The following is a 72,089-nucleotide window of genomic DNA, read 5'->3' as shown; positions in this document are numbered from 1 at the left end:
ATATAATATTTTTATGTCAGTTTTAATAATATAATATATTGTATATACATATAATATTGATAATAATCTTATGTTATACAATATAATACTAATAGTAATACCATATAATAATATTAATTATATGTTATATATTACATATTATATAATAGTATAGTGGTATAGTTCAATATAGTAATATATAATGCTAATATTGTGTTATGCTAATAATATAATATATTGTATGTACATACAACTGCTCTGAGTCCCCTTCGGGATGAGAAGGGTGGGATATAAATGTAGTAAATAAATGCAGTAAATAAATAATTAATTTTAGACTTAGGCTCGGCCAAAGTCTGGCATGACTTGAAGGCACACAACAACAACAACAATCCTAATTAACTTGACTACCTCATTGGCCAGTAGCAGGCCCACACTTTCCATTGAAATCCTAATAGGTTTATGTTGGTTACAATTGTTTTCATTTTTAAATATTGTATTGTTCTTTTGTTGTTGTTGTTGTTAAATAAGACATGTGCAGTATGCATAGGAATTCGTTTTTTGTTTTGTTTTTTTCAAATGATAATTTGGCCCCTCAACAGTCTGAAGGATTGTGGACCGGCCCTCTGCTTAAAAAGTTTGGGGACCCCTGATCTACAGTGTCAAATTACGGTATATACTCGGGTATAAGCCTAGTTTTTCAGCCCTTTTTTAGGACTGAAAAAAAAAAAACCTCCTTGGCTTATACTCGGGTGAGGATCCTGGTGGGCTTATATTCAGGTTGGCTTATACTCAAGTATATATGATATATTTATTACCGTATTTTTCTCTGTTATTATTGGTATTGTTACATTTATTATTTTACTCTATTCATTTTTATTATTACATTTATTATTTTATTCTATTATTGTTACTTTTACATTTATTTTACTCTATTTTTATAATAATAATAATAATAATAATAATAATAATAATAATAATAATAATTTTATTTTTATACCCTGCCCCATCTCCCCGAAAGGACTCGGGGCAGCTTACATGGGGCCAAGCCCGGTCAACAACAATAAAACAAAGCAATAAACAGATCAAAACAATAATAACAATTATTATTATTATTATTATTTTATTATGACACAGCAAACAAGATAAACATGCTGGATTTCGTATCACAAAATCACACGTTGAACACTTCCCAAGTGTCTAAGACTGTGTGATGTATTTATTTATTTATTATTATTATTATTATTATTATTATTATTATTATATTCTGCTTTATATCTCCCGAAAGAGACTCAAAGTGGCTATGTATTTATAATAATAATAATTATTATTATTATTATTATTATTATTATTTATTGTATGACATAGCAAACAAGATAGATATTATGGGTTTTGTATCACAAAATCCCAAGTCGAACACTTCCCAAGTGTCTAGGACTGTGTGATGTATTTTTGGATGATGCGTGCAGATCCCTGTAGGGTGGCCTTTTGCAGTTGGCAGATCGTAATTTTGTCAATGCCTATTGTTTCCAAATGCCGGCTGAGATCTTTTGGAACGGCACCCAATGTGCCCATCACCACTGGGACCACCTGCACTGGTTTCTGCCAGAGTCTTTGAAGTTAGGGTTAGGGTTATTATTATTATTATTATTATTATTATTATTATTATTATTATTATTCAATCTGATCTTATTATTATTATTACATTTATTATTTTCCTCTATTATTACATTTATTATTTCACTCTATTATTATTAAAAGGATACATAAGCACATTGACACTGAAGAAAATGAAAATAAGGATTTAATCAGAGTTGAACAGTCATATCTTAAATTACAGTTTGATGTAAAAATCCAAAAACATTTAAACTACTGAGGCCTCAATGAATGTAATTTTATTGGTATCTCGGCTTATACTGGAGTCAATGTTTTCCCAGTTTTTTGTGCTAAAATTAGGTGCCTCGGCTTATATTTGGGTCGTCTTATACTCGAGTATATACGGTAATGTAATTTTATTGGCATCTCGGCTTATACTGGAGTCAATGTTTTCCCAGTTTTTTGTGCTAAAATTAGGTGCCTCGGCTTATATTTGGGTCGTCTTATACTCGAGTATATACGGTAATGTAATTTTATTGGCATCTCGGCTTATACTGGAGTCAATGTTTTCCCAGTTTTTTTGTGCTAAAATTAGGTGCCTTGGCTTATATTCGGGTTGTCTTATACTCAAGTATATACGGTAATCCACACTGACACCCCTTGAACTCCCATGGCGTTCTGCCTTGGACTCTGGGGAGTTGTCCTTTTACAAAATCTTTTGCCTTCTCTGTCAAGATTTTGTGTAGGGTGGATAGTTGGGTACCTTTGTGGCACCTGCTACAGCTTGAATGCCTTTCATCCACAGCAAGCCTTGGTGATTCGGGAAGGCGAGAAGATCCAAATCAACGCTGAAGGTGTGGTGGTTGGAGATCTAGTGGAGGTGAAAGGAGGAGACCGCGTTCCTGCCGATTTAAGGATTATCTCCTCTCACGGCTGTAAGGTGGGGTTGACATTATTATTATTATTGTATGACACAGCAAACAAGATAGACATGCTGGATTTCATATCACAAAATCACAAGTCGAACACTTCCCAAGTGTCTATTATTATTATTATTATTATTATTATTATTATTATTATTATTATTATTATTATTATTATTATTATTGTATGACACAGCAAACAAGATAGACATGCTGGATTTCATATCACAAAACCACAAGTCGAACACTTCCCAAGTGTCTAGGACGGTGTGATGTATTTTCGGATGATGCTGCAGATCCCAGTCGGGTGGCCTTTTGCAGTTGGCAGATCGTGATTTTGTCAATGTCTATTGTTTCCAAATGCCGGCTGAGATCTTTTGGCATGGCACCCAGTGTGCCCATCACCACCGGGACCACCTGCACTGGTTTCTGCCAGAGTCTTTGAAGTTCAATCTTGAGGTCCTGAGAGCAGCTGAGTTTTTCCTGATGTTTTTCGTCAATGCGACTGTCACCTGGGATGGCAACATCAATGATCCAAACCTTTTTCTTTTCCACAACCGGGATGTCTGGTGTGTTGTGTTCCAGAACTTTGTCAGTCTGGATTCGGAAGTCCCACAGTATCTTTGCGTGCTCATTTTCCAAGACTTTTGCAGGTTTGTGATCCCACCAGTTCTTTGCTGCTGGGAGGTGGGACTTGAGGCATAAGTTCCAATGGATCATTTGGGCCACATCGTTGTGCCTCTGTTTGTAGTCTGTCTGTGTGATTTTCTTACAGCAGCTGAGGATATGATCCATGGTTTCATCAGCTTCCTTGCACAGTCTGCAAAGAATAATAATAATTATTATTATTTTATTGTATGACACAGCAAACAAGATATCATAAAATCCCAAGTTGAACACTTCCCAAGTGTCTAGTACTTTATTATTATTATTATTATTATTATTATTATTATTATTATTATTATTATTATTTATGACACAGCAAACAAGATAGATATGCTGGATTTCGTATCACAAAATCCCAAGTCGAACACTTCCCAAGTGTCTAGTACTGTATTATTATTATTATTATTATTATTATTATTATTATTATTTTATTATGACACAGCAAACAAGATAGATATGCTGGATTTCGTATCACAAAATCACAAGTCGAACACTTCCCAAGTATTTAGGACTGTGATATATTATTATTATTATTATTATTATTATTATTATTATTATTATTATTATATTGTATGACACAGCAAACAAGATAGATATGCTGGATTTCGTATCACAAAATCACAAGTCGAACACTTCCCAAGTATTTAGGACTGTGTGATTTATTATTATTATTATTATTATTATTATTATTATTATTATTTTATTATGACACAGCAAACAAGATAGATATGCTGGATTTCGTTTCGCAAAACCACAAGTCGAACACTTCCCAAGTGTCTAGGACTGTGTGATGTATTTTCGGATGATGCATGCAGATCCCAGTCGGGTGGCCTTTTGCAGTTGGCAGATCGTGATTTTGTCAATGTCTATTGTTTCCAAATGCTGGCTGAGATCTTTTGACACGGCACCCAATGTGCCCATCACCACCGGGACCACCTGCACTGGTTTCTGCCAGAGTTTTTGAACTTATTATTATTATTTAATACACAACAAGATGAGTATACAGCAAACAAGATCACTATGTCACACATCGGACACTTCCCAAGTGTCTAGGACTTTGTGATGTATCGGCGAATAATGCGTGCAGATCCGAGTAGGGTTATTGTTGTTGTTTTTGTTGTTGCTGTTTGTGGGAGGGTTATGGCTGCTGGCTGGTCTGTCTCCCAGTCTGGGTTCACATTTCAGAGATCGTAAGGCCGCTTCTTCCTTTGCTTTGGGCAGGTGGACAACTCCTCCTTGACCGGCGAGTCGGAACCACAGACCCGTTCGCCCGAGTTCACCCACGAAAACCCGCTGGAGACGCGCAACATTTGCTTCTTCTCCACCAATTGCGTGGAAGGTGAGAGAACGTAAGGGGAGCAGCAGGAGGGCAAGAAGGGCATGGACCTCTTGGTAAGACCACCCTTGGCCTCCACACAGGTACAGCCCGAGGCATCGTCATCTCCACCGGTGACCGCACGGTGATGGGGCGCATCGCCTCCTTGGCATCCGGCCTGGAGGTGGGTCGGACCCCCATCGCCATGGAGATCGAGCACTTCATCCGCATCATCACCGGGGTGGCCGTCTTCCTGGGCCTCTCCTTCTTCATCCTCTCCCTCATCCTGGGCTACACCTGGTTGGAGGCCGTCATCTTTCTCATCGGCATCATTGTGGCCAACGTCCCCGAAGGGCTCCTGGCCACCGTCACGGTGCGTGCCTCCAGCCCCAGCTTGTTCTCAACTCTGGGTTTGGGTTAGAGCAAGGGTCCTCAAACCCTTTAAGGGGCTTCACGGTCCCTCAGACTGTTGGGGGGCCGGACTAGGATGAAATTGTCCAAAATTAGGATTGTTGTTGTGTGTCTTCAAGTCGTTTCAGACTTAGGTCAACTCTAAGTCTAAAGTTTAGGATAGAGGCCAGGTCAAGGTCCTTGGAGGGCCTTAGTTTGCAGACCCCTGATCTAGACAGTCTCATAAGATCATAGGCAAGCAAAGAGACCTCCAAAGGCCATCTAGATGGTCTTATAAGACCATCGGTAAGGAAAGGGACCCTCAAAGGCCATCTAGATGATCTCATCAGGTCATCAGAAGACTATAGATAAGGAAAGGGACCCTGAAAGATCATCTAGATGGTTTCATAAGACCATAGGTAAGGAAAGGAGCCCCAAAGGCCATCTAGATGATCTCATCGGGCCATCAGAAGACCATAGGTAAGCAAAGAGACCCTCAAAGTCCATCTAGATGGTCTTATAAGACCATCGGTAAGGAAAGGAACCCTCAAAGGCCATCTAGATGATCTCATCAGGTCATCAGAAGACTATAGATAAGGAAAGGGACCCTGAAAGATCATCTAGATGGTTTCATAAGGCCGTAGCTAAGCAAAGAGACCTCTAAAGACCATCTAGATGGTTTCATAAGACCATCGGTAAGGAAAGGGATCCTCAAGGGTCATCTAGATGATCTCTTCAGGCCATCAGAAGACCATAGATAAGGAAAGGGACCCTCAAAGACCATCTAGATGGTTTCATAAGACCATAGGTAAGGAAAGGGCCCCCCAAAGGCCATCTAGACAATCTCCTAAAACCATAGGTAAGGAAAGGGACCCTCAAAGGCCATCTAGATGATCTCTTCAGGCCATCAGAAGACCATAGATAAGGAAAGGAACTCTCAAAGACCACCTTGATGATTTCATAAGACCATCGGTAAGGAAAGGGGCCCCCAAAGGCAGACAGTACAGGGTTGCAAAGACAAGGACAAACAGACTAAGAGATAGCTTTTATCCTAGGACTGCAACTCCATGGTTTTGCATTTATGTGGCATTGGGGGCTGTGTGGTGGTGGTTGGATTGTGGAGGGACGTGAGTGTTGTTGAGATGTGTGCTGGAGAAAGCATTTAATTTCATTGTACAATGTACGGTGACAATAAAGTTATTTGATTCGATTCTATTGAGAACCATTGAGCTAAAGGCACAATGCCACATGCCTTAAGCTTTATGGTTTATGTTAAGGTCCTCAACTTCGTGGCGAATTTAAGCCATGAGGATTTGTTCTTTGTTTAAAACTGATGTAGGATTTGGGCCAGTGTGTGACCCCGAGAGAGTCATAGATCGAAATGTGTGGTGACACCAGAAGGAGAGAGTTCCTCTTCTACTCAAAGACACCACCAAAGAGTCTGTGCTCCAAGGGAACGTTGCAAAAAAGTCTCCCAGGTTCACCCTGGCTTCTGTGTTCTTCCAACCAGGTCTGCCTGACCCTGACTGCCAAGCGCATGGCGCGCAAGAACTGCCTGGTGAAGAACCTGGAGGCCGTGGAGACCTTGGGCTCCACCTCCACCATCTGCTCAGACAAGACGGGGACCCTGACCCAGAACCGGATGACCGTGGCCCACATGTGGTTCGACAACCAGATCCACGAGGCCGACACCACCGAGGACCAATCTGGTGAGGGCTGACCTTATCCATGATCTCCTTCCTGGCGGCAACATGTGTGCTCCAGAGCTGCCCATGCGATGCAGAAATGGAACATTTACTGTATATACTCGAGTATAAGCCTAGTTTTCCAGCCCTTTTTTAGGACTGAAAAAAAGCCTCCTCGTCTTATACTTGTGTGAGGTCCTGGTGGGCTTATATTCAGGTCGGCTTATACTCAAGTATATATGGTATATTTATTCTTTTTCTCTATTATTATGGGTATTATTACATTTATTATTTTCCTCTATTATTATTACATTTATTATTTTCCTCTATTATTGTTGTTACTTTTACATTTATTTTTATTATTATAAATACAGTGTTCCCTCAATACTTCGCGGTTCACTTTTCGCGGATTCGCTGTTTCGCGGTTTTTCAATAAACTCTAAAAGACTATTATAAATCATAAAAAATTACAATTTACAGCTTAAGGAAGGGAGGAAGGAGAAGCCAAAGGGAGAGAAATGGAGCCCAAGTGGAAACGGGAGAAGAAGGAGGCCACAAATGGACAGCCAGGATTGGGATGAGCGAAGTTACGAGCTCTGAGGCAGGGCTGAGCATTTATCCCTGTCCTATGGTGCCTGCCAGGACACAGGGGGCGGGGCTAGAGGAGGGGGCGGGGCCTCTTCCCAAGTGCCTCAGGGGAGGTATAGAGGCTCAGCCCTGTCTCGTGCTCTTTGGAAGAGGCCCCGCCCCCACCCTTTAGTCTTAAAAGGCCTCTCAGGAGAAATATAGAGGCTCAGCCCTGTCTCAGACTCTTAGAAAGAGGCCCCGCCCCCACCCCTAGCCCCACCCTTTAGTCCTAAAAGGCCTCTCAGGAGAGGTATAGAGGCTCAGCCCTGTCCCGTGCTCTTAGAAAGAGGCCACGCCCCCGCCCCTAGCCCCACCCTTTAGTCCTAAAAGGCCTCTCAGGAGAAATATAGAGGCTCAGCCCTGTCTTGCGCTCTTGGGAAGAGGTCACGCCCCCTTGCCTGGCTCCGCCCTTTAGTCCTGAAAGACCTCTCAGGAGAAATATAGAGGCTCAGCCCTGTCTCATGCTCTTGGGAAGAGGCCCCGTCCCCGCCCCTAGCCCCACCCTTTAGTCCTAAAAGGCCTCTCAGGAGAGATATAGAGGCTCAGCCCTGTCCCGTGCTCTTAGAAAGAGGCCCCGCCCCCGCCCCTAGCCCCACCCTTTAGTCCTAAAAGGCCTCTCAGGAGAAATATAGAGGCTCAGCCCTGTCTCGCGCTCTTGGGAAGAGGCCCCGCCCCCACCCCTAGCCCCACCCTTTAGTCCTAAAAGGCCTCTCAGGAGAAATATAGAGGCTCAGCCCTGTCTCATGCTCTTGGGAAGAGGCCCCGCCCCCACCCCTAGCCCCACCCTTTAGTCCTAAAAGGCCTCTCAGGAGAAATATAGAGGCTCAGCCCTGTCTCAGACTCTTAGAAAGAGGCTCCGCCCCCGCCCCTAGCCCCACCCTTTAGTCCTAAAAGGCCTCTCAGGAGAAATATAGAGGCTCAGCCCTGTCTCGCGCTCTTGGGAAGAGGCCCCGCCCCCACCCCTAGCCCCACCCTTTAGTCCTAAAAGGCCTCTCAGGAGAAATATAGAGGCTCAGCCCTGTCTCATGCTCTTGGGAAGAGGCCCCGCCCCCACCCCTAGCCCCACCCTTTAGTCCTAAAAGGCCTCTCAGGAGAAATATAGAGGCTCAGCCCTGTCTCAGACTCTTAGAAAGAGGCTCCGCCCCCGCCCCTAGCCCCACCCTTTAGTCCTAAAAGGCCTCTCAGCAGAGGTGTAGAGGCTCAGCCCTGTCTCATGCTCTTGGGAAGAGGCCCCGCCCCCGCCCCTAGCCTCACCCTTTAGTCCTAAAAGGCCTCTCTGGAGAGGCATAGATGCTCAGCCCAGTCTCCGGCACTTGGGAGAGGCCCTGCGCCCATGTCCTAATAGGTGCCACCACCGCCCCCCTGGATTGCTGGGCCCTCTCCACGACCTTCTCAATGACAGACACCCCCCTCCCACTTCACTCTTTTCTCCACCCAGGAGCCACCTTTGACAAGCGCTCTCCCACTTGGACTGCCTTGGCCCGCATCGCAGGGCTGTGCAACAGAGCCGTCTTCAAAGGAGGGCAGGAGAACATCCCCATTTCCAAGGTACAAAGCTCCTCGGGTGACCCAAGGAGAAGGTTGTTCTTTGAAGCAGAGTCTGCGGACAACTTCCTCTCACTTGCTCCTTCCTTCGTTCCCTTCTTCCAGAAAGACACTGCTGGGGACGCCTCCGAGTCGGCCCTCCTGAAATGCATTGAGCTGTCGTGCGGCTGTGTCAAGAAGATGAGGGACAAGAGCCCCAAAGTCACCGAGATCCCCTTCAACTCCACCAACAAATACCAGGTGGGAGCTGGAAAGGAGAAGTCCTACAGTTGGAAGAGACCCCATGAGACTATCCAGTCCAATCTCTCTCTGCTATGCAAGAACATATACCATATATATTCAAGTATAGGCCAACCCAAATATAACCTGAGGCACCTAATATTATAACAATAATAACAATAATAATAATAATAATAATAATAATAATTTATTTGTTTGACCAGTCATATGACCATTTCAAAGTGCAACATAAATAAAAACAAGGCAAAAAGGATGGGAGGACAGGCAGCTGACCATCTGTTTGCCGACAAAATAATAATAATAATAATAATAATAATAATAATAATAATAATAATAATAATGTTAATAATAATACGGAATCAAAATACAAATGATCGGCACATTGGGTGCCATGCCAAAAGATCTCAGCCAGCATTTGGAAACAATAGACATTGACAAAATCACAATCTGCCAACTGCAAAAGGCCACCCTGCTGGGATCTGCACACATCATCCAAAAATATATTACACAGTCCTAGACACTTGGGAAGTGTTCAACTTGTAATTTTGTGATACAAAATCAAGCATATCTATCTTGTTTGCTGTGTCATAATAAAATAATAATTATATATTGACAAAATTACATTAATAATAGACATTGACAAAATCACAATCTGCCAATTGCAAAAGGCCACCCTACTGGGATCTGGGCGCATCATCCGAAAATACATCACACAGTCCTAGACACTTGGGAAGTGTTCGACTTGCGATTTTGTGATACGAAATCCAGCATATCTATCTTGTTTGCTGTGTCATACAATAAAATAATACCACAAAAATAATAATTTTACCACAAAAAAACTGGGATAACTTATTGACCCGAGTATAAGCCAAGGGTGAGAAATAAAGCGGCTCCTGGTAAATTTCAAAATAAAAATAGATACAAATAAAATTACATTAATTGAGGCATCAGTAGGTTAAATAATGTATATATATGGTTATAGATTTACAGGTACATGGATCTATATTTATATAGTATTTGCTATTACCTGCAAACATATGAGGGGAAAATTCATATAGAAAATTACTGTATATCGATAGATACAAATATATAAGTACAGTAGAGTCTTGCTTATCCAACATAAACGGGCCGGCAGAACGTTGGATAAGCGAATATGTTGGATAATAAGGAGAGATTAAGGAGAAGCCTATTAAACATCACATGAAGCACCAAAACATCACGTTAGACAACAAATTTGTCAGAAAAACTAGTTCAATGCGCAGTAATGCTATGTAGTAATTACTGTATTTACGAATTTAGCACCAAAATATCACGGTGTATTGAAAACATTGACTACAAAAATGCGTTAGATAATCCAGAACATTGGATAAGCAAGTGTAGGATAAGTGAGACTCTACTGTATATGGCTATAGATATACAGGTACATGGATCTATATTTATATAGGATTTGCAAATACCTGCAAACATATGAGGGGAAAATTCATATATAAAATTAATGTATATAGATAGATACAGATATATAAGTGCATAGGGACTGCAAATGCATGCAGGGGGTTGATGACGATATATCTGTAGGAGAGTTTGACAAATATTTCAGGGGAAAATGCTTTTATTTATTTATTTATTTACATCACTTTTACTCCGCCTTTCTCCCCGAGAGGACTCAAAGCGGCTTACAATAAATAGGCAAAAATTCAATGCCTAAAAACAATGTAAAAACAACAATTTATATAAAAAAAAATCTACAAAACAACAATTCATATAAAACAGATACCATTGCAAAATAAAATCACATTATATAAAATTTTACGCATGTCCAAGATTAGAATCCATTCATCCAGAATCCTCAATAAATCTTTATAAGATTAATGGATATATATTTTTCTTCTTCCTGACTTGCAAGGGCGTCTTTCCCTTTTCAAAACATTCCCTTGGTTAAGAGCGAGGGAGGCTTTGCAAAAGAAAACACACTGATAAGGGAGGGCAAGAGAGGAATATATCCTATAATGCAAGCCATGAACCCATTATAAGCCAAGGGGGGCTTTTTCAGTCTTAAAAAAAAAGGCTGAAAAACTAGGCTTATACTCGAGTATATACAGTAAATTTTAGTCCAAACCATGTGAAATCAATGGTCTCATTCATCAAATGCTTGCGTGCACAACCATGTCTTTAAGGCTTAGGAGCCAACCTACAGAACTGATCTTTCTAGTAATCTGTATTTGTCCAGAAAAATGGTTTAGAACCAAGGACAGCTCTGAGTGAACAGGGAAGGCTGTAGGCAAACTCAAGCTTCTACAATTGAGGCTTTTCCACGGCTGAGGTGCTGCCACTTTTCTTCCTGCAGCTCTCCATCCACGAGCCAGAAGACAGACCCAACGGCCACGTCCTGGTCATGAAAGGAGCACCAGAACGGATCCTGGACCGCTGCTCCACCATCCTGCTCCAAGGACAAGAGGCCCCCCTCGACGAGGAGATGCGGGATGCCTTCCAGAATGCATACCTTGAACTGGGAGGACTGGGAGAAAGAGTGCTGGGTGAGGCCTTGGGAATGGAAGGGAGGGAGGGAGAGAACGGGAGGAATGAAGGGTCAGGAAAGGAAGGAATGAGTGGAGAAGAAGGAGGAATCTAGGAGACTTAGTAGACGAGTGGTTCCCAAACTTATTTGGCCTGCCACCCCCTTTCCAGAAAAATATTACTCAGCGCCCCCTGGAAAGGGGGGCGTGGCTTAGAGGGGTGGGCGTGGCCTCTCCTCAGTCAAGATGCAGGGCTGGGAGGAGGAGGGGGAGGTGGGCGGGGCCACAAATGGGTGGCCAGGACTGAGATGGGCGGAGTTACGAGCTCTGAGGTAGGGCTGAGCTTCTATCCCTGTCCTGCAGCGCCTGCCAGGACACAGGGGGCGGGGCTAGAGGAGGGGGTGGGGCCTCTTCCCAAGTGCCTGATGGGGCTGAACCTCGATACCCCGCCCCCGTGTTCTAACAAGTGCCTCAGGGGAGGTATGCAGAGGCTCTTGGGAAGAGGCCCCACCCCTAGCCCCACCCTTTAGTCCTAAAAGGCCTCTCAGGAGAGGTATAGATGCTCAGCCCTGTCTCGGGCTCTTGGGAAGAGGCCACGCCCCCACCCCTAGCCCCACCCTTTAGTCCTAAAAGGCCTCTCAGGAGAAGTATAGAGGCTCAGCCCTGTCTTGCGCTCTTGGGAAGAGGCCCCGCCCCCACCCCTAGCCCCGCCCTTTAGTCCTAAAAGGCCTCTCAGGAGAGCTATAGAGGCTCAGCCCTGTCTCGGGCTCTTGGGAAGAGGCCCCGCCCCCACCCCTAGCCCCACCCTTTAGTCCTAAAAGGCCTCTCAGGAGAAGTATAGAGGCTCAGCCCTGTCTTGCGCTCTTGGGAAGAGGCCCCGCCCCCACCCCTAGCCCCATCCTTTAGTCCTAAAAGGCCTCTCAGAAGAGATATAGAAGCTCAGCCCTGTCTCAGGCTCTTGGGAAGAAGCCACGCCCACTCCTCTAGCTCCGCCCCCTGTGTGTCCTAACAGGTGCCTCAGGGGCTCAGCCCTGTCTCTGGCACTTGGGAAGAGGCCCTGCCCCTCCTCTGACCCCGCCCCGTGTCCTAATAGGTGCCATCACCGCCCCCCCCCGGATCGCTGCAGCGCCCACCAGGGGGCGGTAGTGCCCACTGAGTCAACAATGGGATGTGTTAACTAAAAAAAGCCAGCGTGATTCTAGGCTGTGTCAATAGGAGTCTAGGAAATAGATGGAGGAAGGGGAGGGAAGGAGAAAGGAGAAAAGTAATGAGAGAGGGAAAGAGTTTCCTTTTTTCTGTGCATTCTCTCTTCCCATCTCTCCAATCCGTAGGCTTCTGCCACTATTACCTCCCCGAAGACCAGTTTCCACGGGGCTTTAAGTTTGACGTGGACGAGGTCAACTTCCCCATCAACAACCTCTGCTTTGTGGGGCTCATGTCCATGATTGACCCGCCGCGGGCCGCAGTGCCAGACGCCGTGGGGAAATGCCGCAGCGCCGGGATCAAGGTAAGGTTGCCAATTCATGATTGTTCAAGACCTTGAGGCTTCTGGGCCAAAGCCTGACGCAGAGAGACATCAAGCCCTGGGGATGTGAGTAACTGTTTGGCATTAAATACCAAACACTGTGGCTCATTCAAAAACACAGCAAGAGAATATGTGTTGTATCACTTAAAATAAAATAAAAACATATGCACGAAAGAATAGCTTCACCTTGCTATATACACCAAACTGCACACAGGCTGAAGTCTTTTTACTTTATTAGAAAATAGAAGATAAAAAGTTCTTTAAAAACAAAAGTAAAGTTCCAAAAGATTGTTACAAAATACAGCCTTGGAGCATAATTCAAGGAATCACCAGCAATAAACAGAGTTCCATTAGAGCAAGACAAAGTCCCAAGAACATGAATACAAGAGCTGCAAGATAATCCAGGAAAATGAGAGCTTGCTTCTTGGTTGAACGAAAAGTAGCTTTGACAAAGGTTTGTCTCCAAACACATTGCTTTGATACCCTTTGCAAAGCATGAAAGCATTTCTCTGGCCTCTGACCTCCCTCTTGTTTGCAATTCTCACACTCCTCCGAACCCTGAATTCCAAACGGTCAGCTCGATCTAAGAACCTGTGTCATCAAGATCAGCCTGCTCATTAGTTTGCTGAGCCTCATTATCAGACTGAGAACTGTCCTCCTTTTCCAAGTCAGTTTGCACCTGGCTAGTTTCAGTATCATCAACATCATTCCTTGCTGCGGGAAAATGTACTGGCACTCTCTGTTCCTCATCTTCTACAACAGGGACATTTTGAACCTGATTGTGAACCTGAATCCCATCATCCTCATCAGAGTCAATCTGAGGTTCCAGCTGAGTCACAACATAAAGTGACACGAGAAGAGTGTTCCTCCTTGCTCACTAAGTCAATACATGGACCTCCTAGGGCTCCATCCCATCTCCAGACAGCCCCAAAAGGCCTTCTAGGCCAGACAAAAGGAGCCAACTGTCAAGTTACCAAGTCTCCCCTTGCCTCACTTTTCTTTAAGCCTTTCCCTCCCTTTCCTTTTTCGACAGGTCATCATGGTGACCGGTGACCACCCGATCACAGCCAAGGCCATTGCAAAGGGGGTTGGCATCATTTCCGAAGGAAACGAGACTGTGGAGGACATTGCGGACCGGCTCAACATCCCTGTCAACCAAGTCAACCCCAGGTAGGTGGGTCCATTGGTCAACCAGGTCAACTCAGGTAGGTGGTTGATATCCCTCAACCAGATCCATCTTGGATAGGCTGCTCCTTTGACTTCCAACAATGAAGTTGGTTCCAGGTAGATAGGTTCTTTGACTTCCTTCAATGAGGTTGGTTCCAGGTAGATAGGTTCGTTGACTTCCGTCAATGAGGTTGGTTCCAGGTAGATAGGTTCGTTGACTTCCGTCAATGAGGTTGGTTCCAGGTAGATAGGTTTTTTGACTTCCTTCAGTGAGGTTGGTTCCAGGTAGATAGGTTCGTTGACTTCCTTCAGTGAGGTTGGTTCCAGGTAGATAGGTTCTTTGACTTCCTTCAGTGAGGTTGGTTCCAGGTAGATAGGTTCGTTGACTTCCGTCAATGAGGTTGGTTCCAGGTAGATAGGTTCTTTGACTTCCTTCAGTGAGGTTGGTTCCAGGTAGATAGGTTCGTTGACTTCCTTCAGTGAGGTTGGTTCCAGGTAGATAGGTTCTTTGACTTCCTTCAGTGAGGTTGGTTCCAGGTAGATAGGTTCGTTGACTTCCTTCAGTGAGGTTGGTTCCAGGTAGATAGGTTCTTTGACTTCCTTCAGTGAGGTTGGTTCCAGGTAGATAGGTTCGTTGACTTCCGTCAATGAGGTTGGTTCCAGGTAGATAGGTTCTTTGACTTCCTTCAGTGAGGTTGGTTCCAGGTAGATAGGTTCGTTGACTTCCTTCAGTGAGGTTGGTTCCAGGTAGATAGGTTCGTTGACTTCCGTCAATGAGGTTGGTTCCAGGTAGATAGGTTCTTTGACTTCCTTCAGTGAGGTTGGTTCCAGGTAGATAGGTTCGTTGACTTCCTTCAGTGAGGTTGGTTCCAGGTAGATAGGTTCTTTGACTTCCTTCAGTGAGGTTGGTTCCAGGTAGATAGGTTCTTTGACTTCCTTCAGTGAGGTTGGTTCCAGGTAGATAGGTTCGTTGACTTCCTTCAATGAGGTTGGTTCCAGGTAGATAGATTCTTTGACTTCCTTCAATGAGGTTGGTTCCAGGTAGATAGATTCTTTGACTTCCTTCAGTGAGGTTGGTTCCAGGTAGATAGGTTCGTTGACTTCCTTCAATGAGGTTGGTTCCAGGTAGATAGGTTCGTTGACTTCCATCAATGAGGTTGGTTCCAGGTAGATAGATTCTTTGACTTCCTTCAGTGAGGTTGGTTCCAGGTAGATAGGTTCGTTGACTTCCTTCAATGAGGTTGGTTCCAGGTAGATAGGTTCGTTGACTTCCATCAATGAGGTTGGTTCCAGGTAGATAGATTCTTTGACTTCCTTCAATGAGGTTGGTTCCAGGTAGATAGATTCTTTGACTTCCTTCAATGAGGTTGGTTCCAGGTAGATAGATTCTTTGACTTCCTTCAATGAGGTTGGTTCCAGGTAGATAGATTCTTTGACTTCCTTCAATGAGGTTGGTTCCAGGTAGATAGGTTCGTTGACTTCCTTCAGTGAGGTTGGTTCCAGGTAGATAGATTCTTTGACTTCCTTCAGTGAGGTTGGTTCCAGGTAGATAGGTTCGTTGACTTCCTTCAATGAGGTTGGTTCCAGGTAGATAGGTTCGTTGACTTCCATCAATGAGGTTGGTTCCAGGTAGATAGATTCTTTGACTTCCTTCAATGAGGTTGGTTCCAGGTAGATAGATTCTTTGACTTCCTTCAATGAGGTTGGTTCCAGGTAGATAGATTCTTTGACTTCCTTCAATGAGGTTGGTTCCAGGTAGGAAAATCCTTTGATATCTCTCAACGAGGTCAATCCAGGAAGGGGAGTCCTTTGACCTCTGTTAAGCAGGTAGGTGGGTCCTTTGCCAGATCAACCCAGATAGGCCAGTCCCTTGACCTCTGTCAATGTCAGCTCCAAGTAGATAGATCCTTTGACCTCCGTCAACTAGTCCAATCCCAGATAAGTAAGTCCTTGATGTCCAGATGATATGCCTTCCATCCGCACATCCCACCTTCCCATCTATATCTACTCTGCCTCCATGCGACTTCTCCTACCCCTCAGGGAAGCCAAGGCTTGTGTGGTCCATGGCTCCGACCTCAAGGACATGAATGCTGAAATCCTGGACGAGATCCTCAAGAACCACACCGAGATTGTCTTTGCACGCACTTCCCCGCAGCAGAAGCTCATCATTGTGGAAGGTTGCCAACGGCAGGTAAGGGGGAAACAACATTTTTTCCATCTGGATCATCGATAATGTTTAGTAGGTCGGGACCTAGTGGACTTCATAAAACAGCACCGCCACTCCCATTGTTTTAAGATACAAAGTCAAAGAGATTGTGTCTATGGGACTTTCTTCTGCTGGTATTAACAACACGTTGATTATCTTTTCCTGCTGCTTAGGGGGCCATTGTGGCTGTGACCGGAGATGGTGTAAACGACTCGCCTGCCCTCAAAAAGGCCGACATTGGCATTGCCATGGGCATCTCTGGCTCCGATGTCTCCAAACAGGCTGCGGATATGATCCTCCTGGATGACAACTTTGCCTCCATTGTGACCGGAGTGGAGGAAGGTGCGTACCACATAGTCACATACACACACTCCAGGCAAGGCCCGTTGATCAGATCCATTGATTTATGGTCTTTATCAGGCAGCAAAATGCACTGATTTGAGCGTTGGACTCTAAAGACCAGGGTTCGAATCTGTACCTTGCCATGAGGACTTGCACAAGTCTCAATCTCAAAATAGAGACAAACTGGTTACCAAAACCACTATAGGGTTGCCTGAAGTCAAATTTGGCGTGATGGCCCATAAGAGCAGAGCGCGTTTTAATGTTGTGCGAGGGAGACCAACATTTATGGAAACCCAGAAGGCAGTCCCAAGCGAGCCAGACTCTCTGAGTCTTAAGGGAAGGCAGTTGAGAATAAATCTCGTCAAGAGAACCCTAAGAGGGAGTCACCGCTCGTTTACTTGAAAACACAGAGCAAGATGCATTTGTGTCCCTCCTTTTCTCCAATGCTGCCACAACAGCCCTGCAAGGTAGGTGTAATGAAGTATAAATTTTGGTTTACAGATGTTATGTTTAATTGTGTGTATATGTTTTAAAAGGGTAAATATTAGAGTTACCAGTTGGTGGGGGATGGTAGCCAGCTCAGCATTCTGAAGCTAGCAAGAAAGGGGCGGAGCTAGCTGGATGAAAAAGGAGGGAATGTTTTAAAAAGAGTTCAGTCTGTAATCGGAGGAATTACAGGGAAAGACTGGTTCTGAGGTGGTTAGAACCAGGGAAGTTCAAATGTCAGTCTGTGCTCTGATGAGGCACAGGGAAGATTGATTCCAGGTTGATGGGATCAAGGAGACTCAATTGTTCATTTTGAGTTGGTTTTAAATAAGTTTGGTGACTTATTTAATGTAGTCTGTGTCCTGGTAAGGAACAGAGAATCTGTGATAGTATATCACAGGGGTGACTGTGGTTTGAAGTCACTGGATAGTCCAAGTTTCAGACTTTGGGAACCAATCCCAGCTGGACTCACAGAGATCCATTGAAGTAACGGTCTAAAAGTGGCAGAGGAAGAAGTTTTAACTACTTTAAGTAAAAGAAATGATACTTTAGAGAGTTGATTCATCTCATTCTAGTATTGTAACTGTTAATAAGAATACCTCTAAGTGAGAAACAAAATTGTAACCACTAAGCTCTGTGCCTGAATAAACTTGTTTATTGTTCTTCCAACATCTAAGCCTCTGTCGCATATATTCTAAACCAAGTTACGCTACCCTTTAAAGTGAAGAAGAAAGGGAAAAAAAGTAAAAGGTCTCCTGCCTGAGTCTTTGGTGGTTGCATCTTTCCAAATTGGTGTTAGTCATTCATAGTCCTTTACAAATTGGTGGCAGCAGTGGGATAAAAAGATTCCCCCCTGCCTGAAAGAACCTTAGACCAGGGGTCCTCAAACTTTTTAAGCAGAGGGCCGGTCCACAATCCTTCAGACTGTGGAGGGGCCGAATTATCATTTGAAAAAAAAAATACAAACAAATTCCTATGCATACTGCACATGTCTTATTTGTAGTGCAACAACAACAACAACGAAAGAACAATACAAATACAATATTTAAAAATGAAAACAATTTTAACCAATATAAACATAGGATTTCAATGGAAAGTGTGGGCCTGCTTCTGGCCAATGAGATAGTCAAGTTAATTAGGATTGTTGTTGTTGTTGTGTGCCTTCAAGTCATGTCAAACTTTGGCCGAGCCTAAGTCTAAAATTATTTATTTATTTACTACCTTTATTTACTACATTTATATCCCACCCTTCTCATCTTGAAGGGGACTCAGAGCAGCTATATGTACATACAATATATTATATTATTAGCATAACACAATATTAGCATTATATATTACTATATTGAACTATACCACTATACTATTATATAATATCTAATATATAACATATAATTAATATTATTATATGGTATTACTATTAGTATTATATTGTATAACATAAAATTATTAGCAATATTATATGTATATACAATATATTATATTATTAATAATAATAATAATAAATAAAACTTTATTTATACCCCGCCACCATCTCCCCAATGGGGACTCGGGGCGGCTTACATGGGGCCATGCCCAAGACAATACAATATAACCATAACATAATACCATTAAATAATACATTACATAAAATAAACAGATCGAAACAGCAATATAACAAGAGCGGGCCGCATGAACACTACATTTAAAAACTAGATTAAAAATTAAAACTGATATAAAAATATTATATTATAAACCTGAGGGCAGGGGCCAGGTAAATGACCTTGGAGGGCCGCATCCGGCCCCCGGGCCTTAGTTTGGGGACCCCTGCCTTAGACGTTCTTAGCACCTTACAGTAGGCCATACCGAAATTGACTGTTTTGTGCCTCTGGGACAGTTTAGAACCTGGATCACACAAACTGTAAACCCCAAACCCTCTCCTCATGTCTCCTTCATTCTGCCTGGCAGGGCGCCTGATCTTCGACAACCTCAAGAAGTCCATTGCCTACACTCTCACCAGCAACATTCCAGAGATCACCCCTTTCCTCCTGTTCATCATCGCCAACATCCCTCTGCCCTTGGGCACCGTCACCATCTTGTGCATCGACTTGGGCACAGACATGGTGAGTGTGCGGCCATTAGGAACATAGCGCATGGAGGGACGTTAAGGTGAAAACATGGGAGAAGTCTCCTTCGTTGGGTGTTCGGGTCCGAAGTAGACCGGGAAGCCATGCCATGCCATTCATAGGACCTTGGATTGTGTCTCTAGGTGCCAGCCATCTCCTTGGCTTATGAAGCAGCTGAGAGTGACATCATGAAGAGGCAGCCGCGCAACCCGAAAACCGACAAGCTGGTCAATGAACGTCTTATCAGTACGGCCTACGGACAGATTGGTGAGTAGAAAGGTTGGGTTGCTGTGAATTTTCTGGGCTGCATGGCCATGTTCCAGAAGCATTCTCTCCTGACGTTTCGCCCACATCTATGGCTGGCATCCTCAGAGGTAATGAGGTCTGTTGGTTATGATTATGGCTGGTTTGTAAGTGTTATTTATTGTCTATTTTAATTATATAGTTGTATCTGTTTTAATATTGTCTCTCAATTGCTGACTATGTAATGTCCTGACGTTTCGCCCACATCTACGGCAGGCATCCTCAGAGGTTGAAAGGTTATTTTGAGCTGCGGCACCAGGCCACCTTGCTTTAAAGTTAGGCCAAATATAATTTTGATTAAGAATGAGATTTGAACCCAGAGCCTTCTACTTCCAAGGCATATACAAGGTGGGCCAAAGGTCGCAAAAGGGGTTGCAATATTGAATCTTTATTTTTATTTTTAATTTGCAGTATCTTAGCATCATATACAGTACCGAAAAATGGAATCTCATTCATGGTGTCCATTACCATAGCATCCGTCAGACCCTTTTGTGACTCTTGGCCCACCGTGGACTTGCCACGGAGATGCAAGCTTTCCTTCGGTTAGGACCCTTGCTGAAAAACGGAAAAGCACAAAAGTAAAATCAAAAATTTGTGGCACTTTAGCCCTTCCAACTTTTCCCCACCTCTGTCTGCGGAAAAATTGTCCCTGCGAGAATATCATTGGCTATTTCAGTGTGCGTTTGATTAATTCACCAACATGATAGACCCTTTCACCGAGACATTACTTCTTAGCACTTTAATCCCTTCCTACCTTACCTTATCCCATATTATCCCAGTTGACTCTCTGACAACTTTATTAAAGCTTTGGATATTGTGTTTTATATGCCTGACCCCTTTTATCTCCAGTGGCTGATGCTGTATTATTACTCAATTGTTCTGATTTTATGTGTTTTATTGTATTTTTATAATGTTTAAATTGTTTATTTTATTTTATTCATGTTATAACTGTTTTTGTTTTGATATTGCTTTGTTTTGTTTTGGGCATTGCCGCATGTTAGCCACCCCGAGTGGGATAGAAAAATAAATTATTATTATTATTATTATTATTATTATTATTATTATTATTATTATTATTATTATGAGCCTCCCCAAGTCCCTTCAGGGAGATGGTGGCGGGATAGAAACATAAAGCATCATTATTATTATTATTATTATTATTATTATTATTATTATTATTAGCCACCCCGAGTCCCTTTGGGGAGATGGTGGTGGGATAGAAAAATAAATTATTATTATTATTATTATTATTATTATTATTATTATTATTAGCCTCCCCGAGTCCCTTCGGGGAGATAGTGGCGGGATAGAAAAATAAATAAATAAATAAATAAATAAATAAATATTATTATTATTATTGTGAGCCTCCCCGAGTCCCTTTGGGGAGATGGTGGCGGGATAGAAAAATAAATTATTATTATTATTATTATTATTATTATTATTATTATTATTATTATTATTATTATTATTATTGTGAGCCACCCCGAGTCCCTTTGGGGAGATGGTGGTGGGATAGAAAAATAAATTATTATTATTATTATTATTATTATGAGCCTCCCCGAGTCCCTTCGGGGAGATAGTGGTGGGATAGAAAAATAAATAAATAAATAAATAAATAAATAATTATTATTATTGTGAGCCACCCCGAGTCCCTTTGGGGAGATGGTGGCGGGATAGAAAAATAAATTATTATTATTATTATTATTATTATTATTATTATTATTATTATTATTATTATTATTATTATTGTGAGCCACCCCAAGTCCCTTTGGGGAGATGGTGGTGGGATAGAAAAATAAATTATTATTATTATTATTATTATTATTATTATTATTATTATTATTATTATTATGAGCCTCCCCGAGTCCCTTTGGGGAGATGGTGGCGGGATAGAAAAATAAAGTATTATTATTATTATTATTATTATTATTATTATTATTATTGCTTAGGTCCCTCTAGAGTGGAGGCCTGACTCTCTGCCCTCCTTTGCCCAGGTATGATCCAGGCCCTCGGAGGCTTTTTCACGTACTTTGTGATCCTGGCTGAGAACGGTTTCCTGCCCACCACTTTGCTGGGGATCCGTTTGGACTGGGACGACCGCTCCAAAAATGACCTGGAGGACAGCTATGGCCAAGAGTGGGTGAGTCCTTTTCAAGGCAGTCTCACGGAGCCTACACTTCAGATACAAGAAGATCCATTGGCTGGAACCATGAAGTCTTTGTCTTTCCTCCTCCTTGCAGACCTACGAACAGCGGAAAGTGGTGGAGTTCACCTGCCACACGGCCTTCTTTGCCAGCATTGTGGTGGTCCAGTGGGCCGACCTTATCATCTGCAAGACCAGGAGGAACTCGGTCTTCCAGCAGGGCATGAAGTAAGTGCCTTGTCTCCATCAAAGCTTCTTTGTTTTTACATTACAGTAGAGTTCCGGTTATTCGACATAAACGGGCGGGCCGAATGTCGAATAACTGGATCTGACGGATAATAGGGAAGCCCTATTATCCAGCAAGCCGGTTGAAGGAAGTGCCCCATGCACGTTGCTAGGTAGATAACAAGCTACCTAACAACGCTCAGGGGTGCTTTCTAAGCCGAGTGCTCACCGCTCTGCCCCTTGGGAAGCACCCATGCGCGTTGCTAGGTAGCTTTCTATCTACCCAGCAACGCGCACAGGCACCTCCCAAGGGGCAGAGCAGCGAGAACTCGGCTTAGCGAAGCGCCTGTGCGCGTTGCTAGGTAGCTTTCTATCTACCTAGCAACGCGCACAGGCGCCTCCCAAGGGGCAGAGCAGCGAGCACTTGGCTTAGCGAAGCGCCTGTGCGCATTGCTAGGTAGCTTGCTATCTACCTAGCAACGCGCACAGGCACCTCCCAAGGGGCAGAGCAGCGAGAACTCGGCTTAGCAAAGCGCCTGTGCGCGTTGCTAGGTAGCTTTCTATCTACCTAGCAACACGCACAGGCGCCTCCCAAGGGGCAGAGCAGCGAGAACTCGGCTTAGCGAAGCGCCTGTGCGCGTTGCTAGGTAGCTTTCTATCTACCTAGCAACGCGCACAGGCGCCTCCCAAGGGGCAGAGCAGCGAGAACTCGGCTTAGCAAAGCGCCTGTGCGCGTTGCTAGGTAGCTTTCTATCTACCTAGCAACGCGCACAGGTGCCTCCCAAGGGGCAGAGCAGCGAGAACTCGGCTTAGCGAAGCGCCCCTGCGTGTTGCTAGGTAGCTTGCTATCTACCTAGCAACGCGCACGGGCGCTTCTCTGCTCGCCGCCCTGCCTCTTGGGAAGTGCCTGTGCGCGTTGCTAGGTAGATAGCAAGCTACCTAGCAACGTACATGAGCGCCTCCCAAGGGGCCTGGGACGTCGGATAATACGGAGTGTCGGTTAAACAGAAGTCGGTTAACCGGAACTCTACTGTATTTAAATCTTTCGATAATTCGAGCAGCTTCAACCTTTTTCAGGGTTGGCCGCCTCAAGCGGCAGCTGAAACGTTTCCTGCATGTGGCATTTGCTGGCAGATTCGTGCATAAGTCTGAAACAGCCGCAAGGTGGCAAGCTGCACATATTCTTCCAACTCCTACGTTCAGTGAAAGGATCCAAATTGGGATCGGGGCCCATAGTTTAAAAAGCAGTAGCCTAGATAACCTCTAGAGTGTAATAATACAAATAATAATAATATCTACCTATTATTATTATTATTAGAAACACAACAAGATGAGTTCACAGCAGACACTCTGCTGGCTGTTGTATTGGATCACACATCAGACACTTCCTATTATTATTATTGTTATTATTATTATTATTATTATTATTATTATTATTAGAAATACAACAAGATGAGTTCACAGCAGACACTCTGCTGGCTGTTGTATTGGATCCCACGTCGGACCCTTCCCAAGTGTCTAGGACTGTGTGATGTTGTATTATTATTATTATTATTATTATTATTATTATTATTATTATTATTATTATTGTATGACACAGCAAACAAGATAGACATGCTGGATTTCATTTCACAAAATCACAAGTCGAACACTTCCCAAGTGTCTAGGACTGTGTGATGTATTTTCGGATGATGCTGCAGATCCCAGTCGGGTGGCCTTTTGCAGTTGGCAGATCGTAATTTTGTCAATGTCTATGGTTTCCAAATGCCGGCTGAGATCTTTTGGCATGTCCCCAATGTGCCGATCACCACTGGGACCACCTGCACTGGTTTCTGCCAGAGTCTTTGAAGTTCAATCTTGAGGTCCTGAGAGCGGCTGAGTTTTTCCTGTTGTTTTTCGTCAATGCGACTGTCACCTGGGATGGCGTCATCAATGATCCAAACCTTTTTCTTTTCCACAACTGTGATGTCTGGTGTGTTGTGTTCCAGAACTTTGTCAGTCTGGATTCGGAAGTCCCACAGTATCTTTGCATGCTCATTTTCCAATACTTTTGCAGGTTTGTGATCCCACCAGTTCTTTGCTGCTGGAAGGTGGGACTTGAGGCATAAGTTCCAATGGATCATTTGGGCCACATAGTTGTGCCTCTGTTTGTAGTCTGTCTGTGCGATTTTCTTACAGATAGGATCCATGGTTTCGTCGGTTTCCTTGCACAGTCTGCATTTTGGGTCATCAGCTGATTTTTCGATCTTGGCCTGAATGGCCTTTGTTCTGATGTCTTGCTCCTGGGCTGCAAGGATCAGGCCTTCTGTCTCCTTCTTCAGGGTCCCATTCGTGAGCCAGAGCCAGGACTTCTCCTTATCAGCTTTTCCTTCAATTTTGTCAAGGAACTTTCCATGCAGTGTTTTGTTGTGCCAGCTGTCAGCTCTAGTTTGTAGTGCGGTTTTCTTGTACTGGTTTTTTTGTCTGCTTTGCTTTGAGGAGTTTCTGATTTTTGACTTCAATCAAAGCAGGTACTTCACTTTGCTTTATATATTCTGCCAGGGCATAGGTGACAAGACCAACCAGAGGGTCAATTTTGCTCCCTTGCCATCTTTTCCCCTCTGAGTTTCTACCTACTGACCCTCTCTTTTCTTCCCCTTTGCTCTTTGCAGGAACAAAATCCTGATCTTTGGCCTCCTGGAAGAAACAGCCTTGGCCGCCTTCCTGTCCTACTGCCCAGGGATGGGTGTGGCGCTGCGCATGTACCCATTGAAGTGAGTGGCTGGAGGAAGGTGGGGGTACCATCCCTGCCTCCTTGCATACCAATATATCTGTCCAGTTATGACTTTGGGGACCCCCTTCCAAGTCAACATCAAACGGAGCCATGCCTGTTCATCATTAAGCCCCACTCCTCTTTTGATGCCAAAGTGAAAAATACTGCTGGTTCTCCGGAACCATGGATGGTGCATCTACCCAAAAGCAACCCTTATGAAACGTTGGAAGAGATGTCTCTGCCCATTCTCTCCTCTCTCTTCACCACGTCTTTTTCTTCCTCTCCAGGGTCACTTGGTGGTTCTGCGCATTGCCCTACAGCCTGTTGATCTTCATCTACGACGAAGTGAGGAAACTCCTCCTCCGGCGCTATCCTGGTGGTGAGCATCCCCCTCCAGCCCTAGCCCACCCTTGTCCCCTTTGGAGCTGAGGATGGGTGGCCATCTGTCCGGATGGCTTTGATTGTGTCTTCCTGCTTTGATTGTGTCCCAGACCCCCGCTTCTCCCTTGTTTTTCCTCCGCTGCCAACCCTAACTGGAGTCTCCACTCTGCCTTCTTTTGCCAGGCTGGGTGGAGAAGGAGACGTACTACTAAACCCATGATGCCAAGCCGAAGCCTCCGACCGGAAGCCCTGCCCCTCACAACCTGTAGCCAAATGCGTAGTTGGCAGGATGCAATAAATGTAACTTAACCTCTTCTCACCACTGCCTTGCCAGGGGCATATAAGGCATCGCCAGCTGATATAATCTTTTGCACAATCCGTAGGTTCACTCCAGTCCCATAATGTTGCTTGGCAGGTCTTGGTTTCAATGGGCCCGTGCTCTCTCCCATCTAGACCAGTGATTCCCAAAGTGGGTGCTACCGCCCCCTGGTGGGCACTGCAGCGATCCATTGGGGTGGTGATGGCACCTATTAGGACACAGGGGCGGGGCCAGAGAAGGGGCGGGGCCTCTTCCTAAGTGCTGGAGATAGGGCTGAGCATCTATACCCCTCCTGAGGTGCTTGTTGGGACACAGAGGGCGGAGCTATAGAAGGGGGCGGGGCCTCCTCCCAAGAGCCCGAGACAGGGCTGAGCCTCTATATTTCTCCTGAGAGGCCTTTTAGGACTAAACGGTGGGGCTGGGGCAGGGGCAGGGCCTCTTCTCAAGAGCGCAAGACAGGGCTGAGCCTCTATAACTCTCCTGAGAGGCCTTTTAGGACTAAAGGGCGGGGCTGGGGCAGGGGCGGAGCCTCTGTATTCCTCCCTGAGCCGCTTGTTAGAACACGGAGGCGGGTTATAGAGGTTCAGCCCTGTCAGGCACTTGGGAAGAGGCCCCGCCCCCTCCTCTAGCCCCGCCCCCTGTGTCCTGGACAGGGATAGAAGCTCAGCCCTGAATCAGTGCTCGTAACTGCGCCCATCCCAGTCCTGGCCGCCCATTTGTGCCTCCAACAGACAAAAAAAATTTCTTTCTTCCACCCTGGACATTATTCCACAGATATGTAAACCCCACTTGCCTAGTTTCCAACAGACCTCACAACCTCTGAAGATGCCTGCCATAGATGTAGGCGAAACGTCAGGAGACAATGCTTCTGAAACATTAATTAATAATAATAATAATTATTATTATTATATTAAGATAGATGTGCCTGTAAAGTAGGGTGGCACAGAGAGGAGGGCCTCTCAGGAGAATATTACACTAATCTATGGGGATATATAGCCTGGATTTGCTTCCTATGGGTGAGTAGATGCACATTAGATTGCACCCAGGACAAAACCAGCAAACAGTTTTTATAGCCCTTTGATCCCACAGCATTATGGAATTAGAGAGATTTCGGGAAGTACAGTAGAGTCTCACTTATCCAAGCCTCGCTTATCCAAGCCTCTGGATAATCCAAGCCATTTTAATAGTCAATGTTTTCAATATATCGTGATATTTTGGTGCTAAATTCGTAAATACAGTAATTACAACATAACATTACTGCGTATTGAACTACTTTTCTGTCAAATTTGTTGTATAACATGAACTTTTGGTGCTTAATTTGTAAGATCATAACCCAATGTGATGTTTAATGGGCGTTTCCTTAATCCCTCCTTATTATCCAAGATATTCGCTTATCCAAGCTTCTGCCGGCCCGTTTAGCTTGGATAAGTGAGACTCTACTGTACATAGAAATCTCTGGCAGAAAGAGCTACGAATCCCAGGGTTCTCCTAGATGCATTCACAGTGATTAAAATGGGACCTGGGTGCTTTGGTTATGCAACACGAAACCTTGGGCCATCGATCCAGAATTGGAACCTAGTTTGCAACCGTCATCTCCCTGGATGGTCCCTCTGCCTTCCCAAAATTCCCACTATTTCAAACATCTCGAGATGTTTCAAAAGATGGCACTTTCTCGCTATCACGGCCATCGTCTTGGCTCCGTTTGGGTCTCTCTGTTTGTCTCCAATGCATTGGTCATAGACGTCCCAAAGTTTTGGCTGGGGTTCATTTCTTGTTTTCTGGGTACCAACCCGTGGCCAGCTTGGCATCCTATCCTGGAGCCTGTTTCACCCCACAGACTGTCTCTCCACCACCCCAGACCCCCTTTTCCAACCCTAGATCCATCTCCCAGGTGCTAATGACGCTAAGAAGAGCTGGAGCGGCGGTTTAAAAATAAGGCTGCTCATCAGCAGAAAGGGCCAAAATAGTGCCACGGCTCACTTAAGCTGTCAGGACCAAGTCGGCATTTTGCGCTGATTAAAATAACGCCAGCTGTCCTGGACTGGAGGCTTCTTGAAGGCTAAAAATAGCCTTCCAGGACATAGCTTGCCTTAAAGGCTTCTGCGAGGCCTGTCCGCACAGACTTCTGGCCCGGCCTTACCTTGCCTTCCCCAGCTGTGTGCGCAGCGCACAAAGACACATCCACACGCATGCAGAATTTGACCCGGAGAGGTAAACCCAACCATTCACTCAGCGGGAAAACAAACTTTCCCCCTTGTGCTCTCAAGTTACCCCACAGTTCGGATGTTGGGAAAGGGTGGCATCACTGGGACACGTTGCAACTAGACATGTCCAAAAAATCGTTTTGAATCGTATATCGGAATTATTTCGGATTGTTCTCGCTTTTTGATACGCATTCCGAGACATTGTCTCACAGCGCAACCAGCAATGTAATTTGAACCATTGTTGGCCCATTCTCTAATTGTTTCTTAATGTTTCGTTAATCCCCCCCCCAATTTTTAAAAAAATATATTTTAATTTAAAAAAAAAATAATTTGTTTCTGCAACCTACCTTGAATGGGAGCTTAGCGCAGCCTAACATGGCTACCGCTCCCCGGCCAATCAGAAGCTTCCATGATGGACGCAAAGGTGGGGGCTAACATCCTCTGTGTCCACATGGAAGATTGCCATACAAGCCCAGTGTGTAGCAATTGCGCATGTGCGTCCGCCATTTTAGAAACATTTAGAATCATTACGAATTTTCGGAAATATCCAAAAATTTTGGGTGAAAAAATCGGAAATACTTTCTATATCGAAGCGCCAGCACCCCCTACTTTAGAAACGAGAATTGAAACATTTTTTTCATCGATTGGACATGCCTAGTTGCAACCAAGGAGAGTCATGAGGATGGCTGCCATAGATGTGGGTGAAACGTCAGGAGAGAATGCTACTTCCGGAACGTGGCCAGACAGCCCGGAAAACATACCACAACCCTATTATTATTATTATTATTATTATTATTATTATTATTATTATTATTGTATGACACAGCAAACAAGATACATGTGCTGGATTTCGTATCACAAAATCACAAGTCGAACACTTCCCAAGTGTCTAGGACTGTGTGATTTATTATTATTATTATTATTATTATTATTATTATTATTATTATTATTATTATTATTTTATTATTATGACACAGCAAACAAGATAGATATGCTGGATTTCTTATCACAAAATCACAAGTCGAACACTTCCCAAGTGTCTAGGACTGTGTGGTGTATTTTCGGATGATGCGTGCAGATCCCAGTCTGGTGGCCTTTTGCAGTTGGCAGATCGTGATTTTGTCAATGTCTATTGCGATCTGCCAACTGCAAAAGGCCACCCTACTGGGGATATGCACGCACCATCCGAAAATACATCACACCGTCCTAGACACTTGGGAAGTGTTCGACTTTTGCAGTTGGCAGATCGAGATTTTGTCAATGTCTATTGCGATCTGCCAACTGCAAAAGGCCACCCTACTGGGATATGCACGCACCATCCGAAAATACATCACCCAGTCCTAGACACTTGGGAAGTGTTCGACTTTTGCAGTGGGCAGATCGTGATTTTGTCAATGTCTATTGTGATCTGCCAACTGCAAAAGGCCACCCTACTGGGATATGCATGCACCATCCGAAAATACATCACACAGTCCTAGACACTTGGGAAGTGTTCGACTTTTGCAGTGGGCAGATCGTGATTTTGTCAATGTCTATTGTGATCTGCCAACTGCAAAAGGCCACCCTACTGGGATATGCATGCACCATCCGAAAATACATCACACAGTCCTAGACACTTGGGAAGTGTTCGACTTTTGCAGTGGGCAGATCGTGATTTTGTCAATGTCTATTGTGATCTGCCAACTGCAAAAGGCCACCCTACTGGGATATGCATGCACCATCCGAAAATACACCACACAGTCCTAGACACTTGGGAAGTGTTCGACTTTTGCAGTTGGCAGATCGTGATTTTGTCAATTTCTATTGCGGTCTGCCAATAGCTGAGCAAGTTCAGCAGCTCAGCGCTTTAACACACTGAGCCACCGGAGGCTCCTGTCATCAGCATACATAACATATATTACGTTGCGTAATACAATGCTATTCTAAAGCCTGGGACATTGGGCTTTCTGGAGGAGCCCGGCGGTGTCCATAAGGTGCTGACTTGAGAAAACCCAAAATAGAGAGCCAAGAGGAGCGAAGGAGGAGAGCCGGCGTTGTCGTCGTCGTCGGGGCCGGATGGACGGAGGGGGGTGCTCGGGTTTCGGTGTTTGCCACCTCAGGGGGGCTTAAATATCCACTTGGGGTTAAAAATAAGAAGGATGCACCGGGTGGCGGTCACTCGAAACCATACTGGCCGGAGAGGGAAGCTGATGCAAAGAGGGGCATCAGGGGTCTCATCCATGAGATGGAAAAGTCCTGGAAAAGTGATTTACCTGCCCCATTGTGACCCAGATCTCACCTCTGGATTGGGGCCTTCCTGCCCCTGCACAAGCAGCTTCAGACCCCACATTTCAACGTGGCTCCCCATAAATCTTTCCGAGGCACCCACAAACAGAGCCAGAATCCAAACACAGTTCTAGAGGGGACACTGCTTTCTTTCCAAGTCTTCTTTAACCTTCTTCCATTCTTTTTCATAATTGTTTTGATATAAAATATTGTTTTTGTTGGTTAGCCATAACCCTAGATATTTGACTTTCATTATTACCTTACAAGCTGATATGGACCCACCGCCAATGCCCTACGTTTGGAATGCAATCCCTGAGCAGTAGTCTATTGCGATGATAAAGGTAAAGTCCAGTTGTGACTGACTCTGGGGGTTGGTGCTCATCTCCATTTCTAAGCCGAAGAGCTGGCCTTGTCCATAGACACTTACCATAGCGATGAAGGAGCTTTGCAACTCCTTCCCCACTAAATTCTGCCGCTTTAGTCGGCAGAATTTTGTTGGAAACCACTTGTTTCCAACAATGGGGGCATGGCTGGCAACACAGCATTTTAGCAATGCTGCACAGCTGCAGAAAGGGGAGACCGGCTGGTTGAGGAAGCAAGCGGCAGAATTTAGTGGGGAAGGAGTTGCAAAGCTCCTTCATTGAAATGGCAGACAAAGGTTTGAGGAAATGAGACAAAGGGAGTTCCGGTGGCTGTAGAAAAAAAAGACGTTTATTCTCAGTGGCCAGAGAGAATAAGCAATATAGACCCCCCTGTCTCCAGGAAAAAAGGGTACAAGACAAAGAAACACAGATCCTTATATACTATTTTGGCCTACCTCTACCTACGTCACATAGGTATTATCCATCACCAATTAGTGTCAAAAAAGTCTTACTTGGCACTTAACTAAAAAGCTACCTTTGCATTTTCCTAAAATATAGACTACTTCAAGACCTCTGACCCTCCATTAGGCATTATCTCTGGAATTTCCTATCTAGGCTCTCAGGAGTTCTCATTAATTAAGGAGTTCCCCCCTATCTTAGCTTTTAGGGAGCCATTAGTACTCCTACACGGGCGCCAGGTCTTATCTTGATATCCCAAAAGCCTTAATTTGTCTTTTGTCCATTAGCTTATCTATTCTTGTTGACACTTAACAGATGTTTCTGCATGTTTGAGGCCTCTTTAAGTGAACTTTAGTCTTTGCTATGGGGAGAGATCTATTTGCTAGGGCAGAATGTATTTTTGGGCTATAGGCACACAATTCTGCTTGTGATTACATTTTTCCTATTTCTATTTCTTAACATGATTACATTCAATATATAGTTTCCAATACAAGTATTATATTTTCCCAATACACCTTCATCATCATCGCTATGGTAAGTGCCTAGATTTGAATGGCGACTACGTGAGATGTGGTATTTGGGTGTGGCTTTCAACTGCATATGGTAAATGTTTTCTCCTATACAGTAGAGTCTCACTTATCCAACATAAATGGGCCGGCAGAAGGTTGGATAAGCGAATATGTTGGATAAGGAGGCATTAAGGAAAATCCTATTAAACATCAAATTAGGTGATGATTTTACAAATTAAGCACCAAAACATCATGTTATACAACACATTTGACAGAAAAAGTACTTCAATACGCAGTAATGCTATGTAGTAATTACTGTATTTACGAATTTAGCAGCAAAATATCACGATATATTGAAAACACTAGCTGTGCCCGGCCACGCGTTGCCGTGGCTAGGACTTTATTTTTCTTTTCTTTTTGTTGTATGAACGTAGAGGCATGGATGAGAGGTTGTGCTGTCAATTTTCGAGGTTGTGGGGTGTTTAGTTTAGTTGTTTTGTCCGGTGCCGTGATTCCATTACCCTTTTATATATACAGTAGAGTCTCACTTATCCAACATTCGCTTATCCAACGTTCTGGATTATCCAATGCATTTTTGTAGTCAATGTTTTCAATACATCATGATATTTTGGTGATAAATTTGTAAATACAGTAATTACTATGTAGCATTACTGCATATTGAACTACTTTTTCTGTCAAATTTGTTGTCTAACATGATGTTTTGGTGCTTAATTTGTAAAATCATAACCTAATTTGATGTTTAATAGGCTTCTCCTTAATCTCTCCTTATTATCCAACATATTCGCTTATCCAACGTTCTGCCGGCCCGTTTATGTTGGATAAGTGAGACTCTACTGTATATAGATTGACTATAAATATGCATTGGATAATCCAGAACGTTGGATAAGCAAGTGTTGGATAAGTGAGACTCTACTGTACTTTGTTCATTTTTAATTCCAAAACGTAATCTACTTTCTGGATAGCCCTCGTTTCTGTACTTTTCCTCATGTGGTGTCTTCTGCGAATTTAATACACATGTACAACCAGACCAATGCAGCTGGTGCAGGACTCCTTCCCACTGCATATCGGGCATCAATGTGCCTGGTGCATTTTTGCACACAATTCACACACAAAGCTCCTGGGCCGCTCGGCTACATCGCTAACAGTTCCATCCGTACCCACCCAGGCCAGAAGAGAGTGGGCCAGATCCTTTTACAAAGCTGGCCCACACTTCCATGTTGGGAGCCTGGCATGGGTTTCCTCCGTGACGTCCACTGTTGGAAGGGCCTTGCAAGGCCTGAGCGGTCCAGGAGGGAGAGAGACAATTACCTAACCCGCGCTCTTACACTCCGCACACACTGACCTAACCAGGGCCCCTCCAAGAATCTACCCAGTGGGCAGCCCAGTGCCTCCACGCCTCTCCGCCCACCTTGCCCACCCGCTCTCTAATTACCCTGCTCTCGGCAGAAGCCGGGCTTGATTTACCTCCGACTCATCTCTGTGTATTTTTAGCCTGCCCTCCTTCGCCTGCCTTGCTTGCTTCTGACCATCACCAGCATTCCCTTTCCTCTCTTTTTCTAAGATGGCCCCCTTCCTTGGTAGGCCCACCAGCAAACGAGGCCTCCAGATTGGAAAGAAATCCACAGTAAATCTCAAGATCTCACGGCCAGTGGGGTTGATGTATCTGTGGAATCATGTCCGGGGTGGGAAAAGCACACTTGTCTGTTGAATGTTGCAATTGATCGCCTTGATCAGCTTTGCAGCTTCAAAGCCTGGCTGCTTCCTGCCTGGGGGGGGGGAGAAAGTCCTTTGTTGGGAGGTGTTAGCTGGCCCTGATTGTTTCCCGTCTGGAGTTCCCCCATTTTCTAAGTGTTGTTCTTTATTTACCTCTGGGCAGAGCCAGCCCTAGGTAATTTTCAAGAGTAGGCGAACAGAATTTTGGCGCCTCCCCCCCCAAACCAATCACTGAAAAATAAAAGCGTTGGATAAGTGAAAATGTTGGATAATAAGGAGGGATTAAGGAAAAGCCTGTTAAACATCAAATTACATTAAAGATTTTACAAACTAAGCACCAAAACATCATGTTTTACAAGCAATCAAGAGAAAAAGCAGTCTCGCCCAAAGTTTTGCGCCCAAAGCGACCGTTTAATTCGCCTCATTGTTGGACCGGCTCTGCATCCGAGCATCCCCTGGGCAACATCCTTGCAGAGGACAATTCTCTCACACCAGAAGGGACTTGCAGTTTCTCAAGTCGGTCCTGATATGAAAAAAATAAATAAATCCAGAGGCACTCCAAGTGGCCAGCTTCTGGTCAAAGGACATTTAGTATCTGGTGGCTCAGTGTGTTAAAGCGTTGAGCTGCTGAACTTGTGGACCAGAAGGTCGCAAGTTTGAATCTGGGGAGTGGAATAAGCACCTGCTGTTAGCCCCAGCTCCTGCCAACCTAGCAGTTCAAAAGCATGCAAATGTGAGTAGGTCAATAGGTACTGCTCCGTGAGAAGGTAACGGCGCTCCATGCAGTCATGCCTATATGGCCACATGACCTTGGAGGTGTCTACGGACAATGCCGGCTCTTTGGCTTAGAAATGGATATGAGCACCAACCCCCAGAGTGTGAGTAGATCAATAGGTACTGCTCCGGCGGGAAGGTAACGGCGCTCCATGCAGTCATGCCATTGGCCACATGACCTTGGAGGTGTCTATGGACATGCAAATGTGAGTAGATCAATAAGTACTGCTCCGGTGGGAAGGTAACGGCGCTCCATGCAGTCATGCCAGCTACATGACCTTGGAGGTGTCTACGGACAACGCTGGCTCTTTGGCTTAGAAATGGATACGAGCACCAACCCCCAGAGTTGGACACGACTGGACTTAACATCAGGGGATACCTTTACCAACTTTTTAACTTTGTGTTTTTAAATACATTACAACTGTGCCCTTGATTAGCTTGTGACACGATGAATAAAAAGTTGTCTGTACGTTAAGATGCTGAGATTTTGGTGGCTGTGGCTTTCTCCCGGGTTACCACTCCTGCCAAAGCCAAGGCAGAGGAGCCCTCTCTGCTTTGGCCCCTGGCAACCCCAAGGCCACATGTGGCACGTTTAAGCAGGTGGGAGCCAAGGAGCATTTTGTGGGACGGGGAGGGGGCCGGCTATATGTCCACCATATACATATATAGGCAGGGAGCAGAGGGGTGGAGTGTGTCCGGAGCGGTGCCAAATGCCTGGGGATAAGGCGGCCCTCCGTGCCCAGCGCCCTCCCCCTCCGGCGCTTTTATGGGTGGCTTCTCGCCTTGGCCTTGGGAGCCGAGCACCCCTCCGAGGAGTTGTCACCACTCTTGACAAGCTCCTGCTCCTCCTCCTCCTCCCCCTGTGTCAGCAAAGCGTCCCGGCGCCTCCAGTTCGGGCTCCCTCACCCTGCCAGCTGTCACCTTAAAGGGAGGCAGGAGCGAAGAAGGAGGAGAAGAAAGCAAGAAGGAGGAGAAGAAGAAGAGGGCAAGTGGAGGGCAACTGACGGACGGACGGACGGGGAGGAGAGGACCAACGCCGCCGTGCTCTTCCTCTCCTTGCCTTCTTCTTTCCTTGGGGCAGAAGAAGCCCAAACCCAGCCAGGTCAGGATGAGGTGCTTTGACCTGGCCTGGGCCGCGCTGCTGCTGGCCGTGGCCTGTGGCCCCGTTACCCGGGGCGAGGAGGGGCTGGATTTCCCCGAATATGACGGGGTGGACCGGGTCGTCGACATCAACGCCAAGAACTACAAGGCCATCCTGAAGAAGTACGACATCCTGGCCCTGCTCTACCACGAGCCGGTGGGGGACGACAAGGCCTCCCAGAAGCAGTTTGAGCTGGAGGAGCTGATCCTGGAGGTAAAGACCAGGCAAAGGGGGCAAAAGGGTGGCCGCGGGCAAGTGGGCACTCGGTCTGGGAAGCAGAGCCGGCCCAACGATGAGGCAAATTAAGCAGTCACTTGGGGCGCAAAACATACGGGGGCGCAGTCGAGACTGCTTTTTCTGTTGATGTTTTGGTGCTTAATGTGTAAAATCTTAATGTAATTTGATGTTTAATAGGCTTTTCTTTAATCCTTCCTTATTATCCAACATTTCCGCTTATCCAACGATTTTATTTTTCAGTGATTGGTTTGGGAGGGGAAGGGCGCCAAAATTCTGTTCGCCTACACTTGAAAATTACCTAGGGCCGGCTCTGATAGGAAGCCTCCTCCATGGCACTCATAGGCAACAGCATTGCTACTCTCATCATCTCCCTGGCTCATGGGAAAGATGGTAGCCTGGAAAGTCACCTGTCCTTAACACCAATGGTGAAGAAAAGGAGAAGGTCACCAGGGCGGCCAAGTGTCCAGCCGAGGGAGGTTGCTTCCTTAAGTAAAGGTAAAGGTTTCCCCTGATGTTAAGTCCAGTTGTGACCGACTCTGGGGATTGGTGCTCATCTCCATTTCTAAGCCGAAGAGCCGGAGTTGTCCGTAGACACCTCCAAGGTCATGTGGCCACTGGCATGACTGCATGGAGTGCCATTACTTTCCTGCCGGAGCGGTACCTATTGATCTACTCACACTCTGGGGGTTGGTGCTCATCTCCATTTCTAAGCCCAAGAGCTGGCGTTGTCCATAGACGCCTCCAAGGTCATGTGGCCACTGGCATGACTGCATGGAGCGCCTTTACCTTCTCACCAGAGCAGTACCTATTGATCTACTCACATTCTGAGGGTTGTTGCTCATCTCCATTTCTAAGCCCAAGAGCCGGTGTTGTCCATAGACACCTCCAAGGTCATGTGGCCACTGGCATGGCTGTATGGGGTGTCATTACCTTCCTGCCGGAGCGGTACCTATTGATCTACTCACACTCTGGGGGTTGGTGCTTATTTCCATTTCTAGGCCGAAGAGCGAGCGTTGTCCGTAGACACCTCCAAGGTCATGTGGCCACTAGCATGACTGCATGGAGTGCCATTACCTTCCCACCAGAGCAGTACCTATTGATCTACTCACACAATACGATACAATAAGATAAAACATAACAATTGAAACAATTGGATAATTTAACAAAATACAATAAATACATTTAAAACAATAGAATATAAAATACTTGCACCATTTATTATTTTCTCTGTTTATTATTACATTTATTATTTTACTGCATTGTTACTTTTACATTTATTTTACTCTATTTTTATTATTAATACATTTATTATTTTACTCTATTATTCTATTGCATTTATTATTATTATTATTACATTTATTATTTCACTCTATTATTATTAAAAGGATACATAAGCACACTAACATTGAAGAAAATGAAAATAATGATTTAATCAGAGTTGAACAGTCATATATTAAATTACAGTTTGATGTAAAGATTCAAAAACATTTAAACTACTGAGGCCTCAATCAATGTAATTTTATTGGTATCTCGGCTTATACTGGAGTCGATGTTTTCCCAGTTTTTTGTGGTAAAATTAGGTGCCTCGGCTTATATCCGGGTCGGCTTACACTCGAGTATATACAGTAATGTAATTTTATTGGTATCTCGGCTTATACTGGAGTCAATGTTTTCCCAGTTTTTTTGTGGTAAAATGAGGCGCCTCGTCTTATATTCGGGTCAGCTTATACTCGAGTATATACGGTAATGTAATTTTATTGGTATCTCGGCTTATACTGGAGTCAATGTTTTCCCAGGTTTTTTTGTGGTATAATTAGGTGCCTTGGCTTATATTCGAGTCGGCTTATACTCGAGTATATATGGTAATGTAATTTTATTGGTATCTCGGCTTATACTGGAATCGATGTTTTCCCACTTTTTTTCGGGTTGGCTTATACTCGAGTATATACGGTATTTTCGTAATACAGCGGAGTCTCACTTATCCAAGCTAAATGGGCCGGCAGAGCCTTGGATAAGCGAATCTCTTGGATAATAAGGAGGGATTAAGGAAAAGCCTATTAAACATCAAATTAGGTGATGATTTTACAAATTGAGCACCAAAACATCATGTTATACAACACATTTGATAGAAAAAGTAGTTCAATACGCAGTAATGCTATGTTGTAATTACTGTATTTACGAATTTAGCATCAAAATATCACGATATATTGAAAACATTGACTACAAAAATGCCTTGGATAATCCAGAACCTTGGATAAGCGAGACTCTACTGTAGTTCAATACACAGTAATGTTATGTTGTAATTACTGTATTTACGAATTTAGCATCAAAATATCACGATATATTGAAAACATTGACTACGAAAATGGCTTGGATAATCCAGAAGCTTGGAGAAGCAAAGCTTGGATAAGTGAGACTCTACTGTAGTTACATTAATTGAGGCATCAGTAGGGTAAATACAGTAGAGCCTCACTTATCCAACACTCACTTATCCAATCTGTAAGTCTAAAGCTAAGTTGGGGTTTCCCTATGACATTTTACAGGCAAAAACTGGGACATATGTGGGCAATCAATGTCAGTGTGGCATAGATAACGAAGGCAATTCATGGGGAAAATAAAAAGCTCAGAAACGCTGCAGCAGTTTGCTTTTGTCTGGATCAACTGGGAAGGGTTAGAGTTGGAGCCTAAGCCCAACTCCGCCTCTCTTGCCCACTTTTCGATAACTGGCTGCAAAGTGCAAACTCCTTTTTGCATTTGGGGTTTGCAGCAAAGGAAGCAGAAGAAGGGGACAGAAGCTGGGACGTTTGCAAAGTGGGATGACAGAGGACTCAATTCCCTTTCCAGTTTCCCCAATTGGTGCAAGAAGCCCCATTCCCAGGAGGTGACGGTTGCAAGGGAGCTAAATCGGCCATCTCCATAATTGGAGCCCTTCTTGGATGAGATACCAGCCGGGGGCAACTGGCATCCTTCTCCTCAAAGGCCCGGAATAGTTTCCTTAGGAATCTCACACAGGGCCCGAAGACGGGCGGGAGGTGGGTGGTGGGAATGTGAGCCTTGGAGCATGCACTTGATGCCGCCCGAGGGTTCTGAGGTGGCCAGAGAGTGCGCAGGTCTGTGGAACGTTCTAAAAATTGACCCGAGGGAGCGGGCGGCATTTCGGAGATGCCCTCCGCCAGGGAAGTGCTATTTCAGCATGCCTTGGGGGATTAGATGGTCCTTGGGGCAGAGGAGGCAGAATAAGGAGAGAGAAGTAGGCCAAGGGCTTGGGGCCGAGCTGTGGCATTTTTGTAGTCAATGTTTTCAATAAATCGTGATATTTTGGTGCTAAATGTGTAAATACAGTAATTCCTACATAGCATTATTTCATATTGAACTACTTTTTCTGTCAAATTTGTTGTTGTTTAATAGGCTTTTCCTTAATCCCTCATTATCCAACATATTTGCTTATCCAACGTTCTGCCGGCCCGTTTATGTTGGATAAGTGAGACTCTACTGTACAATATGTTATATCATATAATATTATCTATATATATAAAAGAGTGATGGCATCAGGGCAGCGGACAAAACAACAAAACTACAGGCCCCCCAACCTCGAAATTTGACAACACAACCCATCATTCACGGCTCTAGGTTGATACAACAAAAAGAAAAGAAAAATAAAGGAATAATTGTTTTTATCCAATTGCTGCCAGTTAGAAGGCTAGGCTCCGCCCACTTGGTCTCCTAGCAACCTACTCAGCCCCGGGGACAGGCACAGTTAGGCCTCACTTAGGCCTCTTCCACAGATTATCAGATTTGAACTGGATTATATGGCAGTGTAGACTCAAGGCCCTTCCACACAGCTATATAACCCATTTAGAATCTTATATTATCTGCTTTGAACTGGATTATCTTGACTCCACACTGCCATATAATCCACTTCAGTGTGCATACTAAACATAAAGACTACCATACAACAGACATTCAATACCACCACGACCTCAACAATTTCTCACCAACAACACCAGACAACGCCACAGCAACACGTGGCTGGGCACAGCTAGTCTATATATATAAAAGGGTAATGAAATGTCGGCCTAGGACAAAACAACAAAACTACACATCCCAGAAACACTAAACTTGGCAGCACAACCCCTCATCCATGCCTCTACGTTCATACAACAAAAAGAAAAGAAAAATAAAGTCCTCATTACAGGGAGAGGAATAATTGTTTTTATCCCATTGCTGCCAGTTAGAAGGCTAAGCTCCACCCACTTGGTCTGCTTTCAGTTAGAAGGCTAAGCTCCACCCACTTGGTCTCCTAACAACCCACTCAGCTCAGGGCCACTTCAATCAGGCCTCTTCCATACTGCCTATAAAATACAGATTATCTGATTTCAACTGGATTATATGGCAGTGTAGACTCAAGATGAGCACTAACCCCCAGAGTCAGACACGACTGGACTTAATGTCTGGGGAAAACCTTGACCCTTTACCTTAACTACCACCAATTCCTCAATACTTTATTTCCCATACCACCAGACTTCGCCACAGCAACGCGTGGCCGGGCACAGCTAGTATAATATAAATTCACTTGTGCTAAGGGAGCAAGCCCTTATAAAAGTGGGGGGGGGGCACATTTAAAAAATGGAGAGAACCCGTCTCTAGAAATCTGAAAGTCCTTGAAGACAATTGATTTTTTGCTCAGCCTCAGAGTCAACTTGGAGGACCAAGGGATTCCTAGAGAGAATAGTTCAATCAAATCGGCAAATGTAGCATAAAGCAATGATACTTTGAGATCACCATCTTGACGCTGATGGAGAGAAACCGGCTACCTTGGCTGAACTCTGCAAGTTAGGCATAAAACCACTCCAGCAATCCCAAGGAGACTTTGCAAAAGTGGAGTAATGAAGCGTCAAAGTGGATTGATCAGAAAAGAAAGCTCTGGAGCATCATGCGTCTGGCTCCGAGGAGAATGATACGCTGAGGCCAAAAAGGACGGCCCGTTGTCATTACCGTCTCCTTCCAGGAGACCTTCCAGGATGACTTTGGAAAGGGCTCTCTTGCATCTCCAAATGCCCATTCCATCCATCCTTCCGCACTGCCTTGGCAGGAACTCTTAAGACTGGCAGAAGGCTATGGATGCCAAGATAGGATGCTGCAAGAGTCACCTTTAAACACCAACGTCAGAGCACCCAATGAACACGCCTCGGGCAGAAAAGGGTTTTCCAAAAGTGGTTGGATTATAAATCCCAGCAGTTCTCACCACGGGCACCCTTCTGCCAGCTGCAGAAGGCCACCTGACTGGGATCTGCACGCATTATTCACCGATACATCACACAGCCCTAGACACTTGGGAAGTGTCCGATGTGGGATCCAAGACAACAGCCAGCAGAGTGTCTGCTGTGGACTCATCTTGTTGTGTTTCAAATAATAATAATAATAATAATAATAATAATAATAATAATAATAATAATAATAATAGCCCTAGACACTTGGGAAGTGTCCGATGTGGGATCCAAGACAACAGCCAGCAGAGTGTCTGCTGTGGACTCATCTTGTTGTGTTTCAAATAATAATAATAATAATAATAATAATAATAATAATAATAATAATAGCCCTAGACACTTGGGAAGTGTCCGATGTCGGATTCAAGACAACAGCCAGCAGAGTGTCTGCTGTGGACTCATCTTGTTGTGTTTCAAATAATAATAATAATAATAATAATAATAATAATAACAATAATAATGCCAAAAGATCTCAGCCAGCATTTGGAAACAATAGGCATTGACAAAATCACAATCTGCCAACTGCAAAAGGCCACCCTACTGGGATCTGCACGCATCATCCAAAAATACATCACACAGTCCTAGACACTTGGGAAGTGTTCGACTTGTGATTTTGTGATATGAAATCCAGCATATCTATCTTGTTTGCTGTGTCATAATAAAATAATAATAATAATAATAATAATAATAATAATAATAATAATAATAATAATAATGTCCGACGTGGGATCCAATACATGCTGTGGACTCATGTTGTGTTTCTAATAATAATAATAATAATAATAATAATAATAATAATAATAATAATAATACACTTGGGAAGTGTCCGACGTGTGATCCAATTCAACAGCCAGCAGAGTGTCTTCTGTGGACTCATCATGTTGTGTTTCTAATAATAATAATAATAATAATAATAATAATAATAATAATAATAATAATAATAATAAATAAGACAAGCTGAGGCTTCGTATTCGGGGAGCATTATCTCCCCCCGCAAAAAAAAGTTATTGTATTCTTTCTCTGTTCATTCCTCCCATCCTATAAATCAAATGAATCAAATATTCCAGTGTGTATTATTGGATCATGATTGTGGGTACAGTAGAGTCTCACTTATCCAACATAAACGGGCCAGCAGAACGTTGGATAAGCAAATATGTTGGATAATACGGAGGGATTAAGGAAAAGCCTATTAAACATCAAATTAGGTTATGATTTTACAAATTAAGCACCAGAATATCATGTTATACAACAAATTTTACAGAAAAAGTAGTTCAATATGCAGTAACGCTATGTAGTAATTACTGTATTTACGAATTTAGCACCAAAATATCACGATGTATTGAAAACATTGACTACAAAAATGCGTTGGATAATCCAGAACGTTGGATAAGCGAGTGTTGGATAAGTGAGATTCTACTGTATTTAGACTCATAATAACCCAAGGGTTTGTACTACTGCTTACTTCAGTTGTGTACCTGATTTCTCTCTCCAAAACTTTTTCATTCTCCCTTTTCTCTCTCTCTTTCTCTCTCTTTCTTGTCTGTCTGCCCCGTCTGGACTCTTTCTCCTAGTTAGCCGCCCAAGTCCTGGAAGATAAAGGGATCGGGTTTGGCCTGGTGGACTCGGAAAAGGATGCTGCCGTGGCCAAGAAGCTAGGTGAGCCAATGCCTCCGCAGACTGGATATCGGAGCAAAATGCTGCAACACAGAAAGAGCTTTAGTTATGAACTACCGTATATACTCAAAGATAAGCCAAATTTTTTAGCCCTTTTTTTAAGCTAAAAAAGCCTCCCTCGGCTTATAATGGGGTCAAGGCCAAGAACCTGGAGGTCATCGCTTGCAATATAGGATTTTTTTTTTTGTGCTGTTGTGTCCAGGCATAGCCCCATGTAAGCCGCCCCGAGTCCCTTTGGGGAGATGGGGCGCGGTATAAGAATAAAGTTATTATTATTATTATCAACACAACGACGTTGTATGGCACAGCAAACAAGATAGATATGCTGGATTTCGTTTCGCAAAACCACAAGTCGAACACTTCCCAAGTGTCTAGGACTGTGTGATGTATTTTCTGATGATGTGTGCAGATCCCAGTAGGGTGGCCTTTTGCAGTTGGCAGATGGTGATTTTGTCAATGTCTATTGTTTCCAAATGCCGGCTGAGATCTTTTGGCACAGTTATTATTATTATTATTTCTCTCTTACTCTCCCTTTTCAGTGTGTTTTCCAAAGCCTCCCTCGCTCTTAAACAAAGGAAATGTTTTGAAAAGGGAGCCAAGCCCTTGCAAGTCAGGAAGAATAAAAATATATATCCATTAATCTTATAAAAGCATTTCCCCCTGAAATATTTGTTAAACTCTCCTACAGATATATAGGCATTAACCCCCTGCATGCATTTGCAATCCCTATGTACTATATATCTGTATCTATCTATCTATATACATTAATTTTATATATGAATTTTCCCCTCATATGTTTTCAGGTCTTTGCAAATCCTATATACATATAGATACATGTAGCTGTTTATCTATATCCATATATATATATATATATATATATATATATATATATATACACACATACATTATTTAACCTACTGATGCCTCGATTAATGTAACTTTATTAGTATCTATTTTATTTTGAAATTTACCAGTAGCTGCTTCAATTCCCACTCTCGGCTTATACTCGGGTCAATAAGTTATCCCAGTTTTTTGTGGTAAAATTAGCTGCCTCGGCTTATATTCGGGTCGGCTTATACTCGAGTATATACGGTATGTCGATTTTAACTATGACTTGTTTAAATTGTTTTTAAATGGTGTTGTCTGATGTCTAAATTGTTATTTTATGATTTTATGTGATTGTATTGGGCTTGTTCCTCGTGTGAGCCGCCCCAAGTCCCCTGCTGGGAAGATAGAGGCGGCATACAAAAATAAATTTATTATTATTATTATTATTATTATTATTATTATTATTATTATTGACACGACGACATAGTATGACTCAGCAAACAAGATAGATATGCTGGATTTCGTATCACAAAATCACAAGTCAAACACTTCCCAAGTGTCTAGGACTGTGTGATGTATTTTCGGATGATGCTGCAGATCCCACGCATCATCCTTTTGCAGTTGGCAGATCATGATTTTGTCAATGTCTATTGTTTCCAAATGCTGGCTGAGATCTTTTGGCATGGCATCCAGTGTGCCGATCACCACCGGGACCACCTGCACTGGTTTCTGCCAGAGTCTTTGAAGTTCAATCTTGAGGTCCTGAGAGCGGTTTTTTCCTGTTGTTTTTTGTCAATGCGATTGTCACCTGGAATAATAATAATAATAATAATAATAATAAATAAATAAATAAATAAGATGATGACCCAAAATGCAGACTGTGCAAGGAAACCAACGAAACTATTCATCATATCCTCAGCTGCTGTAAGAAAATTGCACAGACAGACTACAAACAGAGGCACAACTATGTGGCCCAAAGGATTCATTGGAACTTATGCCTCAAGTCCCACCTCCCTGCAGTAAAGAACTGGTGGGATCACAAACCTGCAAAAGTATTAGAAAATGAGCACGCAAAGATACTGTGGGACTTCTGAATCCAGACTGACAAAGTTCTGGAACACAACACACCAGACATCACAGTTGTGGAAAAGAAAAAGGTTTGGATCATTGATGTTGCCATCCCAGGTGACAGTCGCATTGACGAAAAACAACAGGAAAAACTCAGCCACTCTCAGGACCTCAAGATTGAACTGCAAAGACTCTGGCAGAAACCAGTGCAGGTGGTCCCGGTGGTGATGGGCACACTGGGTGCCGTGCCAAAAGATCTCAGCCGGCATTTGGAAGCAATAGACATTGACAAAATCACGATCTGCCAATTGCAAAAGGCCACCCTGCTGGGATCGGCACGCATCATCCGAAAATACATCACAGAGTCCTAGACACTTGGGAAGAGTTCGACTTGTGATTTTGTGATATGAAATCCAGCATGTCTATCTTGTTTGCTGTGTCATAATAATAATAATAATAATAATAATAATAATAATAATAATAATAATAATAATAATAATAATACATCACACAGTCCTAGACACTTGGGAAGTGTTGGACTTGTGATTTTGTGATACGAAATCCAGCATATCTATCTTGTTTGCTGTGTCAATAATAATAATAATAATAATAATAATAATAATAATAATAATAATAATAATAATAACAACAACATACAGTAAACCTTATCTGCCAACCTCTGAGGATGACTGCCACAGATGTGGGCGAAACGGCCGGAGAGAATGCTTCCGGAACATAGCCATACAGCCCAGAAAACCCACAGCAATTCAATTCAAAAAGAACTTCCCAAACCCTGGCTGTTTTGCCCTTTCCAGATCTACTAATGAAAAAGGAAACCGAGTCACAACCAGAGAAAAGCATGTGGATTTTCAGTGTTCGGAGCCACCAGAGGGCAGTGGGAACTTGCAGAAAGAATTTGATCCACAAAATTATTCCTTCTTCGGGCTCTTTCCCTGTGCTTTACAGAAGAAACCTAAACACACAGGTCTCTTCCCCAGATGGAAATTAAAAATACTGATATTTAATAATAATAATAATAATAATAATAATAATAATAATAATAATAATAATACTTTATTTTTCTACTCCGCCACCATCTCCCAGCAGGGACTCCCAGGTTCCTCTGGACAATAATAGTCCTAGACACTTGGGAACAGTCCGACGTGTGATCCAATTCAACAGCCAGCAGAGTGTCTGCCTTGGACTCATCTTGTTGTGTTTTAATAATAATAATAATAATAATAATAATAATAATAATAATAATAATAGGGTGCCGTGCCAAAAGATCTCAGCCGGCATTTGGAAACAATAGACATTGACAAAATCAATGATCTGCCAACTGCAAAAGGCCACCCGACTGGGATCTGCACATCATCTGAAAATACATCACAGAGTCCTAGACACTTGGGAAGTGTTCGACTTGTGATTTTGTGATACGAATTCCAGCATATCTATCTTGTTTGCTGTGTCATAATAAAATAATAATAATAATAATAATAATAATAATAATAATAATAATAATAATAAATAATTTGGGAAGTGTCTGATATGGGATCCAATTCAACAGCCAGCAGAGCGTCTGCTGTAGACTCATCTTGTTGTGTTTCAAATAATAATAATAATAATAATAATAATAATAACAACAACAACAACAACAATGATAATAATAAAAATAATAAATAATTTGGGAAGAGTCCGACGTGTGATCCAATTCAACAGCCAGCAGAGTGTCTGCTGTGGACTCATCTTGTTGTGTTTCAAATAATAACAACAACAACAATAATAAATTTAGGAAGGGTCTGATATGGGATCCAATTCAACAGCCAGCAGAGTGTCTTCTGTGGACTCATCTTGTTGTGTTTCAAATAACAACAACAACAACAACAACAACAACAACAACAACAATAATAATAATAATAAACTTGGGAAGAGTCCAACGTGTGATCCAATTCAACAGCCAGCAGAATGTCTTCTGTGGACCCATCTTGCTGTGTTTCAAATAATAATAATAATAATAATAATAATAATAATAATAATAATAATAGTAATAATAATAATAATAATAGTAATAATAATAATAATACTTTATTTATACCCTGCCGCCATCTCCCCGTGGGGACTCACATGGGGCAAAGCCCGATCAGCATAGTTTACAAAAACAACAGCGTAAATACATTGCACAATATGCAAAAGATAAAGCACAATAAGGCAATAAAACAAGAGTTAATACCACAGGAATAATATCAATCAACCACCAAGTACAACTCAGTCAACTTCATAGATGGCGGAACTGCAGCAGCAATATAAAAATACAGTAGAGTCTCACTTATCCAACACTTGCTTATCCAACTTTCTGGATTATCCAACGCATTTTGTAGTAAATGTTTTCAATATATCGTGATATTTTGGTGCTAAATTCGTAAATACAGTAATTACTACATAGCATTACTGTGTATTGAACTACTTTTTCTGTCAAATTTGTTGTATAACATGATGTTTTGGTGCTTCATTTGTAAAATCATCACCTAATTTGATGTTTAATAGGCTTTTCCTTAATCCCTCCTTATTATCCAACATATTCGCTTATCCAACATTCTGCCGGCCCGTTTATGTTGGATAAGCGAGACTCTACTGTAGCGTCATCAGATTAAAATACCCAAGTAAAAGGGACCTAGTTTCCAGGGCAGCAGAAAACAAGCTTGCTCCTTCCTCCCTATGACTTCCTCTCACATATCTATACATGGCAATCGTGTCTCTTCTCAGCCTTCTCTTCTGCAGGCTAAGCATGCCCAGCTCTTTAAGCCGCTCCTCATAGGGATTCTTGTTCTCCAGACAATCATTTCAGTCATTTTCGTCAGTCATTTTCGTCGCCTTCCTCTGGACACATTCCAGCTTGTTGACATCTCTCTTAAGTTGTGGTGCCCAGAATTGGACACAGTGTGATTCCAAGTGTGGTCTGAACAAGGCAGAAGAGAATAGAGCGGGAACATGACTTCCCTAGATCCAGACACTAGAATCCTATTTATGCAGGACAAAATCCCATTGGCTTTTTGAGCTGCTGCATCACATTTCCGGCTCATGTTTAACTTCCTCTCCACGAGGACTCCAAGATCTTTTTCTGGCTGTCAAGCCAGGCATCGTCCCGTGTTCTGTCTCTTTGCATTTCATTTTTTCTGCCTAAGTGGAGTCTCTTGCATTTGTCCTTGTTTTTCTCTCTGCAGGTCTGGGGGAGGAAGACAGCATCTACGTCTTCAAGGATGATGAAATCATCGAGTATGACGGGGAGTTTTCGGCTGACACCTTGGTGGAGTTTCTGCTGGATGTGAGTGACCTTGGCCCACAAGTCTATTCTCCTTCGCCGAATGGGGACAAAAAACTCACTTCGATTTCTCTTATGGGAGGAGACCTCTCCTGTTTAATCCAATGTGGTTTGGACAAGATCTTCAGAAAGCGGAGTTCACTTTGCACTTCTCTTGGCATAGAAAGGGTTCAAATCCCCAAGGCGTCTAAAACAGTGATTCCCAAACTTATTTGTCCTGCCGCCCCCTTTCCAGAAAATATATCACTCAGCACCCCCTGGAAAGGGGGGCGTGGCTTAGAGGGGTGGGTGTGGCTCCTGCTCAAGAGGGCGGGGCTGAGCCTCTCCCCTAGTCCAAGATGCAGGGCTGCGAGGGAAGGTGGGCGGGGCCAGGACTGGGATGGGCAGAGTTACGAGCTCTGAGTCAGGGCTGAGCTTCTATCCCTTCCCTGCGGTGCCTGCCTGGACACAGGGGGCGGGGCTAGAGGAGGGGGCGGGGCCTCTTCCCAAGCACCTGACGGGGCTGAACCTCTATACCCCACCCCCGGGTTCTAACAAGCACCTCAGGGGAGGTATATAGAGGCTCAGCCCTGTCTTGCGCTCTTGGGAAGAGGCCCCGCCCCCACCTCTAGCCCCACCCTTTAATCCTAAAAGGCCTCTCTGGAAAAATATAGAGGCTCAGCCCTGTCTCGGGCTCTTGGGAAGAGGCCCCGCCCCCTTCCCTAGCCCCGCCCTTTAGTCCTAAAAGGCCTCTCAGGAGAGGTATAGAGGCTCAGCCCTGTCTCAGGCTCTTGGGAAGAGGCCCCGCCCCCACCCCAGCCCCACCCTTTAGTCCTAAAAGGCCTCTCAGGAGAGGTATAGAGGCTCAGCCCTGTCTCAGGCTCTTGGGAAGAGGCCCCGCCCCCACCCCTAGCCCCACCCTTTAGTCCTAAAAGGCCTCTCAGGAGAGGTATAGAGGCTCAGCCCTGTCTCAGGCTCTTGGGAAGAGGCCCCGCCCCCACCCCAGCCCCACCCTTTAGTCCTAAAAGGCCTCTCAGGAGAGGTATAGAGGCTCAGCCCTGTCTCAGGCTCTTGGGAAGAGGCCCCGCCCCCACCCCAGCCCCACCCTTTAGTCCTAAAAGGCCTCTCAGGAGAGGTATAGAGGCTCAGCCCTGTCTCAGGCTCTTGGGAAGAGGCCCCGCCCCCACCCCAGCCCCACCCTTTAGTCCTAAAAGGCTTCTCAGGAGAGGTATAGATGCTCAGCCCTGTCTCTGGCTCTTGGAAGGAGGCCCCGCCCCCTTCCCTAGCTCCACCCTCTGTGTCCCAACAAGCACCTCAGGAGAGGTATAGAGGCTCAGCCCTGTCTCACACTCTTGGGAAGAAGCCCCGCCCACTCCTCTAGCTCCGCCCCCTGTGTGTCCTAATAGGCACCTCAAATGGTCAGCCCTGTCTCCGGCACTTGGGAAGAGGCCCCGCCCCTCCTCTGGCCCCACACCCATGTCCTAATAGGTGCCATCACCGGCCCTTTGGATCACTCCAGCGCCCACCGGGGGGTGGTAGTGCCCACTTTGGGAACCACTGGTCTAGATCTTGAAGTTTCAAGTTGTCTCTGACTTGTCAAGCATAACCATCCTGGGGTGGAGACGTCCAAAAGAAAACATAGCTCCCTATAGGAAGCTACTCCAATGGCATTGGGAGCACTTTCCTAAGCTCCACCAGTGAGTAAGTGGTGGATAGAGAGGAAAGACCCATGCTCTTCGCCTTTTTTTTGCAGGTTATGGAGGATCCCATTGAGTTCATTGAGGGTGATCACGAACTCCAGGCCTTTGAGAACATCGACGAGGAGCCCAAACTTATTGGATATTTTAAGAGCGAGGACTCTGAACGTACGTGGGATTTGAAGCCATGACATACAATATTGTTATTATATAAAATGCCAAATATATCAATCCTCAAATTTCCATTTTTCAGATTTCAAGGCCTACATAGATGCCGCGGAGGAGTTCCACCCTTACATCCCCTTCTTTGCCACGTTTGACAGCAAGGTAAGCGGCCGGAGCTGTAACCCAATAAAATACTTGTGATGCGGTGAGGTGGGTGGGATTCGAATTCGGGACAGAACTCTAACTTGAGTCAGAAACACACCGATGCACACAGGTGTCTGAAGTTTGCTGCTGTTTACTTTAGAGCGGTGGGCCCATAACCAATTGTCAGAGTAATGCGCACAGTGTAGCAGCAGATGAATGACATCAGTTGAGTGCAATATACTAACACACTTGTAGTCTGGACACTCCTCTCTGTGTTCCAGCCACATATCCAAGGTCAATACAGCTTCTTACCAAATTAACTCTTTACACACTATAGCATTTCCTGGATGATGCAATACATGCTAGACACAAATTTCATTTAAACACTACTAATACACAAATCCCACATTGACATTATGGACCCCAAGTTCAAGGCTAGATGGTAGACCCCCAAAGCCATACCTGGCCCCATCCTACCCCAGAAAAAGGTTCTTGTTCATTCTTTGTGCCTTTGGTCACTCCAGGTTGCAAAGAAACTCTCCCTCAAGCTGAACGAGATTGACTACTATGAGCCATTCATGGAGGAGCCCATCACCATCCCAGACAAACCAAACAGCGAGGAAGAAATCCTCCAATTCATGGAAGAACATAAGAGGTGAGGGTCTTGTGTACTTGACGGTTGGGTTTAGGGTTCTGTGGATAAGGGTGAACTAAAACTCCCATATGCCAAGGTCAATCACCCTCAAACCAGGCCCCTTTTCTCCCTTTTTCAAACTCTAAAAGTAGCCAGAAAAGGCTTTTTAAAACTTCTCTCCCCCTCCCAAAAAACCCACCTCATTTTTGTTTCCTTAGGAATAAAAAGAAATACACACCTTCTGTTGCTCTCTTTTCCCTCCTTCCCTCCCTTTGGACTCAAATGTTCTTGCAATTATAGTAGTAGTAGTAATAATAATAATTCAAGATTGAACTTCAAAGACTCTGGCAGAAACCAGTGCAGGTGGTCCCGGTGGTGATGGGCACATTGGGTGCCGTGCCAAAAGATCTCAGCCGCCATTTGGAAACAATAGACATTAACAAAATTACGATCTGCCAACTGCAAAAGGCCACCCTGCTGGGATCTGCACACATCATCAGAAAATACATCACACAGTCCTAGACACTTGGGAAGTGTTCGACTTGTGGTTTTGTGAAACAAAATCCAGCATGTCTATCTTGTTTGCTGTGTCATACAACATCGTTGTGTCAATAATAATAATAATAATAATGAATTGTGCAAATTTGCAAAAATATCTTTTTTTCTTCCCCTTCTGTCCATGCAATCTGGCTTGCAAGGGTTTCTCTCGCACTCTCCTTTCGCTTTTGGAAACATTCGCTTCTTGTTTCTGTCTCTCTCTCAAAAAAAATAAGATAACCAGCCTGGAAGGAGAAGCGGAGGAGGGAAGTTTTGGAAAAGAAAACATACTGTGGCCTCTGGCTTGACCTTGACCCGAATATAAGCCGAGGGAGGCTTTTTCAGCTCATAAATAAGGGCTGAAAAACTCGGCTTATCTTCGAGTATATACGGTACCTAGAAACATATGCACAACATAGACATATGCAGATGCTTCGGTTGTACTGCGTATGTGTGCTGTTGTTTTTATTTTAAAAATGGCTTTGTGGCGGCCAGTCCAAAGCCGGCCCCCAAAGCCATGCGTCTGGCATTAGCTGGTGCCCAACAGCAGTCAAAAGCCATTTGTCACGCTTTTTCTTCCGCTCGACAGCCAAGCATGCCCTTTAAAAACAAATGCCTGGCAATGGCAGAGAAAAGAAACGGCCTCTTTAGGGTATTTACATTATGATCGGGTTGCTGTGAGTTTTCCGGGCTGTGTTGCCATGTTGCAGAAGCACTCTCTCCTGACCTTTCATCCACATCTATGGCAAGCATCCTCAGAAATTGTGAGGTCAATGTGTTGTCGAAGGCTTTCATGGCCAGGATCACAGGGTTGTTGTATGTCTTTTGGGCTGTCTGGCCATGTTCCAGAAGCATTCTCTCCTGACGTTTCGCCCACATCTATGGCAGGCATCCTAAGAGGTTGTGAGGAATAATAATAATAATAATAATAATAATAATAATAATAATAATAATAATAATAGGGTTGTTGTATGTTTTCCGGGCTGTCTGGCCATGTTCCAGAAGCATTCTCTCCTGACGTTTCACCCACATCTAAGGCAAGCATTCTCAGAGATTGTGAGGAATATATGTCCATGTTCCAGAAGCATTCTCTCCTGACGTTTTGCCCACATCTATGGCAGCCATCCTCAGAGATTGTGAGGAATATATGTCCATGTTCCAGAAGCATTCTCTCCTGACGTTTCGCCCACATCTATGGCAGCCATCCTCAGAGATTGTGAGGAATATATGTCCATGTTCCAGAAGCATTCTCTCCTGACGTTTTGCCCACATCTATGGCAGCCATCCTCAGAGATTGTGAGGAATATATGTCCATGTTCCAGAAGCATTCTCTCCTGACGTTTCGCCCACATCTATGGCAGGCATCCTCAGAGATTGTGAGGAATATATGTGCACGTTCCAGAAGCATTCTCTCCTGACGTTTCGCCCACATCTATGGCAGGCATCTTCAGAGGTTGTGAGGAATATATGTCCATGTTCCAGAAGCATTCTCTCCTGACGTTTCGCCCACATCTATGGCAAGCATCCTCAGAGATTGTGAGGAATATATGTCCATGTTCCAGAAGCATTCTCTCCTGACGTTTCGCCCACATCTATGGCAGCCATCCTCAGAGGTTGTGAGGAATATATGTTCATGTTCCAGAAGCATTCTCTCCTGACGTTTCGTCCACATCTATGGCAGGAACGACATATGACGTGGATGAGGGGTTGTGCTGTGAAATTTCGCGGTTGGGGGGGGGGTCTTTATTTGTGTTGTTTAGGGCGTCGCCAGGATTCCATCACTCATATATATATAAACCCCACTTGCCTAGTTTCCAACAGACCTCCCGACCTCTGAGGATGCCTACCGTAGATGTGGGCGAAACGTCAGGAGAGAATGCTTCTGGAACATGGCCAGACAGCCTGGAAAACTCACGGCAATCCAAAACAATCACGGGTACCCTATTTGAAAACCGCTGCAAGACCACGTCCTCGATCCCACTCTATGTGTGAGACCTTCCCATTGACTTGGGTCAAATTAATATAGTTGGAGAGGAGCCCCCAGATGGCGTAGTGGACTAAGTGACTTGAAGGTTGGGTTGCTGACCTGAAAGCTGCCAGGTTCGAATCCCACCCGGGGAGAGTGTGGATGAGCTCCCTCTATCAGCTCCAGCTCCATGCGGGGACATGAGAGAAGCCTCCCACAAGGATGGTCAAAACATCAAAAAAACATCCGGGCAATGTCCCCTGGGCAACGTCCTTGCAGACGGCCAATTCTCTCACTCCAGAAGCAACCCCGGTTGCTCCTGACACGTAATATATATATATACTAGCTGTGCCCGGCCATGCGTTGCTGTGGCAAAGTGGTGGTGGTATTGGTTAAAAATTGTTGTGTAATTTTTATTTGACGTTATTTGTATTTTTTAATTAATTTTATTGTAAGTTATCTTTTTATTTATTATATTTTATTATTTTCTTGTATAATTTTTAGTTATTTTTTGTTATTATGATATTTTATTGTATTCATTTTTTAGTTTTTTTTAGTGTTTTTTATTATTTTTTATTGGGTTGCTAGGAGACCAAGTTGGAGGAGCTTAGCCTTCTAACTGGCAGCAATTGGATAAAAGCAATTATTCCTCTCTCTCTAATTAGGACTTTATTTTTCTTTTCTTTTTGTTGTATGAACGTAGAGGCATGGATGAGGGGTTGTGCTGTCAAGTTTAGTGTTTCTGGGATGTGTAGTGTTGTTGTTTTGTCCTAGGCCGAAATTTCATTACCCTTTTATATATATAGATAATATTAATTATATATTATATATTAAAGGTAATATTACTAATAATATTGCCATATAATGATATAGTACAATATAGTAATTTCATGCTTATATTGTGCTATGCTTATATATTGTGCTTATTCCTTTCCCTCTAATTAGAGGCGTGGATGATGGGTTGTGTTGTCAAATTTTGAGTTTTGTTGTTTTGTTGGTCGCCGTGATGCCATCACTCTTTTATATATATACTAGCTGTGCCCGGCTAGTATGGTGGTATGGGAAATAAATTATTGAGGAATTGGTGGTAGATAAGATAAAGGGGCCCCTGGGCTGAGTGGGTTGCTAGGAGACCAAGTGAGCAGAGCTTAGCCTTCTAACTGGCAGCAATTGGATAAAAACAATTATACCTCTCCCTCTAATTAGGACTTTATTTTTCTTTTCTTTTTGTTGTATCAACCTAGAGGCATGGATGAGGGGTTGTGATGTCAATTTTCAAGGTTGTGGGGTGTTTACTTTTGTTGTTTTGTCCGCTGCCGTGATGCCATCACTCTTTTATATATATGTATATATATGTATATATATATATATATATATATATATATATATATATATATATATATATAGTTGGACAGTGCTTGAATTTCCATGGCTCAAGGCCAGCACTATTGGATGGACAGAGATGGTGAATGAATGGTAAGACTACGATTCCGTAGCAGTACAAGTGGCGTCAGGCTGCATTAATTTGACAGAGTGGACGCACCCTTTTGTCAGATTGACTGGCAGGATCAACACAGGCTTGCTTTGTCCTGTTTAATTTGCAAAACTGCATACTCAATGCTGCTGCCCTTATTATCGGATGGCTTCCATGGCACTCCTTGGCTTCTCCACCCGCAAGATTTGGCAGATCAGGGACTTTGGTTGCCATGGCAGCCGCTCTTCCTCCCCCCCCCTCCCTCCCCTTTTGCCTGGCACTGGGTTGGCAAGAGGACTGGGATTAGGCTGCTTGCTTTTTGCAAAGCGACAGCCTCTCTTCTCTTCTCCTTTTGCTCTCCCATCCCTCCATCCTCATCCTCCTCTGCTTTCCTGCTCTGGCTTTGACCCACACCTACACACACCCACACACATCCTCCCTTTCTTTTTTGCAAAACAACCCCCTCCCCATCCTTCGATTTCCAAGGCAGATGCAACAAAGAGCAGAAAAAGCTCATTTTCCCCATCTCTCGGTGCCTTCGAGATCCAGCTCCCTTGGAAACGTTCAAGGTCACATTGCTTAGGAGTTAATGGGCTTAAAAGCCACATGCTTTGAAAGTCTCTGGCCTTGTTGATCTGCGGCTGCTGCTGCTTCTTCTTCGTAGTCACTCTCCGCCAAATAATAATAATAATAATAATAATAATAATAATAATAATAACAACAACAACAACAACAACAACACCCTACTGGGATCTGCAGGCATCATCCGAAAATACATCACACAGTCCTAGACACTTGGAAGTGTCCGACTTGTGATTTTGTGATATGAAATCCAGCATGTCTATCTTGTTTGCTGTGTCATAACAAAATAATAATTATATATTGACAAAATTACATTAATAGACATTGACAAAATCACAATCTGCCAACTGCAAAAGGCCACCCGACTGGGATCTGCACACATCATCCAAAAATACATCACACAGTCCCAGACACTTGGGAAGTGTTCGACTTGTGATTTTGTGATAAGAAATCCAGCATATCTATCTTGTTTGCTGTGTCGTGCAATAATAATAATAATAATAATAATAATAATAATAATAATAATAATAATAAACTTATGTTGTAATTACTGTATTTATGAATTTAGCACCAAAATATCATGATATATTGAAAACATTGACTACAAAAATGGCTTGGATACTCCAGAAACTTGGATAAGCAAGGCTTGGATAAGTGAGACTCTACTGTATTCAGAAACATTTAACCTACGGATGCCTCAATTAATGTAATTTTATTGGTATCTATTTTTATTTCTGAAATTTACCACCCTCGGCTTATACTGGAGTTAATGTTTTCCCAGTTTTTTTGGTTGCCTTGCTTATATTCGGGTTGGCTTATACTCGAGTATATATGTACTTAACAAAAGCACACCGATAAGATGGCCATCCAATTAGTATATCCTGAGATACTAAACCTCTTTCTCTGTCAATTTCTTGCAGGCCAACACTGAGAAAACTCCAGCCGGACAGCATGTATGAAACCTGGGTACGTTCAAGGGAAGGGAGGGGTGGGGGTCCGAAAGAGAACTTTGCAGAGATGCTACACAGCCCACTTTCTCTGGATGATGGGGTCCTAAAATAGCTTGGATTCCTCTATCCAGGACTCCCCAAGACTCAGTCCTTTGACCATGGCGTGGGAGCAGATTTACAATTAGGATGCTTTGCAATAGAAGAAAAACATAGACTCAGGGATGCCCAGGTTTGCCATGCAGAAAAACACAACCACATCCATAATTCACCATCAGTGATACTTCTATAGAGCCAACCCCAAAGCATGAATCATAGAATAATAATAATAATAATAATAATAATAATAATAATAATATAATAATAATAATAATAATAATAATAATAATAATAATAATAATAATCATATAACTCACGATCTGCCATCTGCAAAAGGCCACCCTACTGGGATCTGCGCGCATCATCCGAAAATACATCACACAGTCCTAGACACTTGGGAAGTGTTCGACTTGTGATTTTGTGATATGAAATCCAACATATCTATCTTGTTTGCTGTGTCATAATAAAATAATAATAATAATAATAATAATAATAATAATAATAATAATAATAATAATACATCACACAGTCCTAGACACTTGGGAAGTGTTCGACTTGTGATTTTGTGATATGAAATCCAACATATCTATCTTGTTTGCTGTGTCATAATAAAATAATAATAATAATAATAATAATAATAATAATAATAATAATAATAATACATCACACAGTCCTAGACACTTGGGAAGTGTTCGACTTGTGATTTTGTGATATGAAAATCCAGCATATCTATCTTGTTTGCTGTGTCATAATAAAATAATAATAATAATAATAATAATAATAATAATAATAATAATAATAATAATAATACATCACACAGTCCTAGACACTTGGGAAGTGTTCGACTTGTGATTTTGTGATATGAAAATCCAGCATATCTATCTTGTTTGCTGTGTCATAATAAAATAATAATAATAATAATAATAATAATAATAATAATAATAATAATAATAATAATACATCACACAGTCCTAGACACTTGGGAAGTGTTCGACTTATGATTTTGTGATACAAAATCCAGCATATCTATCTTGTTTGTTGTGTCATAATATAATAATAATAATAATAATAATAATAATAATAATACATAATACATAAATAATAATACATCACACAGTCCTAGACACTTGGGAAGTGTTCGACTTGTGATTTTGTGATATGAAATCCAGCATATCTATCTTGTTTGCTGTGTCATAATAAAATTATTATTATTATTATTATTATTATATTTTTATACCCCGCCCCATCTCTCCGAAGGGACTCGGGGCGGCTTACATGGGGCCAAGCCCAGGCTAAACAGGCAATGTAAAAAAACAATAATAAAACAAATCATAAAAACTAGTAAGGTCACATAAAATAGACATACTTTGATAAAATCCTGGAATCATAGAATCATAGAATAATACAGTTGGAAAAGACCACATGGGCCATCTAGTCCAACCCCCTGCCATGCATGAAAAGCACAATCAATACCTATATACTCACGTATATGACTACCTATCTACTCAAGTATAAGCCGACCTGAATAGAAGCCGGTCAGGACCCTCACTTGAGTATAAGCCAAGGGGAGCTTTTTCAGCCCTAAAAAAGGGCTGAAAAACTAGGCTTATACTCAAGAATATACAGTACATAAAATGGTATATAGCGGTACTTCCATCCCTAAAATCTTCCCTGCTCCGTCATTTGTCAGCGAGATGGGCGAAGGCGTCCCATAAATATTGCAACACAAAAGGCAGCATTTCTCGTGCAAAGTGATACTTCCGACTGTCCGGCTTGATAAATTATGAATTGTGCTTCTTTTGTTTGGCCTCGAACTTGATGGACCCGCATTGTGGCTCTTCTTCTTCCAGTTTAAGTTTCCTTCTGGGATGGGTGACACATTGGGAGTTTTCCAAGACAAGAAAAATAATAAATGTAATAATACCAATACAGTAGAGTCTCACTTATCCAACACTCATTTATCCAACATTCTGGATTATCCAACGCATTTTTGTAGTCAATGTTTTCAATACATCGTGATATTTTGATGCTAAAATTATAAATACAGTAATTACTACTTAGCATTACTGCGTATTGAACTACTTTTTATGTCAGATTTGTTGTATAACTTGATGTTTTGGTGCTTAATTTGTAAAATATAACCTAATTTGATGTTTAATAGGCTTTGCCTTAATTCCTCCTTATTATCCAACATATTCGTTTATCCAACGTTCTGCCGGCCCGTTTGTGTTGGATAAGTGAGACTCTACTGTACAGTAATTACTACATAGCATTACTGCGTATTGAACTACTTTTTCTGCCAAATTTGTTGTCTAACATGATGTTTTGGTGCTTCATTTGTAAAATTATAACCTAATTTGATGTTTAATAGGCGTTTCCTTAATGCCTCCTTATTATCCAACATATTCGCTTATCCAACATTCTGCTGGCCCATTTAGCTTGGATAAGTGAGACTCTACTGTAATAATAGAGAAAAATAACAAATGTACCATATATTCTCAAGTATAAGCTGACCCAAATATAAGCCAACCAGGACCCTCACCCGAGTATAAACTGAGGGCAGCTTTTTCAGTCTTAAAGAAAGGCTGAAAAACTAGGCTTATACTCAAGTATATACAGTACATTCTGGTAGGGATTTAAAATGCATCCACACTGTGGAATTAATGCAGTTTGATGCCACTTGAACTGCCACGACTCAATGTGATTTAGTAGCAATATGTAATTCCCATTGGATTGCATATCCCACACCAACATCCGCCTCGAACCAGAAAGAGGCCAAGCCTGACTCATATTTCTTTTTCCCCTGTTTGTGTGTTGATTCCTTTAGGAGGATGACATTGATGGGATTCACATTGTTGCTTTTGCAGAGGAAGATGACCCTGGTAAGTACGCCCGACCCATAGCCAAGACTTTGAATGTTAGCAACAACACAGAGTCCAGTGGTTCAACCTTACGTCTGGAAAGACTGGCCAGAATAAATGTGCTTAGTAGGCATGTCCGATCAATGAAAAAAAATGTTTCAATTCTCATTTCTAAAGTAGGGGGTGCTGGCGCTTCGATATAGAAAGTATTTCCGATTTTTTCACCCAAAAATTTCAGATATTTCCAAAAATTCGTAATGATTCTAAATGTTTCTAAAATGGCGGGTGCGCATGCGCAATCGCTACACACTGGGCTTGTATGGCAATCTTCCATGTGGACGCAGAGGACGTTAGCCCCCACCTTTGCGTCCATCGTGGAAGCTTCTGATTGGCCGGGGAGCGGCAGCCATGTTAGGCTGCGCTAAGCTCCCATTCCAGGTAGGTTGCAGAAACAAAAATTTTTTTTAAAATATTTTTAAAAATATATTTTTAAAAAAAATTCGTGGGGGGGGGGAATTAACAAAACATTAAGAGACAATTAGAGAATGTGCCAACAATGGTTCGAATTACATTGCTGGTTGCGCTGTGAGACAATGTCTCGGAATGCGTATCAAAAAGCGAGAACAATCCGAAATAATTCCGATATACGATTCAAAACGATTTTTTGGACATGTCTAGTGCTTAGCCATGAACAAAAAGGAAACAAAATCTGTGGTCCACGGAACAAAACAGGATCATTGTCTGTCTTTCAGTTGACACATTTTTACAGCACTGAGTGCCGGACAGCATTCCGCAGCTCTTGGTGATTGTATCTCCACTGTGATTTGCCTATAGCATTCCAGTTTTTTTCCACCGTGTCCTGTTTGTGTTGTCTCAGAAAAACAGGATCATGTGGTAGGGAAAAGCAAAGTACAAGGTTTCTCTAACAAGGCAGGTCAGGAATCCTGCCTGCTGTACTCTTCGCCAAAGTTTAGCTTGTTTGGCTTACGAAGGCCGAAGGAAATTGCCGCATGGTTGAAAGTTTACTCATGGACGAGCTTAGAAGACCAACCGAGGAAATCTCCCTTGCTTCAAAGCCTGGCTGTTTCCTGCCTAGAGGAATCCTTCGTTGGGAGGTCCTAGCTGGCCCTGATTGCTTCCTGCCTGGACTTTGTCGGTTTTTTGAGTGTTGTTCTTTTTTACTTTCCTGAATTTAGATTTTTAAAAAAAAAAATACTGGTAGCCAGATTTTTTTTCATTTTCAGAGAAATTCCAGACAGGAAACAATCAGGGCCAGCTAATCTCCAGACAGGAAACAGCCAAGCTTTGAAGCTGCATGGCTATTCAATGGTAATCAAGCTGGCCAATTGCAACAGTCACACTTGCCTCCAACAGACAAAAGTTTTTTCTTCCTCCCATCCTGAACATCATTCCACAGATATATAAACCCCACTTGCCTAGTTTCCAACAAACCTCACAACCTCTGAGGATGCCTGCCATAGATGTGGGCGAAACATCAGGAGAGAATGCTTCTGGAATATGGCCATATAGCTGGAAAACTCACAGCAACCCAGAACCTTGACATTTTCTCCATTGCCGCTAATGGGACAAATAACAAAGCAATTTCGGAGCTTCAGAGATTCGGATTACGAAATGAAACAAGGCCCCTTGAATCTTTACTAAAAGAATCGAGACCCTCCCAATCTCTGAGACGAATTACCGATTGGATTTCAGCTGCTTTGCACACCTCTAGAATTGACCCACAAAAAGGAATTGCATTGCACTCTGGATCACAATGGGAGCATTTAGGAGTCGGTTGATAAATGAACACAGGACTGCTCTGTTCTCCAACAGAACTTGACTCGAACTCTAGGCAGACAGAATTCAAATGAACTGACGCAATCCTTATGCACAAACATTTGTGTCTGGATACTCCCTAGTTCCAGCCACACATCAGGGAGCATTTAGGAGTCGGTTGATAAATAAGGGTTCTGATCTGGGAAGCCATGATACAGAAGTTTTTGTCAGAGTATTTGCAGCGCAGCAGTAGTTGGATGGAAGTAGTGGAACACAGAACGAAGAGACAGTCAGAGACGTTGGTAAAACTATTTACAAAGTTTTACTGTATGCAGCAATAATCAACACAAACAGACTTGCAGACAACAGACGAACACAGGACTGCTCTGTTCTCCAACAGAACTTGACTCGAACTCTAAGCAGACAGAACTCAACTGAACTGAACTGATGTAATCGTTATGCACAAACACTTGTGTCTGGATACTCCCTAGTAGACATGTCCAAAAAATCGTTTTGAATCGTATATCGGAATTATTTCGGATTGTTGGACCATTCTCTGAAGCATTCTGATGCTTCGATGTCCACAAATGATTAAAAATATGGTGTCTAACATCAACCTGAAGCTGTATCTATATTACATCACATGCATTGTGTGTTCGGATCTGGGTCCCATCTCCAAGATATCTCACGATGAATGTATATGGAAATGCAGGTATTCCAAAATCTGAACCCAGCACTTTGGATAAAAGAGGGACTCGACACACATGTACATATTAGACATGTCCAAAAAATCGTTTTGAATCGTATATCGGAATTATTTCGGATTGTTCTCGCTTTTTGATACGCATTCCGAGACATTGTCTCACAGCGCAACCAGCAATGTAATTTGAACCAATGTTGGCCCATTCTCTAATTGTCTCTTAATGTTTTGTTAATCCCCCCCCAATTTTTTTAAATATATATTTTAAAATATTTTTTAAAAAATTTTGTTTCTGCAACTTACCTAGAATGGGAGCTTAGCGTAGCCTAACGCAAATGGTGGGGGCTAGGGTTGATGAGGATAGCTCAAGAAATGAGGGCGGGAGAGCCCTGTAAAAGTCCCCCCCCCGGTTCTTTTTTTTTTTTTGGCGATTGCGCATGCGCGTCCGCCATTTTAGAAACATTTAGAATCATTACAAATTTTCGGAAATATCTGAAATTTTTGGGTGAAAAAATCGGAAATACTTTCTATATCGAAGCGCCAGCGCCCCTTACTTTAGAAACGAGAATTGAAACATTTTTTTCATTGATCGGACATGCCTACTCCCTAGTTCCAGCCATGCATCAAGGTCATCACAGCTTCTTGCCAATTAACTCTTTCCACACTATGGCACATTCTGGATGATGCAATCAGTTGCAATACAAGCATCTCACAAATTGCATTTAAACACTATCAATACACAAATCCCACATTAACTCTCGGCAGACAGAACTCAACTGAACTGACCCAATCGTTATGCACAAACACTTGTGTCTGGATACTCCCTAGTTCCAGCCACACATCAAGGTCATCCTAGCTTCTTGGCAATTAACTCCTTCCACACTATGGTACATTCTGGATGATGCAATCAGTTGCAATACAAGCATGGCCCAAATTGCATTTAAACACTATCAATACACAAATTCCACATTAACAGTTTTGCCCGGCAGTATCTGAAATGAAAGCAGATACTGCCAGGCTGATAGTCTGGACCCAATGGAGCCTTGTCCACTCTTATGCCCTCTTCCTATGTCTCCTCTCTGGCTGCAGATGGTTACGAGTTCCTGGAGATCTTGAAGGACGTGGCCCAAGACAACACGGACAATCCGGACCTCAGCATCATTTGGATCGATCCGGAGGAGTTCCCACTGGTGAACAGGCAACTCTGCTTTGTAGACGGGATGGGCGTGAGATGTTGGGAAAGTTCCTCACTAGCCTGTTACCTATTTTTGTTTCACTGAATTAATATACCATATATACTCGAGTATAAGCCGGGTTTTTCAGCCTTTTTTTAGAACTGAAAAAGCCCCCCTCGGCTTATAATCGGGTGAGGGTCCTGATTGGCTTATATTCGGGTCAGCTTATACTTGAGTATATATGGTACATTTATTATTTTTCTCTATTATTATTGGTATTACTACATTTATTATTCTACTCTATGATTATCATTACATTTATTATTTTATTCGGGTCGGCTTATACTCGAATATCTATGGTACATATATTATTTTTCTCTCCTATTATTGGTATTATTACATTGATTATTCTACTCTGTTATTATCATTACATTTATTATTTTACTCTATTATTATTGTTACCATTACATTTATTATTATTGATACATTTATTATTTCACTGATATTATTGTTATTATTACATTCATTATTTCATTGGTATTATTGTTATTATTACATTTATTATTTTACTGTATTTATTATTCTTACATTGATTATTTTACTCTATTATTATTGTTACCATTACATTTATTATTATTGATACATTATTTCACTGATATTATTGTTATTATTACATTCATTATTTCATTGGTATTATTGTTATTATTACATTTATTATTTTACTGTATTTATTATTCTTACATTGATTATTTTACTCTATTATTATTGTTACCATTACATTTATTTTACTCTATTTTTAGTATTATTGATACATTTATTATCTCACTGATATTATTGTTATTATTACATTCATTATTTCATTGGTGTGATTGCTATTATTACATTCATTATTTCATTGGTGTTATTGCTATTCTTACATTTATTATTTTACTGTATTTATTATTCCTACATTTATTATTTTACTCTATTATTGTTGTTACCATTACATTTATTTTACTCTATTTTTAGTATTATTGATACATTTATTATTTCACTGATATTATTGTTATTATTACATTCATTATTTCATTGGTGTTATTGCTATTATTACATTTATTATTTTACTGTATTTATTATTCTTACATTTATTATTTCACTCTATTATTATTAAAAGGATACATAAGCACATTTGCATTGAAGGAAATGAGAATAATGATTTAATCAGTTGGACAGTCTTATCTTAAATTACAGTGTCATGTAAATATTTAAAAACATTTAACCTACTGATGCCTCAATTAATGTAATTTTATTAGTATCTATTTTTATTTCTGAAATTTACCACTCTCGGCTTATACTGGAATCAATGTTTTCCCAGTTTTTTGTGGTATATTTTAACTATGTTGGTTGGGCTCGTCCCCATGTAAGCTGCCCTGAGTTCCTTTAGGGAGATGGAGGCGGGGTACAAAAATAAAGTTGTTATTGTTGTTGTTGTTGTCGTCTTTTTCTAGGTCTCACTCATCTTTTATTTTCTTCTCTGCTTCTTCCTCTCCTTCACAGCTGATTCCCTACTGGGAGAAGACTTTTGACATTGATTTGTCAAGGCCTCAGATTGGTATTGTCAATGTAACAGATGTAAGTATGTGCCCATATATATGTACTAGGCATGTCCGATCGATGAAAAAAAGTTTCAATTCTCGTTTCTAAAGTAGGGGGTGCTGGCGCTTCGATATAGAAAGTATTTCCGATTTTTTCACCCAAAAATTTCGGATATTTCCAAAAATTCGTAATGATTCTAAATGTTTCTAAAATGGCGGACGCGCATGCGCAATCGCTACACACCAGGCTTGTATGGCAATCTTCCATGTGGACGCAGAGGACATTAGCCCCCACCTTTGTGTCCATCGTGGAAGCTTCTGATTTGCCGGGGAGCGGCAGCCATATTTAATATATAAAAATATATTTTTAAAAAATGGGGGGGGGGATTAACGAAACATTAAGAGACAATTAGAGAATGGGGCAACATTGGTTCAAATTACATTGCTAGTTGCGCTGTGAGACAATGTCTCGGAATGCGTATCAAAAAGCGAGAACAATCCGAAATAATTCCGATATACGATTCAAAACGATTTTTTGGACATGTCTAATATGTACATGTGTGTTGAGTCCCTCTTTTATCCAAAGTGCTGGGTTCAGATTTTGGAATACCTGCATTTCCATATGCATTCATCGTGAGATATCTTGGAGATGGGACCCAGATCCGAACACACAATGCATGTGATGTAATATAGATACAGCTTCAGGTTGATGTTAGACACCATATTTTTAATCATTTGTGGACATCGAAGCATCAGAAAGCAATAGATCACTATCTTAGCCACTCAGGTAGACAGTTTTGGATTTTGGAATTCTTCCGATTTTCGAATTTTCATAGAATTTTGGATCTTCGACCTGTGTGTATTGTTAAGATTTTCTGTTAGGGAAATCTACCCAAAAACAGCATAGCATCCAAAACATGCAAAACAAGATACAGTAGAGTCTCGCTTATCCAAGATAAACGGGCCGGCAGAACATTGGATAAGCGAAAATCTTGGATAATAAGGGAGAGATTAAGAAAAAAGCCTGTTAAACATAAAATTACATTATGATTTTACAAATTACGCACCAAAACATCATGTTTTACAAGAAATTGACAGAAAAAGCAGGTCAGTACACAGTAATATTTAGTAATTACTGTATTTACGAATTTAGCACCAAAATATCACAATGCATTGAAAACATTGACTACAAAAATGCATTGGTTAATCCAGAACATTGGATAAGTGAGTGTTGGATAAGTGAGGCTCTACTGTATTTACCCTACTGATGCCTCAATTAATGTAACTACTAAACAAACAACATTGGCAAAAGTTTACTATTTTCCGGCTTATGGTCCCTTCATTGTTTTTGTTGTTGTTGTTGTTGAGGACTGGCCCAGAGAGGAAGTAAAGGAGAGAATTCCAAGAGAACAATAAAAGCATGTCGCAGCAAACAAAGAATATATACCTTTGGCTTATCTAAACTTGACCAATGTCTGAGGGTCTTCCTCACCTTCCACACCCACTTGGCATAAGTGATACCTGTGACCTCACTTGTTGATTTCAAGCAAACAAAGAATATATACCTTTGGCTTATCCAAAACTGACCAATGGCTGAGGGTCTTCTTCACCTTTCACACCCACTTGGCATAAGTGATACCTGTGACCTCACTTGTTGATTTCAAGCTAACTTTTGGAGAAAAGCACCAGCTCACAGGAAGGGAGGGGCATATGCAGAGGCAAAGCCACATTGGCAAAAGTTTACTATTTTCTGGCTTATGGTCCCGTCATTAGTTTTGGACAATTATCTCTCTAAACTGTTAAGATTGTTGTGCTGCAGGACCCTTGAAAATGTGTTGTTGTTTTTTTGTCCGGCCCTTGAAATAATCAATTCATGACTGCTTTGCCACCGCATCAGCCATTCAATAACTCCCTCGCCTTCCTCCTCCCGATGTTTTTTATCCCGCAGGCCGACAGCATATGGTTGGAGATGGACGATGAAGATGACCTCCCCACTACAGAGGAGCTCGAAGACTGGATTGAGGATGTGCTGTCAGGAGAGATCAATACTGAAGACGACGATGACGACGATGATGATGACGATGATGATGATGACGACGACGACGACGACGACGACTAGAGTTTAGATCCTCCCGTTCTTTGCGAAAGGCAGACCCTGCCTGGGGAGGCCCACCTACGTCACCTCTTTTTCCCAGTGGCCGCCACTGCAGTGCGTCTGGCCTTGCACCAACGTGGCATGTGCCACCGTACCCTCACAAGAACGTATTTTTATATTGATCCTATTGACGTCAACGGGTGTCCCCCCACCCTGTCCTGAGCATCTCTCGGTGACCCCATTCTCAGCCCCCAGATCCTTCTGTTCTGGGAAGTCAAGTTTGGGCACCTTCCTCCTGCGTTCCCATATATATTTGGTGCTATTTTTTTTCTGTCTGCAGAAGCCTTTTCTTTGTGACCCTTCATCCCATAGATAGCTTACCCAGCTGTAGTCCACTTTGCCCAGAGCCACGTTGGCTTGGTGGATTGCTCACCATGAGCCAAGTCCTAAACCCTGTCCTCTAGGCAGACAAGATTCCCAAGATTTGGAAACTTGGCCAATGCTCCCAGTGGAGGACATGCCAATAATAGCGGCTGAGACAGAAGCTGGTCTCCATGGGGAAAGGAGGGAATCCAGACTCTCCTTGACCACTTGGAAGGTCAACTCAGTAGTCCTCCATCTTCTGCCATGTCCATAGCTTCACCATCCTCTTGCTCCATCATGTAGCTCCCTTTGCTCCCCAATAATGCCCATCCTGCGATGTTGGGAAGAGTTGGGAAGCTTGGAAGAGCCTGGGAAAGGAGGGAATCCAGACTCTCCTTGACCACTTGGAAGGCTGACTCAGTAGACCTCCATCTTCTGCCATGTCCATTTCTTCACCATCCTCTTGCTCCATCATGTAGCTCCCCAATAATGCCCATCCTGCGATGTTGGGAAGAGTTGGGAAGCTTGGAAGAGCGCGGGAAAGGAGGGAATCCAGACTCTCCTTGACCACTTGGAAGGTCGACTCAGTAGACCTCCATCTTCTGCCATGTCCATAGCTTCACCATCCTCTTGCTCCATCATGTAGCTCCCCAATAATGCCCATCCTGTGATGTTGGGAAGAGTTGGGAAGCTTGGAAGAGCGCGGGAAAGGAGGGAATCCAGACTCTCCTTGACCACTTGGAAGGTCGACTCAGTAGTCCTCCATCTTCTGCCATGTCCATAGCTTCACCATCCCCTTTGCTCCCCAATAATGCCCATCCTGTGATGTTGGGAAGAGTTGGGAAGCTTGGAAGAGCGCGGGAAAGGAGGGAATCCAGACTCTCCTTGACCACTTGGAAGGTCGACTCAGTAGACCTCCATCTTCTGCCATGTCCATAGCTTCACCATCCCCTTTGCTCCCCAATAATGCCCATCCTGTGATGTTGGGAAGAGTTGGGAAGCTCGGAAGAGCGCAGAAAAGGAGGGAATCCAGACTCTCCTTGACTACTTGGGAGGTCGACTCAGTAGACCTCCATCTTCTGCCATGTCCATAGCTTCACCATCCCCTTGCTCCGTCATGTAGCTCCCTTTGCTCCCCAATAATGCCCATCCTGTGATGTTGGGAAGAGTTGGGAAGCTTGGAAGAGCAAGCCAATTCTCTGAAATTAGGCAGATGTTGGCCTACGTCCAGTTAGTCCCAACTCAAGCAGAACCGATGTTGAACGGTGAGTCAACATATAAATAAACCCAGTTCGTCCAGCAACTGGGTTCAAGCCAGTTGCTGGATTCTGGGACCTACAGTCCTCCAAAATAATATTTCCTAGTTCTGTGCTTTCCTGAAATAATGCCCACTCTCCTCATCCCAATTACTTCTGGGCAGCAGTGTATTATTTCTAATACACAGAGATGTGTAGTCAAGCTGTGTGGTTATATTCAGCACGGCTGTAAAAGAGCAAGAACAGCTGGATGCTTCCTGTTCTGTAAATTGTGCCCCAAAAACTGTTCCTCCTTCTGTGTCTATGGCTCACATCCTCTTTGGGCCTCATGATCAAATGCTCTGTCCTTAAGAGTTTTTGGCTAATTTGTTTTCAAAATAAAGATCTCTTCCCAGCAACAAGATGCTGAATTACTTGAAGATACATTTTTCCGCCCCGTAATATGATGCTACTTTGTCTCTTAGGGGTAAATATTTGGTCTAAAACAATCTTGTTATGTTAGGGGAAAAGGGGAGAATGGTTGGGAAAGGTTGGGGGGGAACCCACATGGCACCCGATGGGGGGACAATGTACAATTTGTATATTTTTCAACAACTTTGTACAGATCAACCAAAACCATTAAAAAAATTAAACAACCATAACCCCAACTTGTGAATGCTTTTTTTCCCTGGAAGTCATGGCTTTGCAAGGTCTTTAGTCTTCTTGCCTCACCATAGCCTTGAGCCATAACAGTTTAAAGTGGTGTCAAACTGTAACAAATAATAATAATAATAATAATAATAATAATAATAATAATAATAATAACTGACAAAACCGTTGATCATATCCTCAGCTGCTGTAAGAAAATTGCACAGACAGACTACAATCAGAGGCACAACTATGTGGCCCAAATGATTCATTGGAACTTATGCCTCAAGTCCCACCTCCCAGCAGCAAAGAACTGGTGGGATCACAAACCTGCAAAAGTTGTGGAAAATGAGCACGCAAAGATACTGTGGGACTTCTGAATCCAGACTGACAAAGTTCTGGAACACAACACACCAGACATCACAGTTGTGGAAAAGAAAAAGGTTTGGATCATGGATGTCGCCATCCCAGGTGACAGTCGCATTGACGAAAAACAACAGGAAAAACTCAGCCGCTCTCAGGACCTCAAGATTGAACTTCAAAGACTCTGGCAGAAACCAGTGCAGGTGGTCCTGGTGGTGATCGGCACACTGGGTGCCGTGCCAAAAGATCTCAGCTGGCATTTGGAAACAATAGACATTGACAAAATTACGATCTGCCAACTGCAAAAGGCCACCCGACTGGGATCTGCAGCATCATCCGAAAATACATCACACAGTCCTAGACACTTGGGAAGTGTTCGGCTTGGGATTTTGTGATATGAAATCCAGCATGTCTATCTTGTTTGCTGTGTCATACAATAATAATAATAATAATAATTTATTTTTATATCCCGCTCCCATCTCACATATCATAAACATACAATAAAACCAATATAAACAATAAAACCATGTAACAGCATAAAACAGGATAAAACAGCATATAAGAACAATGAGTCTGAGCATAGTGCAATATATATGGAGAGGCAAAAATTATACAGGCTCAACGTAAGGCTCAGGATAAAATATAGGGTGTATTCATTCTAAAGTGTAGATGCAACAGAAAGGAGGAAACCATGAAAGTGAACACAATCTGGCTACCAATATTTAAAACACTCTTAAATCAGGACAGTAAATAAAGAACATCACTCAGAAAACAGGGGAAATCCAGACAGGAAACAATCGGGGCCAGCTAACACCTCCCAACAAGAGATTAATCTGACTAGGAAGCAGCCGGGCTTTGAAGCTGCAAGGCCATTCAGTGCTAATCAAGGTGGCCAATGGCAACACTCACACTTGCTGGCTACCAATATTTAAAACACTCTAAAATCAGGACAGTAAATAAAGAACATCACTCAGAAAACAGGGGAAATCCAGACAGGAAACAATCAGGGCCAGCTAACACCTCCCAAAAACAGATTAATCTGACTAGGAAGCAGCCAGGCTTTGAAGCTGCAAGGCCATTCAGTGCTAATCAAAGTGGCCAATTGTAACATCACATTCTTTCTCCCTCCCTGGACATTTCACAGATATATAAACCCACTTGCCTAGTTTCAAACAGACTTCACAATCTCTGAGGATGCCTGCCATAGACATGGGTGAAACATCAGGAGAGAATGCTTCTGGAACATGGTCATACAGCCCAGAAAACTCATAGCAACCCAGTGATTCTGGCCATGAAAGACTTCAACAACACAGAGGAGATGCACCTTTAGAATCTGAAAACAGAAAAAGTGGGGAAAGGGATCCATTGCAGAGATCTGATTTCGATGACTTAGCGCAGGGGTCCCCAAACTTTTCAAGCAGAGGGCCGTTCCACAATCCTTCAGACTGTTGAGGGGCCGAATTATCATTTGAAAAAAACAAAACAAATTCCTATGCATACTGCACATGTCTTATTTGTAGTGCAACAACAACAATAACGAAAAAACAATACAATATTTAAAAATGAAAACAATTTTAACCAACATAAACCTATCAGGATTTCAATGGAAAGTGTGGGCCTGCTACTGGCCAATGAGATAGTCAAGTTAATTAGGATTGTTGTTGTTGTTGTTGTGTGCCTTCAAGTCATTTCAGACTTTGGCCGAGCCTAAGTCTAAAATTAATTATTTATTTACTGCATTTATTTACTACATTTATATCCCATCCTACATTTCCTACATTTATACCCCGAAGGGGACTCAGAGCAGCTGTATGTACATACAATATATTATATTATTAGCATAACACAATATTAGCATTATATATTACTATATTGAACTATACCACTATACTATTATATAATATGTAATATATAACATATACTTAATATTATTATATGATATTACTATTAGTACTATATTGTATAACATAATATTATTATCAATATATGTATATACAATATATATTATTAAAACTGATATAAACATATTATATTATAAAACTGAGGGCGGGGGCCAGGTAAATGACCTTGGAGGGCCGCATCCGGCCCCCGGGCCTTAGTTTGGGGACCCCTGACTTAGCGGGACTGTTTTGATTCGATTTCGATGAATATTTCATCCTCTGAGAAGAGAGGAGCTGGTGGAACACAGTGATCTCTCTCTGCCCAATGATGAAACCATGGGTTTTGGGAGCTTGTTGACGGGATGCGGCGTGTGAAAGATGTGACACACGGGAAGGAGGAGAAAAGATACTGAAGTTGGAAGGAAGCAGATTCTTCTGCACGTACACACCGCTGTCTCCCTTGGATTCTTTCTTCTTGGCTCCTGGCTCCTTTTTGCGTCTGGTGTTGCCAAGGATACAGCAACTCTGCCATAGAAACGGCACGGCTGAAGTGTCGGTGAAGCCGGTGGTCCATGGCACAAGTTGTAGACCGGAGCGGGTTAAAAGAGCAAAGGGGACGCAGCACAAAGTGGAGGCAACCAAAACACATGTGGCACATCCATCCTCCAGATAAAAGCCCTTTCTGGTGGCTTATACCCGAGTATATACAGTAATTTTATTGGTATCTTGGCTTATACTGGAATCAATGTTTTCCCAGTTTTTTGTGGTAAAATTAGATGCCTCGGCTTATATTCGGGCTGACAGGGAGGGAGAAAGAACTCTTGTCTGTTGGAGGCAAGTGTGAATGTTGCAAGTGATTGTCTTAATTAGCATTGAATAGCCTTGCAGCTTCAAAGCTCGACTGAGGCTGGTCATCCAGTGATACCCATGGCTTATGGCAGTGATTATGGCCCCCGAAATCAGACCAAACGCATAGCTGCATTTCTGCTGCTCTAGACTAAAATCTCTCTCCCTGCAAGAATAATAAAGCCAGAGTTTTCTCCAACATTGGCAGCCGAGCCGATGGCTCTGGATGAATAATATATGTTAATAACAAGACATCATATGCAGGCCAGAGGCCAAGTTTGCATTGCAGGCTCCCTGCTGGAAACGCTACAAGGGATCAATTGGCAAGAAGAACACAAGAATGCATTGCAAGCTCACTCTTTCCTCAAAGTGCTGGGCAAGGGTTATTATGGGATGGGTATTTAGTTTAACTTTTGTAAGCTGCTACCCTGTTTCCCCGAAAATAAGACAGTGTCTTATATTAATTTTTGCTCCCAAAGATGCCCTAGGTCTTATTTTCAGGGGATGTCTTATTTTTCCACAAAGAAGAATTCACATTTATGGTTGAATTTTTAAAAAATGAAAATTTATTATCTACTGTACAGTAGTTGTCAAACAGCATAACCAAGCTGTGAATCGTTTCAAGAATTTCTATATTATATTTTATTGCTATACTGTTTTAAAATTACTGTTTTAAATTTCTGTTTGTATGTGAATTTATGTTGTTGTTGGGCTTGTCCGTGTGTAAGCTGCCCTGAGTCCCTTCTGGGAGATGGAGGTGGGATACAAGAATAAAGTTATTATTATATTATTATTATTATTTCTTGTTACTACCTTTATTTCCATGTACAACAATCTATGGTATGTACATTTACCGATCCTGCATGCTTCCACACAAAACCTTTGCTAGGTCTTACTTTCAGGGGAGGCCTTATATTTAGCAATTCAGCAAAACCTCTACTAGGTCTTATTTTCTGGGGATGTCTTATTTTCAGGGAAACAGGGTATGAGTCCCAGATCCTCATCACCATCAGCATCATTTCCAGCATCCTGTTAGTTACGGTATATGTGTTTGCTGCTTTTTTTTCTAGCAAAGGAGACC

The 72,089-nt window shown here is 42.7% G+C and overlaps 2 protein-coding genes across 2 annotated transcripts in view; both read left to right on the top strand.

Annotated features, from left to right (window-relative positions):
• Positions 1 to 25,427, top strand: part of LOC100554397 (sodium/potassium-transporting ATPase subunit alpha-2) — a 47,460-nt gene extending 22,033 nt beyond the window's left edge. Inside the window, exons 6-23 of the mRNA XM_062964741.1 lie at positions 2,378 to 2,512; positions 4,383 to 4,500; positions 4,581 to 4,849; positions 6,377 to 6,575; positions 8,617 to 8,726; positions 8,829 to 8,963; positions 11,308 to 11,497; positions 12,808 to 12,983; positions 14,035 to 14,171; positions 16,209 to 16,359; positions 16,548 to 16,716; positions 19,147 to 19,301; positions 19,448 to 19,571; positions 21,602 to 21,747; positions 21,848 to 21,978; positions 24,627 to 24,728; positions 25,015 to 25,106; positions 25,292 to 25,427. Coding sequence (XP_062820811.1) covers positions 2,378 to 2,512; positions 4,383 to 4,500; positions 4,581 to 4,849; positions 6,377 to 6,575; positions 8,617 to 8,726; positions 8,829 to 8,963; positions 11,308 to 11,497; positions 12,808 to 12,983; positions 14,035 to 14,171; positions 16,209 to 16,359; positions 16,548 to 16,716; positions 19,147 to 19,301; positions 19,448 to 19,571; positions 21,602 to 21,747; positions 21,848 to 21,978; positions 24,627 to 24,728; positions 25,015 to 25,106; positions 25,292 to 25,320 — 2,568 coding nt within the window. The 3' untranslated portion in view covers positions 25,321 to 25,427. The remainder of the gene's footprint in view (positions 1 to 2,377; positions 2,513 to 4,382; positions 4,501 to 4,580; positions 4,850 to 6,376; positions 6,576 to 8,616; positions 8,727 to 8,828; positions 8,964 to 11,307; positions 11,498 to 12,807; positions 12,984 to 14,034; positions 14,172 to 16,208; positions 16,360 to 16,547; positions 16,717 to 19,146; positions 19,302 to 19,447; positions 19,572 to 21,601; positions 21,748 to 21,847; positions 21,979 to 24,626; positions 24,729 to 25,014; positions 25,107 to 25,291) is intronic.
• A 9,009-nt stretch (positions 25,428 to 34,436) lies between these two features.
• casq1 (calsequestrin 1) lies at positions 34,437 to 67,933 on the top strand. The gene is made up of 11 exons (XM_062964740.1): positions 34,437 to 35,088; positions 41,951 to 42,035; positions 47,171 to 47,271; positions 49,001 to 49,112; positions 49,198 to 49,271; positions 49,778 to 49,908; positions 55,367 to 55,412; positions 58,320 to 58,374; positions 61,919 to 62,019; positions 63,541 to 63,615; positions 65,527 to 67,933. Exons 1-11 carry the CDS (start codon positions 34,843 to 34,845, stop codon positions 65,695 to 65,697), a joined length of 1,197 nt encoding a protein of 398 aa, XP_062820810.1. The 5' UTR covers positions 34,437 to 34,842; the 3' UTR covers positions 65,698 to 67,933.
• The last annotated feature ends 4,156 nt before the right edge of the window (positions 67,934 to 72,089 follow it).

The sequence above is a fragment of the Anolis carolinensis genome, unplaced genomic scaffold (assembly GCF_035594765.1).
Source record: "Anolis carolinensis isolate JA03-04 unplaced genomic scaffold, rAnoCar3.1.pri scaffold_14, whole genome shotgun sequence".
NCBI classification, from domain to species: domain Eukaryota; kingdom Metazoa; phylum Chordata; class Lepidosauria; order Squamata; family Dactyloidae; genus Anolis; species Anolis carolinensis.
The sequence above is the reverse complement of the archived record's forward strand: the minus strand, read 5'-3'. Positions and strand labels throughout refer to the sequence as shown.

Excerpts from the sequence above, each read along its gene's own strand:
- casq1 (XM_062964740.1), top strand. The coding sequence starts at position 34,843 with ATGAGGTGCTTTGACCTGGCCTGGGCCGCGCTGCTGCTGGCCGTGGCC. Across the intron at positions 42,036-47,170 it reads TGCCGTGGCCAAGAAGCTAG|GTCTGGGGGAGGAAGACAGC; the intron begins GTGAGCCAATGC and ends TTCTCTCTGCAG. Across the intron at positions 47,272-49,000 it reads TGGTGGAGTTTCTGCTGGAT|GTTATGGAGGATCCCATTGA; the intron begins GTGAGTGACCTT and ends TTTTTTTTGCAG.